At 30.9% G+C, this 72,089-nt stretch overlaps 2 protein-coding genes and 1 pseudogene across 2 annotated transcripts; 2 read left to right on the top strand and 1 right to left on the bottom strand.

The window, feature by feature from the left end:
• Positions 1 to 18,550: 18,550 nt before the first annotated feature.
• On the bottom strand, positions 18,551 to 32,746 carry LOC125826242 (FT-interacting protein 7-like; annotated as a pseudogene).
• Positions 32,747 to 53,655: 20,909 nt separating this feature from the next.
• LOC125826241 (uncharacterized) lies at positions 53,656 to 55,449 on the top strand. The gene has a single exon (XM_049505562.1). The coding sequence runs from the start codon at positions 53,656 to 53,658 to the stop codon at positions 55,447 to 55,449; it is 1,794 nt and encodes a 597-aa protein (XP_049361519.1).
• Positions 55,446 to 56,072, top strand: LOC125826240 (uncharacterized). Its single transcript, XM_049505561.1, has one exon. The coding sequence runs from the start codon at positions 55,446 to 55,448 to the stop codon at positions 56,070 to 56,072; it is 627 nt and encodes a 208-aa protein (XP_049361518.1).
• The last annotated feature ends 16,017 nt before the right edge of the window (positions 56,073 to 72,089 follow it).

Below are 72,089 nucleotides of genomic sequence, written 5' to 3'. Positions count from 1 at the left end.
TAATGCATTATATTATAAAGGTCAAATCCATCGATTGTCACTTAAAGTTGACACCAATTTTTATTTAGATATTTTAACTAAATTTTATTTATTTTAGACACCTTATGTCCATGTTCTATTGTGTCATTTTGACACTTATTGCTGAGTTGGCATATTGCATGCGTTGCACTGTTTTTGAGCGCGTGAAAAGTTTAAATATTGTACATTTTTACTTTTTTCTTTATTTCTTCTTCTTCCTTCTCTCTCCTTCCAACACCTCCTCCATCATCCACCACCGTATCCAACCTTCTCCCCCTAATTTTCTCACCATTCGATTGTCATGAACCTTGCCAAAATTATCTAAAAACTTCGTCGAAGAAGAAAAAGACTGGATTAGGCCGTGAATCTGGAGATTTTGATGGTGGTGCATATCTTTTTATTGCTCACAATTAGCCATAATAATCTTCTAAGATCCCTTTCCTTTTCTATCCTTCAATATGCAAAATTCTTTGTACTGCAATTTTACCTCTAGGAAAGCATAAATTATCTGGTCAAACTCAAAGCCTGATAATTTTGACTGTTTCGTCAAAAAGAAAAAGATGATGAAATCTCGTTGAAAGTAATTACTCAATGGAGAACAATTACAATAATCAATTAGGGGAGAATTTAGGTCAAAAAGGTCACTTCTTTTATGGAGGAAGTTAAGTTCTTGTTGCATCCCCAAATTCATTATTTATGAAAGAGATAGAAGCGGAGATGGAGATTGTTATGACCTGATGATAGTGAAAATAGATGGAGGAAGTACTTTTCATTCCGTTAATCTTTCATAATTTTATCAAATTCGAAAAAGATGTTCATGGTGGTCAGAGGAGGAGAGATCGAGATGGTGAGAAAGAAAGTGGGCACTGCAAGTTTTTTTGACTTTTTTTAAAAAATAAAATGAAACTTATTTTTTAAGTAAATAACTAATTAGTTTTAAAAATATGTTTTTATTTATAGTACATTTATTGTTAATTATTTTTGGTTTATATGCCACATGTCTTCAATTAATTCGTTACTTTGACACATCATCGGTGAGTGTGTTACACTCTCCTTACTGTTTTTGCTAATTGTAAAAAGAGTGTCAAAATGACACAGCAGACATTTACATCAAGTGTTTAAAATAAACAAAGACTTGATTAAAGTGTATAAATAAAAGTTTGTGCCAACTTTAGATGGTTATCGATGAATTTTACCTATTATAAACATGCAAGGAAGGAAAAAAAGAGGGGTACACTAATTCACTGATGTGACATATTTGCAAAATTTTAGTCTGAACGTGGTTCTATGAATTTTTACCAAAAAAAAAAAGTGGTCCTATGAATAATTTTTTTAAAATTATTTTGATAATTTTCTCATGTGATACTATCTTTCTTTATAGGTAAAAGGGTCAAAAATATCCTTTAATTTTATTTTATTGGTTAATTAAATTCTCGCCGTTAAAATAAAATTATTTTTATTTTACTGTCTACAAACTTGTCACATTTACCCCTCAATTGGATGGAAAACTCCAAATCAACAAAAATAACCCAATTTACTTAAATTAACCAATTTAAACCCGACCCGATCCACTAATCATTTAACCCACCTATATTCATCTTCATCTTTTTGGATATATACCTAAAAGCAAAAAACAATGGAAGAAAATACATTTTAAAGACATAAATAACATTTCCATAACCTAGGGGATTAAGTCGGGAATTGGACCAGAATAGCCCATATCAATTAAGTCACAATCCACAATGCAAAGGCATAGGTTTTTGAGGTTTATGAGGTCTGCCTCCTTGCTTCTCTGAAGCTTCAGTGATACAGTTGAAATCCCCAACAATACACCAAGGCTGGTTATAATAGAGTTGGCCAGTCTTCTAAGATCATCACACAATGGTATTCTTGGCTTAGATTAAGTCTTAGCATATACTATAGAGAAGACACTCAAAATGCCATTGTCACCCTTCAGAGAACATGAGCTGCTCCTGGTCATCAACCATAGTACAATCCAGAGAGTCATTGCAAAATAACCAAATCTTGTTGTTGATATATATTGTTGAACGCTTGTGAGAAGCCCAAAGCTCTTTGTTATTGTGAAGCTTTAGGTTCCAAAATAGCTATAAAAGAATTGTTATTGGATACTAATAGGAATTTCAGTCGATCTCTAGAGCAGTTCTAATTCCCCTAATATTCCATATAAGTGTACTAATGATGCCCCTAATATTCCATATAAGCCGTGTTGTCGATGTCAGTTTGAGGATAGAGAAGAGAGAATATTTTTTCGTTATTATTAGCTAACTAGTGATGGACGTTTAACTAAACTTTCACATTGTTAAATTCCGTAAAATAGAGGATGCAGACACTTCCAGGCAATAGGCATCTCAACTAGGTTGCCACGTGCAGTAAATCTAGTTAAATATAAATAAAGGAGGACAAATCAAGTTAAAAGTTGAAAATATAAATGAGTTAGACTAGACGTACCAGTAAAATAGATGCCTTCATCTTTTATTGCAAATTGGGTTAGCTGAGATTAAGAAGCAAAAGGAACATCATGTAACACATGGTTATAGTGGATAAAATTTGACGGGAATAGGCTAAGAGAAATCATTTAGGCCAAAAAGTTGACAAATATCTATTGAAATCTACAATGTAAATAAAGACGGTAGCTAATTTGATGTTAAAACCAACCCATTATTTTTATCAGGCAGAAAAATATGTTAAAGAAAGAGCGAAATAGTTACCCATAAATTTAAGGACTTCAAATCTTCAACATTTTTTGCATACAAGGAGATTTATCTTCCTTTTTCATCCAAAACCAGCTAAACTTCATAGAAGATATAACATAACAATGTTGAAACTAAAAATAGGCTTCTATGTATGAACATTGAGGTTAAGATGTGAGTCAAGATCAAATGCTACTGCCAAACGCAACATTTAATATTGAATTAAGAACAAACAGAGGAAATAAACTGTACTAGAACGGAAACAAATTACTACCTTCTTAATTAGGAGCAGCAAACTGAGAAATCTTAGTGATTGGAGTGGGAGGACTTGGTAAAGTTTTCAAAGCAGAACTTGATGCTGCAACCAAGCGAGCCAATCCTCAATCTCAGCAAGGTCTGAAAGAATTTTAAACAGAAACTAAAATGCTTTCTAAGCTAAGGCATTTGGTATATGTTTTTGTGACATTGTATTCAGCACTTGAATGCTACTTATTCGTACTCACCCCCTACTTTACATTGAAGCACGACAAAGACATCCTTTTCCCATAAAATGGCAAAAGTTGTATACAAAAATACCAGAATCTTAAATGGGATTTTCACTCAAAATGGAAATAAAGGCATTAGATATGAGATACGGCATCCGAAGTCAAAGATTTTTCTAAAAGGCCAAAAGATTTCGCTTCGACATCACCAAACCATTTATATTTTTCGTTATATTTTAGATTCAAATTACTAAAAGAGATCATAAATATCCTTAATTTATAAATTCAAATTTTTAGTAACATGTCAAGCTGTCACGTAGAACATCCGATTTTTTCCCTAGGAGATCTCCCAGTCTACTACTAGATAAAGGTGTTTGTGCTAACACATGCCCAATATATGTTATCCATTTAGTCTCAATTATGTGATAAAAATAAAATTCAGAAAATTAATCAAATTTTTAATTGTTTTTAAATATTTTAAATTATTGTGTGATTTTTATAGTACATTTTACATATTTTTTACGTAATATATATCACTCCCCGTGTCTCAACTTTATGTGACACAAATGAAATTTTGAGAGTAAATCAAATTCTTTATATATTTTTAATAATTATTTTAAGAACTAATTAATTGTGGTTTATAGTATTTTTCTTATATATATAATTTCCACATATATAATGGGAAAAAGTAATAATACCTTGAAAAATGATTTTTTCTGATACTATAGTAATACACTAATACTTACCTTTTTTAAAATATTAAAAATTATAAATAAACCTCAGCATAATTGATTTCATAAGCCGTAAATCACAAAATTACAATTGGTGACATTACTTAGTTATACTTATTTCTTAAATGATTTATTATTCCTTAACTATTGGTATAAAATTTGATTAGTTGTAACTTTTAAAATCAATGGAAAAAAAAAAACTTCAAGTATAAAATTTGATTAGTTATACCTCAGTTTAACTAATGGGACATTTAAGCCTAGAAAAAGCACAAAGCTATCACGTAAAAATAAAGGGGACTCACTTTTTGGAAAAGAGTTGCTAGTTAAGCAGAAGCACAAATCACACTAAGCAAGTTCGATCTGATGAGGCATGTTCATAGGGGATAGCTAATCACCGATAGTGTCCACTCTATTTTATTTTTCGCCTCAAAATCCAACACAAATCACACTAAAAATATGCTTTCGAATCTTCTTACTCAAATATAAGAACAACAGATCGAGCATCTTCATGCATTACAAGTACATTTTGTGTATCACATGTGCATCACACGTGTATATAGTGTAATAACCCGGAAGGTCATTTTTGAAAATAGAGCTAATATACAAGCATATAACGTAATAACAATTATGTGATAATCATAACAACCAAAGAGAAGAAATTTATTAGCGAAAACAATTAGTATTTTTCACTCCACTTTTTTTAGCTATGACTCTCAACAAATCTACGAGAAGAGTAATTAAATTTATCTTTTTAAACTATTTAAATAACAATCTTCATTTTTTGATTGGTGAATTGTAGTTGCAATAATGGAAAAAAAAATCTCTATTAAAAGTTCACTGCCATTTAGAGAAATGACTAAATGTGCACCAATTTAATAAACAAAAGGGATTATTGTGCGCCAAATAAAATATTATGTCTTAGAAATCATAATTGTCAATTCAAATTTGTGTTCTTTATAATTTATAGTATTAAAAAATAGAGGGAAGAAAAAAAATTATTCACGTGTGGCTACCATTTTGTAGCCTTTCTAAAAGAAATTGAAATTAGTATGTATTTATGGAAATTATGAGAATCTGGGAATAAGTCGTGTTCCCTATGTTTTGGGAAACTTTGACGTGTACTAAAAAACAATTACTAGTAAATTTAAATTTGAAAAAGGTAAAAATATCAAAAATAAAATAAACCTGATTATAGTGTTAATGTGTCATTCGAACCATTATCACCAAAAATTTCTATGTGAGGAGAGGGAAGGGAAAAACATTGGATCGTTCTCATAAGAGCGTGAAGAACCACAATATCATGTAAAGACTGAATATAAGTTTAAGGATGATCATATTATATTATAAGTGGGAAGAACTCAAGTCAAAAGTTGAATTACGATCATAATTAATCATAATAATAATAATAATAAGAATAATAATAATAATAATAATAATAATAATAATAATAATAATAGTGGGTAAGTGTATTTTTACTCTTTATAAACTAAAAAATTATAAATATAGTTTGGCACATCATTAATTCATTTATACCAAAAAAAAATTCTCATCATTATCATTTCATTAAAAACTAATTAATGGCTTTTACATCTCTTTGCTTCAACTTCATTCTATTTATTTGTTTTCCAAAAAAAAATTACTAACCGTGCAATTCTAATTTTACTCGAAATTTAGTTTAGAAAATCTATATATAACTATATAGTTGGGAAATGAAAATGGTGATTTCACACCTCCAAAGCTCAGCATCTATATATGTTTTTCTTTTCTTTTTTTCCAGATTTTTTAAACTTTCATCCGTATTTCAATAAAATCTCAATTTTTGAATGATTTTCCTAATCAAAATAATTACAGTATGATTTATGAGCCTTAAATAAGGGAAGAGGAGGAGATTTTGGAATTGAATTACATCTTTCACTGTATACAATAATTATATCTTAAATAAGAAGAGGAAGAGATTCAATTTAATTGGATAGAGTAAATAACTTTAATGACTCAAAGAAGAAAATATATAGAATAAAGCTGGTAAGGGAGCTAAGCATTGAATAAATTTAAAATGGCTTCTTCACAAATTCAATGAGATCTCTTTGTATCATTTTGCCAACCGTTACTAGAAGTACATATACCATTATAAGTATAAATTATATCTAATTTGCTATTTATTTTTGTCCTTTTTAATTCTTTACTTGACCACTCAACTTTTAATCTGAATATATATAGTGGTCTCTCATTTCATTCCAATTACATTATGGTAGTTTTTAAATCTTTTTCCATCTTCAGAGAATTTCGTATCACATGTTGGAATTAAATTAGAGTCATTACCAACGATGATGATGATATTATAGTTCTCTTTCTATTTAATTCCACGAGTTGATGGAGATATTTGGTAAGTCTTTATCTAATAGATTCATTATTACTTTATAGTTTGCCTACGATTTTCACTTGAAAGTTATTTTTGTTGCTGAAATGATAATAGTGTGTTACAAGCATTTTTCTATTCTCTATTATTTTTCTATAGAGTAGAAAATGTGGTCAAGAAGTTCTTAATTATATTAACATTTACGCATATCATTTACATATATTATACAATACTTTATTAAAGTCGACACCAAAGTGGCAAAGTGTTAAATCACTTCCATCATTTTATCAATTTTCTCTTCTTCTCTCGGTCAATTCTCAACGACAACTACAACGCTCAGGTTATTTTCCCCCATATTTTTTGTTAATTCCCTACCATTTTGAAACTTAATACTTATGAGATTACGAATAAATGTAATGGTTAATTACTTTTTTTCCTTTATAGTAGATTGCTTTACTACTCTAATATAACGTGAATTGCTTTATTTTTACTGTATTATTAATATTTAATAATAGTTGGCTTAATATTATATTCAACATGTTACTTTGTGGTCTAAGGATGTTTGTGCGTGTCTCTTATAACTTTTATGATTTTGAATATTACAATAATTCTCTTTTTTTTAAAATATTTAAAACATGCAATCTTTTTTTGCTTTCGTAATGGACTCGAATAGAATTATTCAAGAAAAACTACACAAAATCAAATGAAAGAGAGAACTCAAACATCTACTTTGGTTATACTTCTCCTCTTATCCTATTTTATGGGTTGTAGTAGGAATAACTACTAAAAGATGCCATTTTATTAATTATAACTCTTAGGCTGTGAGGTCGGTAGCACATAATGATTGGGGCAGCAACAAGAATAATACGACTTAACATGGCTCACACATGCAGCGCACATGTCCATGACTAGTATATATTAATAAAGACAAAAGACTATTAAGTAAATTACAGAGAAAAAAATCTTAAATGAAGTGAAGTAAGAAAATCTAACTAAATAATTACAGTTCAAATATTAATATAGTATCCTAAATAAACGGGAACAAAAATTGTTGAAACGTTATGATTAAACTAAAAATTGATAGGCAAATTAAACTAGCTTGTGATGTTCTAATATTCATCACATATATTTGAGAAGTACAATCGTATGGCGAAATATTTTATTACATTAAAATAAGTACCAAAAGACCAAAAGAAGACTGGAAGAGATTTGGGGGACCATTTATTGGTGTCTTAACAACTTATCCTAAAAGACAAAAGACACCATTCTCTTAAAAAGTGGTAAAAGTACAAATATAGAATCTGAACTGGTATAAGACATCAGAAAAATGGGACCCAAGGATTTACTTTCTGATCTTTTTTAACTCTTCATTTATTAGGTTCTTAATTAAGTACTCCCTCCGTTTCATAAAGAGTGACCTAGTTTGATTTGACACGGAATTTAAGAAAATAAAGAAGACTTTTGAATCTTGTGGCCCTAAATTAAAGTTATATCAAATGTACAAAATTACCCTTTAATCTTGTGGTCTTAAACATGTCACGTGAAAAGTTAAAAGTAAAATATTACCAAAAAAGAAAAGAGATCATTTTTTTTTAAACAAACTAAAAAGAAAAGGAGGACATTCTTTTTTAAACGGAGGGAGTATTTTTTTTTATCATCCAGTAATGAATGTGGTTATTGCTTAGTCACAAATAGAAAGCTCCCTTTAAAATAAGATTAATGAAATCTTCCTGTTGGGTCAATCAAATCAAAATATGTTTTTTTCGAAACAAATTGATTTGACAACCCACTTTATTAGCACACTATTGGGAAATAATCTTTCTTAACTTCTCGAGTTCCATCCATTCATACGTGAATTTACCTACGACGGCATATTGAAGATTTTCCATTTTATTCATTGTTTCTACCTCCTTCTCCGTCCATCTAATATGTGGATCTTTACGTGGAATTGATTTAAAGGTTCTAGAAATTGTTATCAAAGAGGCTGTAAATGATTTCACCAGGGTCTGTGGGCTTTTGGGCAAGGGTGGACCGACATAGAGTCTGACGGGTGCTCGAGTACCCATTAATCTTATATCAGACTATATATATCTATGTAAAAATTAAGAAGCATTGATATAAATTGAAATTTGCATAGAGCACCTAGTAAACAAGTGGATTAATTGATTCCTCATAGTGGTCGGAGTGTGCATTAAACTAGGGTTTGGCAGTTGTGGTAGGGAGGCACACTAAGATTGGATTAAAAATATTTCCATAACTTTTTATTATTATAACCACTGAAATAATTAATAGTCATATTCATGACATTGTTTGCTATTTCATATTGTAGTCCTATAAAATAGAGACATTAATGATTATATTAGCTTTTTAAGTTATTATGTATCCCGTGCTTATGGTCATATTTAATTGACTTAAATAAATAATATATCATATTATAAATTCAATAAGTTTGACACTTTCTTCTGTTCTTTTTTCTGATTTTTCTAATATACATTGTTATAAATACAATAACAAGTTTATATATTACAATTATACATATTGTTTGCAGGCTTTCTCAGCAAAATTGTTTCAAGTTCGTTTTTTCTATTTCACTTTGTTCAGCTCACTTTTTTTTATAAAAAAAAAAAAAATTACGATTCAAGCCTTAGTTTACATCCCCATATAATTATGTGCCTTTTGCCTCATTTTAATGTATAGAAATTAAACAGTCATAAAAATATAATTAATGTCCATAACAGTATATAAAAGAAATTAATGTAATACAATATTTTTTAAAGGAAAAATTACGCGGTTAAGCAAACTTATACTACTTAATTTTGCTATAATTACCACTCGCGACTAACATTATACATTAATTACGTGGGCTGACTTCGAGTTTGTATAATTCGCCAGAATATACAAATACATATGTATAATATACAATTATCTAACCAATATATATATATACAATTCACCTCTCTCCCACTCTCTGCCCTCTCTCGCTCGCCTCTCTCCCAGTCTCTCTCACCTCTCTCCCCCTCTCCCAATTTCGCTCGCCTCTCTTCTCCCTCTCCCAATCTCGCTTGTCATAGATACAAATACATATGTATAATATACAATTATCTAACCGATATACATATACAATTCACCTCTCTCACTCTTTGCCCTCTCTCGCTGCCTCTCTCCCCTCTTTCCCAGTCTCGCTTGCCTCTCTCCTCCCTATAACATGTAGCTACGAATTGTAATTATCAAACTATAGCTTTGGAGAGTAATTAGGCTATTTTTGAGTGACTATATGTGAAAGTTCCTCTTTTTAAAATTATGACAAATAGCATAGAGGAGAATGATTACCGTGGATGATTAAGAAATAAAGAGCATAGATTTCTTAAACAACATGTAGATACAAGATTGAACTAGACGACTGTTGACATCAATTTGGTAAATTACAACTAACACATAACCAACCTATTTTAAATAATGCTAAATGAGGTATCCCAATTTCACATAATAAATAAGTTTCGAAGCTAGACCTATACAATCACTTCAACAAAATCCAATTTCTTACACAAATATTACTACAACATATTATACATCAATAAACAATCACTACTATAATGACAAATGATATGAATAGAGACTATAACAAAGATAATTACACCACATAAACATTTAAAGCATTTACTAAATCCAAATCTTCTAATGACAAACTATAAGTTCACTAAAAAAATTCAGAAAATAATCCTTAAAAAGTATTGGTTAGGTCCAATGAAAAAACACGAGGATGACAAACACTTATTTAAATGCTATCCTAAGACAAAGTGAAACAGAGCAAGGAAGATTAAAACTTATGACCAAAGGCTATGAAAACAATTCACTAAAATGATTTCATCATTAAGAGCACATTGCTGCATAGGTAGGAATAAAACTTGGAGAAAACGAGTCATACAATTCACTTTTATGATACACATATTCAAATTATGATTCACAGGATGACAAAGACTAAACTCTAAGGCATTGGAGGCTAAAGCATATACAAAAAGAGTTCAAGCCATATGAAAGCCACAAACCTCCCGAATCGCGATAAGATATTTGAATAATAAATAGACCAACTTTAGACATATCGTAAAGTTGGAAATGTGGTGGGCTTCAGCCTGAAGGAAACTTTATGAAAAAGTGGACTGGTAATTGGAATTGGGTCGGTTGCTGATGGTGAGATGTGTTGGGCTGAAAATTGGCCCAAATTTTGGTCTTTTAGAAAGTTTGAAGGTGAGGTAAGAAAAGGGGTTGGACTTGTAATTAAGAAATAGCCAATGATATAGTCAAATGAAGTTAAGGTCATAGCCAAATTGATTTAATTTAGTAAATTCGGTTTAGAATTTAGATAAGATGGTATTGATTCATTATGAAGCTTTTTAATTTTAACGAAGTAAAATAATTGACTTATTTATAAACTAATTAACTCAATAACATAAACTATTGAATAGTTAAACTGATCTTACATCTACCTCTGAGTTTGACAATCTAGATTTTTAGGCTTTTAGCTTTTAGAATTCTCTTTTTCTCTGATCCTTCATGACAGGGAAGAAAATATTATTCGCTATTGGCTTATCCTTATATCAGGCTTTGGTATGGCCTATACATGATGGATGAAAGTTTTGTCAAGGTTAAGAGTGGATGGTACCTATAATCAGACCCAACCGTTGCATTACTTGAGAAGAAAGAAAAAAATGACTAGTGATACATGCAAACACAACAAAGACACTTAGCATAGGAGTAGATCTCCACTAAACAAAGAAAAAGAAGAAACACATTACTTTGCGTCTACAAACACTTATTTAAACCTTCTTCAAAATATTTAAGTAAAAAAATAAAATCGTTTTGAAATGATTTTTGAATACTCAGCAAATGTACTAATTACATACAAATTATATATATATATATATGTATTATTTTAAAATTCCGAAAGTGACAAAATTATACAAAAATAACTTGAAAAAATTTTGAATTTTATAAAACTAACTATTTTAAGTTGTTTGAAAGATTAAAGAAGCTCGATGATCAATTCATATTGTATATATCAAAAATTTATACTACCAATATACGACAATATACAAATTTTTCATATTTTACTTTTTATAAATATATTTTAAAATTTGATATACAATAGTATACACCAAATATACAAAATTAAAAAAGATATGTATATACTCATATACAATAATATATAATATTATATGTTATTATACAAAATACGAACTTCATCTTCTTCCTTGAACCTAACATGATATTCATCCAAAAACACCTAAAAATTACACCTCATCACCCAAAATTTCATATTTATACCCAAGAAAAATATACCCATTAACAAGGAGTACTAAAAATTTTACTGGCATTAGTTAATTGTCATTGGATCCAAATGTTGCTATAGGCTTCAGGGACATTTAAAATATATTTTTAGCAACAATTAAGCTATTATCGTTAATTAATTATCGCTAAAGATTAATTTTTATGTAGTATATGTTAATAAGTACCTCAATTAGAGATTGAATGAATTTTATTATGGATAAACTACTTTATTAGACATCATCACCACCATATATACTAATATTACCTCTACTTTCAAACAATTACATATAGTACCACTTTTAATATTTTATACCATATATTATTGAAGATACAATCTGATACCTACATCCCTTAAAATTAAGGTTGATTAGTTATCCTTATATTTTAACTCTACAATTAACATTTTAATAACGATCAAATATATTTTTCTCTCATCATCTCCCCCGATCTCCAACCCTAATCTCCCCCCACCCACCTCCCACTTATTAACGAGTGACAACTGCCACAAACAACCCGATTCAATGCAAATAATGTAATAGCTTTAGAAAATTATGGTTCATGTATTTTATTGTATATAGGATGCTACAATATAATGACAATTGGTGTTATTTGCAAGTAATTTGTTTGTGCTTTTTTTTTCCTGCCAAATTAGTCGCGATTTTTTCCAACAATTTCACTCTTTAGTTGACTCAAATTAATTTCATCTCTGACGACGTGAGCTCAAAAGTTTAGTAGTCGGAGGGACGAAAAAGCAAAATTTTCAATGGCTCTGCCAGAGGTCTTTCAATCTAGGTAAAGTGATCAACATCGACAAATCAAAAGATGAAACATACATCGCCACGGTGAGATGTCCTGACTAGCTAATCAAGATGGAAGAATTACGTCAAACTTTAATTAACAGAACAAATACACCATTAAGTACATATCAAGTGCAACAATGTTGGATACACATTAGGTGTATGTCTCTAATTAAAAGTTTGTGTATCTGAGTTAAGATTATACGTATCTATGAGAAAAAAATTCAGATGCTAAAAAAAGAATGAAGATTTTTTTATTAGACAAATACTGATCTACCGTTGTGATTTGTTCCTAAATTCGTGTGTTTAAGTTACATTTCATATTTAGAACACATAATTATATGTATATGCATACTATGTATCCGAGATGCATGTTTTGAATATAATGTATGAAATTGACACTTGATACATCAAATTAATACTAGATACATATAAAAGATACATGAAATTAAAATTACATCATATAAATAGATACATGAAATTAATACTAGATAATATAAATAGATACATGAAATTAATACTAGACACATATAACAAATACACAAAATTAATACTAGATACTTCTATGATACATGTGAATGTACTTGTATGATACACATGTATCTAAGTGTTTGATTTGTTGTATACATCATATATTTATAATAGATACATCAAATTAATGAATTTATTATTTTAAAAGTAATAAAATGAAATTAATCAAATTACATGATCAATATATACATGTTTTTGTCTTTTATTAATAATATTAATGAATTAATTATTTCAAATAATGATAAAATAAAATTAATTAAACATGGATACACTCCTTGATTTCCGCCTTATATTAAGAGATTTGATTAATTTAAATTTCCAGAATTAATTGTTCATTCGGTGGATAAATGTATCTCGTTGATTCAAACTCATGTATCCTAAAACATGAAATATGTTAGAGGAAATATATTTGAAACTATCGGAAATGTTAATAATTAGGACCTAAACTAGTTGGATTTATGTAGTTTGCCCATATAATCCATCCTGCGAAACAAAACACATATCGTGATGGGCTGAAGCCTGAAGGAATGATAGGCCGCTGATGATGTTGAAAGAGTGGACTGGTAATTGGAATTGGGTCGGTTGCTGATGGTGAGATGTGTTGGGGGTAAAATTGGCCCAAATTTGTTTTTTTTTTGGAGAGTTTGAAGGTGAGGTAAGAAAGGGAAAATTTTCAAAACAACAATAATTTAGCTTTTAATGGGACTTCATAGCAACAGTTTCATTATTTATTAAAAATGTCATTATTTTAGTTTGTTAAGGGATTAGTTATGTATTTATTTTATTTTGATTAATGTGAAAGAATACAAATAATTAATAACATAACAGAGAAATCATGGAACAAAAAAATTCAAAAAAGGTAAAAAAGATTTTAAATACAAATCATTTACGTTTTGAAAAGAGCATAAATAGCCATCTTTCCGTCGAGCGTTTTTTTGCTTTCTTCTTAAGAACATAAAATTAAAAAATATTTAGTTTGTCTTCCGAATCATTCATCTGGTAACTTTCAAAGCTTCTTCAAGTTGAATATGACATATTTTTGAAACAGAATTTTTCAAAATTGACAACTATAAATTTGTCGCATCCAGTGAACAATCAAAAAACAATCAGGTATTTTTTTCCGATGTTTTTATTTGTTTGGATGAGATATTTGTATATGTCGAGTACAAGAGTATGGTTTTTTTTTTCCTGATTGAATATGTGAAATCTCTGTATGCATTGGGATTTATAGCTTTTTTCGGATGTTTTGTATCCAAATTATGATGTATAACGAATGATATTGTTTTTTTTTTTTTAGTTTAGTAGCTATTTTTTCTGTTTGAATGCATACAATAATTGTATCCCATTAAGTTAATGTAACTAATCGATCATGAACTATATGTTGAATACAACAATATATGAATACAAAAGTGAGATGAAAATACAAAGTTATAAATACAAAGTGAGATTGAATATAGTTGTGAATAAAAAAGAAATATTCTCTTCATTTGATATACAAAGTGACTTTGAAAGGTAAAATACAAACTAATGGATCATGAACTATATGTTGAATACAACAATATATGAATACAAAAGTGAGATGAAAATACAAAGTTATAAATACAAAGTGAGATTGAATGTAAAGTTGTGAATACAAAAGAAATTAAATACTCTCTTCATTTGAAATACAAAGTGACTTTGAAAGGTAAAGTAGGCACATAAAATACAACACTTGTTGGTATACAATTAGGTTGAATACAAAACAAAAGAGAAATACAAACTTGTTCACATATAAATTGAGATTAAAATACAGAATGAATACCCAATAAAATACAAAATTGTTAGCATATAGTTAGGATGAATACAAATTAAGAAGGAAATACAAACATGTTGGTATACTAATTGAGATTGAAAAACAATGTAAAAACAAAAAATGTAAAACATGTTGATATATAGATAAAATGGATACACAAATAAATTGTTGATTCAGACATTGTAGACAGACAGATGCTTTCCCCAAATCTATAACCATAAAAGCAAATATAAATGTATTAAAAATCAAACAAAATAAACATATGAATGAATTTGTAGATTCTAATAAATCTGAAATATTAAACGAAATCAAAAAAAAATTGTTTAATCGACTAAAAATCTAAAATACATAAATTTTACATGAATATGTAAACAAACTTGCATAACAATCGAAAAAATTAACGGAAAATTCGTAATATGTACAATGCGAAATATAAATCATAAACGGTGATATTGAAAATAAATCAAAAGAAATCTAAATAACTAATTGAAATACATAAATATTAGATGAATATGTTGCATAAAAATCGAAAAAATTGACGGAAAATCCGTAATATGTACAATGTGAAATATAAACCATAAACGGTGATATTGAAAACAAATCAAAAGAAATCAAAATAACTAATCAAAATTGATAATGGAAATTACCTTGCCAACCGAGAAATCTGCTTGAATTAATAAAGAGATTTCGTTTAACAATAAAGAAATTTTTTTGATGAACAACAATTTAGCACCTTGAAGAAAGATAAACTTGAAACGTGAAAGGTGGGGAAGAAACGTGTATAGTGATGAAAAAAGTTAATGGTATAGGTTTAATTTTATTTTTTTTCACTTTAAACGGTTATTGGTATATAATTTGGTCCAATATAGGACTCTTTCCATAAATAAAATTAATTTAAAATACTAAAATCTGAATACATAATATTTTATAAAAATATTGTCATTATGCCATTTTAAATAAATATTTTAAAGTGTTGTTATTTTGACTAATTATGTTAGGTATTATGACTTAATTGCTAAGGGTCTGGATTTGTAATTAAAAAATGGGAAAATTTCACAAACAACTACAATAGGAAAATAATAAGCCTCCTTAACTATAGTTTGCCTATTTACACATCATAGCTATAGTTTAAATAACTACTAAGATTTTAAGTTGTATAATTCGGCCTTTTTATAATTGTTTATACAAAAGTGGTTCCCTTATTTACATGTAACTAATCAGACGGTAATTAAGGAAAAATTAATACCTTAATTAAAGGTAATTAAGTTTAAATAGAATACGTTACCAAATAGGTCTCAACAAGATTTTTCATTGATTTCATTCTATCAAAGCATCTTCAGATTTCGAACGAAAACAATTCATTTTTTTGTGGCTTGAAAAACAAAAAATAAATACAACAATCTATACATTAAGAGTTGTATAATTTTCTAACTTCACTCAAATTATATGTATTTGATGTATTAGTTGGTTAATTCATGTTTAATTTGCACTGTTGTGTTAATTGACTATGAATTGGGTTAAGATTTGTTTGAAAATAATTTGTATTTATATATTATTGGTATCGAATTTGAAGATTAAGTTTTTGTGTGTGTGATTATTTGTCTCAACATATTGTATAGTATATAAATTGTATATAAGTCGTTGTATACAAGTAGGTATATGGTATAAGTCAACATATTTTCGATTAGTTGTATAATCTTATAAATGTTATGTTCTGAACTTTATATAATATAGAGTTTATACAATTCGTTATATATTTTTAAGTAGACAAATGTATAAAATTAAGTAATTTTTGATTAGTTATATCAGTTTGTATATGTTATGATGTGGACTCTATATTGTATAGATTTTATGCAAGTCGTTATATAATTTGAGTGAATAACTTTGTATAATTGAATAGTTTCAGATGAATTTTTATAAGTTTATAATATATATATATATATATATATGTTATGGGTTTATATGTATATTAGATAATAACTTATATTTTAATATATCTTTATTTGAATATAATCAGTGGCTGCTATAGCTATTTTGGTAAAGCATTCTGTACAATCAAATGGTGAGAATTGTTATGTTGATTACACTATCGAGGGGATTGTCTTTAAGGAACATGCATCGTATTGTATAATATAATTGGCAATCAAATTTGTGTTAATATGACTGTTATTACCGGATAAAACAGAATTGTTGGTTTCAGAACATATGATAAAGTTCTGCCTCTTTAAGTTTAAAAGACCTCCTGGAAGGCCAAAAAAAGAAACTTCGGGAGAAGACTGCAAGAAAGTTGTTCGGAAATAAGGGAATGAATACGTGTAGTACGTGTGGTGTTGCTGGTCATAACATGCGTTCGTGTAGAAACAAGCCTCGGCCTGTTTGAGACTATCTATTTATTTGCAATTGTTGTCTGTTTTTTCTTTTTGATATGTATTGACACTTGTTGGATTTCTAAGACTCTAAACTGAGTTCATCTATATGAATTACATAAGTTAATTGTAATTTTCACTTGTGTATCTTCTATATTACGGTGTGGAACTCTATACTGTCGTTGTGTATTTTAATTCAACAAATGTATATAATTGATTACTTTTCAATAAATTAAATCAGATTGTATATGTTAAGGTATGAACTAAACATAATATAGAGTTTATTTATACAATTCGTTATAAATTTTAAGTCAATAAATGTATACAATTGACTAATTTTCGACTGAACTATACATTACATAGATTTTATACGAGTCGTTATATATTTTAAATCAACACATGTATAATTGACTAATTTTCGATTTGTTATTTTATGTGCTAAGGTGTGAACTCTCTAATAGTTCTGTTGGGTTTTAAAGGTGTGAACAGGAAATGAAGGGTTGTGACTCTCCTGAAGAGTTGTGACTATGCCGAAGGGTTGTGAACTTTATGAAAAGTTGTGTCCTTTCTAAAGGATTGTGGCCGTTTGAAAGGTTATGCCTTTTCCAAAGTGTTGTGGTTTTTATGAAAGGTTGTCTTCTTTCCAAAGGGTTGTGACTTTTATCCTTTGTTGGCAATAAATAGAGAGGTTTTCTCTCATTTTTCTGTATCGAATTCTTCCCTTCTTTTGCATACATTTCTTACAAAACAAAATCGATCGATCGTGTCTATGTGTGTGATTCGTTGCTGTCATTTTGAGTTCGTTGAAATTATCGAAGTTTGTGGTACCACTGCTTCTTTAATGGTTAATCCGTTTTATCTTGGGAGGAATTAATCTGCAACCTCGGGTACTTGAGGAGATTAAATTTCTTAAGGACACACAATGGATTCTGTGGACTCAGATAGTTTTTTGTGTTTTTCTTTTCATCTTTTATTATTTCTGGTTTGCTAATCTGAATACAGGAGATAGCAAGTTCTTCATCATCCTTTTTTCCTACGTGCTCACTTTGTATCCAGCAGTCAAAGAAGTGTGATACCAATGAGGTTTCAGATAAGTTTGGTGCTGCTGCCCTTTCAATATTAGTAGATGTTGTGTTGCCGCAGCTGCTGCTTCTCCGAGAAGAATTAAACTTAAGCTATTTCCTCTTTTTCGTCTGATATGAGTTGTTTTTGTTCATTGTATGATGTTCAAGGTCTTCATTAGCATTTGACATTCTAAGTTAATACATGCTATGAAAGATTTATATGTAAATACTTACCGTTGGCTTCTTCTGATTGGCCTTTGAATGGCTCCTTGGTTATTCTCATAAAGATATTGAAAGTTTGTATATGTTTCATGTCATATAATAAGTTAGTGTTAGTCTTCATGGTTAGAAATTTCATTTTCTTTGCATATTTGAGTTCATGTCCTGGTCCTCAGCAACTGGTTACCAATCCGAGCCTTCACACAGACATCAGGAAGACGATATTTCTCTGACACAAGTATAATTACTTGAGCAAGATGTAGCAAAAGGATCGTTTTTTTAATGAATCCTAAACTGATACATATACACTAATTAAATAACAGACTCTCCCTCCTACGGTGGAAACTAAACCTATGAATTAGGAATATGAGATAACAACCTCCTAAAGTAGTGGTCTGGATACAAAGCTAACAACCTATATGCAGTAAAACTGTAGGCAGTAACAATGTTCTAATTAATAACAAGTAAGTCTTGTGCTTCAATAACATTGACACGAACATACCATAACCTAGGGGAATGGTACATTTTATCGCGGATTTGGCTGGACTGCACTGACATAGGTGTTGGACTAGCTAACTACATCTGTATGGAAAGCATCAGGAAATGCTTTGTCAGCTTGTGTACAATCCACACAACAAGCATCAGTTCCCCCTATTTTTCCTCCCCTTTCTTATTTTATAGGCGATACTACTCTGGAGCCAATAGAGTATCTGGAGCAACTGAGGTTGGAACTTCATGCAGATCAACTTATAAAGTCATCTTTCAGTATATCCTTATCCTTTAACCACAACATCCAAAATAGAAGACTGCATTCTTTCTTTAGCAAAAGCAAATAGTACTGTATTCCATTCTGGACTTTGATTTTTCTCAAAGTGTTGTGTGTGAAATGACCCAAAAAGTTCTTAAAAATGTGCTTCGGAAGTTACCGGAAACTTGTTTACCTATATATAAAAAAAAAAAAAATCCGTTTCGTTTTTCGAAAATCCGACTTCATATTCTTGTTTAGGGGGTCAAATTGAGTGGGAAATGGGTCTAACCCAAATTTTAGAGCAACCGTACCAAAATCCGAAATTTCCAAGTGAAGCCTTTTTCGAGGGTCTACTTTGGAGGGTCATATCTCCTAGCACACAAATTATTGGGTGGCCAATAACATATCCATGGAAAGCCCTTTGAGTTAGATACTTAACGCACTTCGTTTCACCTCATTCGGAGTTCGGACGAAGAAGTTATGCCCATTTTCGTAAAATCTGTCCGGCAGGAAAGGCAATTTCCAGTGAGCGTTTTTACTGTTCACCCGCCTCATTTTTTTTTCTAAGTGTTGGACCATTTTTCCAAAAGGCATATGTTATTTCCTATATACCATTAGTTCAATTCCCATCTCTAAAACATTTCCCAAAACACCTCTCCCATACTTAGACACATTTTCTCTCAAGTTCTCTCAAGAACCCTAATCCAAAACCTTCCTCAAGATTGAAGAGACTCTTGCTCCAAGTTCCAAGCTTCCATTGAAGACACTCTCAAGACCTTCATAAAAACTCAAGGTATGTGGTGTTGAACTCATGGGTCCTTCCACCCATAGTGCCTAGACTCTATTCTACTCACTAATTCATGGTTTAAGTTAAGATTCATAAATTAGTCTTGTTCTTTGTAATAATTTCCTGCACATTGAATTTTAAACATGAAAAGTGATTGTTTTGAGCATGTTGTGACTCTAGAACTTGAACCTAAATTTGGAATGGATGTGGAGATTTTCATGTGGTATTGTGGGTGTTAAAAAGGTGTTGTTGTAGGTTGTTCACTGGTTTGGCTGCATAATTACTACCCTATTTTCCATGCTCTTTGATTCCATTACATGTCTTCAAGGTGTTTGACAAAATGTCCAACTATGGAGAATTGATGAATCGATGCTTTAAAGCTTGAGTTATGAGATGTATGGAAATCCAGAGATGTGTTGATGACAAACTAAGCTTGTGTATATGTTCATTCCATACGTGAGATTGCATTAGAGCCTAATGGGAATTTCCTATATAAAGTGTTGCATGACCATGCCCGGTCCGGGGAAAAAGAACCGGATAACCATGTGAGAGGTTTATATCTCACCACCTAAGATGCTTGGGGTGTGACCAACATCAACCATGTGAGAGGTTTATATCTCACCACCTAAGATGCTTGGGGTGTGACCAACATCAACCATGTGAGGGGTTTATTCCTTGCCACTAGGGTGTCTGGGTGTGAACGGCATCCCCCATCCTAAGTTGGGGTTATAGATTGGTTGGATCATGCATACACATATGATATCTACTATTAGTATAGATTTACTTAAACATGTTTTGACTTCACTTTGATCATGCATCCTCATATTGTTATTCATAATGCCTATGAAACTATTTCTTGTATTTCGATTGTGTCCTTATCTATTGTTGTGTTGCACCCCGCATACTTAGTACATTCCAAGTACTAACGCATATTTTGCCTACATGATGTCACCATGTAGGGACCGGAGCTACTCTTGATCCTTCTCTCCATTCATGTGGCTAGTACGGTGCTTATCCGAGTTGTTGGTGAGTCCTCAATTATTCGAGGGCTATGTTATGTTTCCTACTCCTAAGTTTTGAGACTTTAGCTTGCAATTGTAATTTGACTATGAGGGGAGCCGGTAGTATGTCATGGCCCCGTCCTATCTATGTATGTAGAGGTGTGCGTTGGACAAGTATTTTGTAAATGAGTTTGACTCTTGTTCTATGATGTCATTTTGAAATGGTTTGCCCTTAGTCCCTATTTCCCGTTAAATAAATATTGAATGTACTTCCGCGACCGATGAAGTGTGATGACAAGTTTGAGAGGCTTGTTTGGGGTTCCTTCGGGTTCCTCATTTGCCATGTCACGTCTAGGCCCTAGGCTTGGGTCGTGACAGTGTGACTCCTTTGTAGTTCCCAACTCTTACTTCAACATAAGGGTCGAGACTTCCTGTGATATCTTTGGAAGGCAAATCTTGTGCTTTCACGACTCTTACAAACAGGAATTGCATAGGCTCACCGAGGTCATATGTGCTGAATGTTCTTCCACCTCGAACAACTCGATCCCCCCCCCCCCCCACTATACACCCTCATCCAAAGACAGGGGTTGTCTCTTTCAATGAATATTCAGCTGGCTGCAAAGATGAACCTGAATACATCCGTAGTACTTTCGGCCCCTCAGAAATAGAAAAGTAAAGTCATGGATGATGCATAAATTGAGACAAAGGGATGATTTTAAGTTTAAGTTCGATCCCTTCTAAGAAATTATTGATAATCCTCTGGATCTGATCCTAACTGACTATCAATGGTGAATTCTTGCTGCTATAATTTTAGAGATTTGAAATTTTTGTTTGAGAACATGATATTGTACAAATTTTTATTTTTTCTATTCCTCTTCGTTGTGATTTTGGGTAAAAATAGTGAAATCTGGGCAAAAACTGAGTTGAGAATAATTATTTAAATGAAATTTTTAAAAGAAGTTGAAGAAGAGGAATAAAAAAAGAAGAGGAGCAAAGAAAGAATAACACTGAGAGGCGAAGAAGAAAGAAGAAAAATTAAAAGAAGAAGAGGAAAGAGAAAAAAAGGGTAGGCGAAGCAAACTAGATTGTACAATTTCTTAATCCAAAAAATTGTTATATTTAGTTATAAAAATTATATTGCTGTAGATAGTAAATATTTTTTTAATATAGCCTATTTATGTGATTTCCCCATTTTAAAGACCAGGGAGTATGGGTCTGAAACCCAAAATAATTTGGAGCAGTAATTGAGGCCCGAAATAGATCAGAAACTTCGGCCTTGCCCAAATTTCAAACTATTTGGGCTGGTAGGCCCAAATTCGTTCTTCTTGTCCCAATTCTAAGTAATTTAGTCTTTTCAGACTATTTGCTGCATTTCGCTTTGGGCCTGGCCCAATTTCGTTGTATCACTGTATATACTACCAATGTATACTTGCTGTATATTGTATGTATACTAACGTATACATCCCAATTTCGGTTTCCGAGATCTGTATTTTAGCTCCCTTTTCAACTTCGTTGGATCAATGAGGCTCGGACTTGAACTCGAACTCGAGGATATGCAAAGGAGGGTCCAAAATGGACCCGGATTGGTGAGGTCCGTGTAATAAATATATAAGGATTAGGATCTATCCGCAACAACAAAAATACAAATGATTTTTGGATAACTAATTATTCTATCAAATTTAGCACTTAACAACCTTAAACATGAGACAAAATTGAATTAAAAGAAGCAGTGATATTTCCCTATTCTCACTTTAATACTTAGATTGGGGAAGAAGAGAAGGAAATATTTAATACTACCCTAAGTTACTTGACCACATAACCAGACAGATTTGTTAAAGGGATATCCGACGTTAAATAATGTTTGACCAACATCATGGCAATTCAACATTTGACCAATATCATTGTACAATAGAAATTCTCCAAATTTGGGGCGAATATATCTTAAAACTGAACTTATTGCTTTCAACTTGAAGTTATTCCATAAATCACTCATTTTGAAGACTCCAAATTCGCACAAACCAATCATAATTTGACAATTATCTCTTGTGGTAATATATTAAATGTTGAATCCCTTTTAATATAATGAAAAATTTAGTATAGTGATAAGGAGGTTCAAACTTCAAATGTTGCTTGTTTTAGGTTACCGGTTCAAATTCCATATTTGGCTAAAATGTGAATCAGACGGACGTGTTAAGAGAGTACTTTAAATAAGTTAGCAGATTTAATTAAGGAAAAATGTGTCCACGTAGAAAAATAAGGTGGCTCGGAGATGAACATTTAATGCATTAAGGGTAGATATAACTGAATAAAAATAATAAATATGTTGACAATGTATAACGATAACAAATATAACTTATTTATGAAAATATTATTAGGTTAAACACGACCATTTTCCGATAGGAATATTTTACATTAAATTCAAATGTGTAAACTAAGAGCCCATTTGGATTGACTTAAAAAAAATAGTTTTTAAGTTAAAAATAAAAAGTCAAATTGAAATGACTTTTAAGTCAAAAAATAAAAAGTAGGGAGAGACCTACTTTTGGTTTTTGACTTATTTTAAGTCATTTTTCACCTTCCCAAACACTTCCCAACTTATTTTAAGTAATTTTTGACTTATTTTAAATTATTTTTTATATTTGTCAAACACTTTCAAAAGTCAAAAACTGAGTTAAAAGTAGATTTGATCAACTTTTAAGCCAAGCCAAACACCCTCTAACTTAGGAACTTTTATTTAGGAAAATTACAATGACAAAACGAGTTCATAAAAAATTTCTTTGTAACTATTTTCAGTTATTTCATTCAATAATATAATTGTTGTAGAATCTTACTACCCGATCTCTCATTTTCCCCTTCATCTTTTAATGTGTTTCTAAAATAACCTACTCCTATTTAAGTCAAAAACTATCTTTGTGAAAGAATAGTAGAAAAAAGAAAAAATTGAAATTCGTACTGAAATGTATTTATATATATCATAAACGTATATTGGTAAAAAATGACCGACCCTTTTCAGTTTTCTCGCAGGACCACCCAACCTTTTTCTGCTTTTTGATATCTTTCAAATAACCTGCTAGAAAAGTTGAAACAAATTTCAAAATATCTTATAAAATCCCATCTGTTTTCGGTAATCTTTAATTTGGTGCGAGCACTTAATTTAATTTGGAATACTCACCCGTCATCATTCCATTTACTTTGACCATTATAATTTTGATAACTTTCTTAAGAAATTATTTATTATATTAATTTTTCTTTAAAGATAAATTATTTTAGTAACCGGAGATCTCTCTCTGCCTATATATACTCTCATTAGTAAGAGAAAGATCTCTCCACATTTCCACCCTCTTTAAATTTCTATACATCACTCAAATTAAAAGCCTGATTTTTTGGAGTTTTGAATAAATAAAAGTGAAAAAATAAAAATGTAAGAATAGATTAAAGAAAGTCAAAAAAATAATGTTAAAGTGAATATAAAGAAAGATAGGATCACATAAGAAAATTATTAAAATAAATAATAAAAATTATTCATAGGATCACGTTCAGACTAAAATTTTGCAAATATGTTCACATCAGTGAATAAGTATATTCACGGGTTTAAAATTTCTTTCTATTATCGTATATTTATTTTAGGTTTCCTTCTTACATGTTTTGGGAAAATGAACAAATTCGTACCCCTCTTTTTTTTTCCTTTCTTACATGTTTATAATATAATGCATTATGATATGGACAACATGCATGTACGGCTCTTTTACCTCCAAAAAAATATGCTAGTTATAGAATCATAGGTTTAATTTTGACATATGAAAATATAGATGCGTTGAGAAAGAATGTGAAACAAAGTTAGGCATCCTTCACATTAAAAGTCAGTGATTTTCGGACATGATTCACGTAAAGCTAACGGTAAGAAAACATGTCCAATAATCAAGGTTCGAAAATAGACATATAAATGTGTTGGCAGGGGCAGCTCTAATAAATCGGTGGCCTAAAGCCAAATTCGAATGGAGGCCTTAAATTTGAATATATATTTTTTATGAAGTTTATTATAGTCAATTATTTGATCTTTCTTGAGACATAGTATTCATAATTTGTCATATTTCTGTTACTTCTTTGCTCTTTTATAGAAAGTTTTTATTTTCTACAAATAATATTCGATATTTAAAAAAAAAATACTTATAACCTATTTTATTTTTTTTTAAATGAGGCCCCTTAAATTTTGGGGCCTAAGGCAATTGCTTTTTTTGCAAAGCTGTAGAGCCGCCCCTGTGTGTTGGTAATCTTACGAAAAATACCTTCTCACGAACACTTATAGAAATTCTAGTAGCTTGAGGTGTGTCAAAGGACATCGTCCTTAAGGATATTTCACCCGATATAGGTGTATTTCCCATGATTCAACAAGTTCTTCTAGTATAAAACTAGAAACCAAAATCTAACAAAGACTAAATATGAAAACACAGTATATATACTGTCATACAAGAATAGGATTTGTTTATGATTTGTCTCACTTTCCAAGAGGAAAAGAACTTAGAATATTTATAGGAGAGATTTTTCATCCTAGTAAGAGGCCACAACGTTACATGCAAGTTAATGGCCGAAAAAGGATTAATGGCTGATAATTATAAAGATGAAGAATAATTGTCAATTAAGTTGGTCAATAGGAAGGTTATAACAACGGTAGAGAAATTGATAATGTTTCTCATTAACAAGTCACTTAAGGCTTGGTCAAATTGACTCAACAAATATGTTTGGTGAATGACCAAATCTCATAATGAATATCATGAAAGACTATTAAGGACTTTCAATAGTCATCAAAATATGTCACAATTAACAATATATGAAAAAATGAACCAAGACAATAATAGGAATACTTCTTTTTAAGATATTAGAATCGTTTATCCAACAAAATGTTGGTATATGTTTATAACTCGCTTAAAATTTTTACCGTTAGCTTTACGTGAAAATAAAAATTTAAGCGAGTTACAAAAACGTAACAACATCTATACGTCTACTCTGAAATTAAATATGAGAGAAAGCAGTGTTGACTTTCATCAACGTAAAGGCAAAATACAGATATTAATACCTATTTCAAATTGCTCACTGAATATTTTTATGACTGTTTATTTTCTATAAATTAAAATGAGGCAAAAGACACGTAATTATACGGGGCGGTAAACTAAGGCTTGAATCGTGAGCTGAACAAAGTGAAATAGAAAAAACAAACTTGAAACAATTTTGCTGGGAAAAGCCTGCAAACAATATGTATAATAGTAATATATAAACTTTGTTATTGTATTTATAAGAGTGTATATTAGAAAAATAAGAAAAAAGAAGAGAAGAAAGTGTCAAACTTATTGAATTTATAATATGATATAATATTTATGTAACCAAGCTCACAGAAAAAAGGAAATTTTTTACACCGATGTATCGTACTCTCTCGACCAGGTCATCATAAGAAAATACGGAAAAATCTTTCCAAAGTGAGAGAAAAGTCAATTAAATATGAATACAATAAACACGGGATACATAATAACTTAAAAAACTAACATAATCATTAATGTCTCCATTTTATAGAACTACAATATGAAATATCAAACAATGTCATGAATATGACTATTAATTATTTTAATGGTTATGATAATAAAAAGTTATGAAAATAATTTCAATCCAATCTTAGTGTGCCTCCCTACCACATATGACTGCCAAACCCTAGTTTAATGCCCACTCCGACCACTATGAGCCATTGAATCAATTAATCCACTTGTTTATTAGGTGTTTTATGTAAATTTTATACCAATGAGTCTTAATTTCTATATATATATATATATATTCGAGCACCCGATGGACTCTATGCGGGTCCACCCCTGCCCAAAAGGCCACAGACCCTGAGAAATTATTTGCAGCCTCATTGATAACAATTTCTAGAACCTCTGAATCAATTCCACGTAAAAATGTTATTATAGTGAAAGGTATTTCACATATTAGATGGACGGAGAATGAGGTAGAAACAATAAATAAGATGGAAAATCTTCAATATGCCGATGTAGGTAAATTCACTTATGAACGGACAAACCTCGAGAAATTAAGAAGGATTATTCCCCAATAGACAATAGTGTGCTACTAAAGAGGGTTGTCAACATCGATTTGTATCGAAATAAACATATTTTGATCTGATTGACCCAACAGGAAGATTTCATTAATCTTATTTCAAAAGGGAGCTTCCTATTTGTGACTAAGCAATAACCATGTTCATTACTAGGTGATAAAAAAAATTACTTAATTAAAAACCTTATTAAATGAAGAGTTAAAAAAGATCGGAAAGTAAATCCTTGGGTCCCATTTTTCTGATGTCTTAATTCCAAGTACTAGTTCAGATTCTATATTTGTACTTTTACTAGTTTTATAAGAAAATAATGTCTTCTGTCTTTTAGGATAAGTTGTTCAGACACCAATAATTGGTCCCCCCCAAATCTCTCTGAGTCTTCTTTTGGTCTTTGGCAATTATTTTAATGTAATGAAATATTTCGCCATTCGATTTTACTTCTCAAATATATGTGATGAATATTAGAACATCACAAGTTAGTCTAATTTGCCTATTAATTTTTAGTTTAATCGTAACGTTTCAAACAATTTCCTCCCCCCTCCCCCCCCCCCCCCCCTTTTTTAGGATACTATATTAATATTTTAACTGTCATTATTTAGTTAGATTCCCTTACTTTACTTCATTTAAGAATTTTTTTCTCTCTAATTTTATTTAACAGCTTTTTGTCTTTGTTAATAATATATCTTCCAACTTATATTCGGTGTATTGTGGTTCTTCACGCTCTTAATTATGAGAACTATTCAATGTTTTTCCTTCCCTCTCCTCACATAGATCAACAACTCCTAGAGTTGTCAATGTCGATAACACCAAGGGTACCAAACTACCAATATAATCATTCAATTAACAATGCGTCCCAATTGAAGAAAATTTCTTTATTTCTTTAACTTCTATATCAAATTAAAAGACATCATATATATTAAGACGAGGAATACTAATTTTATCTTACACATTTTTAAAGTGATACTATTTATTATGGGATAGTTTTTTTTGCGAAATATTTATTTCGAAACAGAAGACAGGAAAAGTAGGTGCTAAAGTGCTTAATACTATAATTAATCTGAATTGACCTTTCCTCCAATAAAGAAATAATTTCTTATTCATGCACTAAATTAACGTCAATTTAGGAAAAAGAAATATCAACAGAAAAAAAAGAGTCAGAAACTTATTCACGCACTCAACAACTCTGCATCGTCCAATTTTGTTGTAATACGCCTAAAACTAAGATAGACACAAACAATTTTTTCCCTTTTTTCTTTAGTCAAACTTTTTATTCCTCAATAAATCTGAAATCTCAATCTGTTTTTTAATTTGAGACAATATCAAAACTATAAACGAACTTGAAAAATGCAAAATCTATCTTATTCGAGCATTGGCTCGAGTTGACAAACTCGCTGGACCATGCACCAAATTCGTCATGATTACAACTTTGTTTCAATTCGTCAAGTATAGGGATCAAGAGTTAGGTTGAGATCTCTGGTTAGTTCTTAGGATATGATCCCGATTCAAAAGTTGGATTCTGAGGCGGATGTTGGGGTCCGGAGTCAGGGTTGGGTCTTGTGCGTTAGATCCCGGGTCAAGGTCAGGTTTCAAGTGTTGGAGTCGGATTCCGAGTCGAATATTGGGTCAGGTTGTCAAGGTCGTGTCTGGAGTCGGGATTGTGTCTCGAGTCAAGTATTGGGATCAGATTCTGGTTCAAACATTGGATCTTGAGTTGGATGTTGGGGTCGAGAGTCGGGAGTTAGGGTTGGGTCAGGCTCGAGTCATGGGTTGGGATCAAGTGTCAGGATCTAGTTTCAGGTTGAGTGTGGGGGTCAGATTGCGGATCAATGTTTAGGATCGTGTTTTGGTTCAAGTGTCAGGTCTCGAGTTGAGTTTCAGGGTCAGATCCTGTTTTAGAAGTTATATCCTGACTTGGATGTAAGGGTCGGGAGTTGGAATCTTGAGTCGGGTGTCAGGGTCGGATCCCTGGGATCAATTGTCAATATCGGGTTCTAGTTTGAATGTCAAAGTCTTGTATGGGGAGTAGGGGCCAGGTCCCAAATCGGGTGTCAGGATCGAATTATGGATCAATTGTTAAGTTTTGGTTTGGGTGTCGGGTCTCAATCGGGAGTCAAGGTCAGGTTGGATTCAGGTCACGAGTTGGAATCCAAATTAGGATCGGGTCCTAATTTGAATGTCGAATCCCGTATTGGGAACAAGGGTCTGGTCTCGGATCGGGATTAGGTCACGGGTCGAGTGTCGGAAAGCTGGAGATCTAAACCATGATTTGATAAAATTTCTTAAAACATAGGATTCTTTCTGGATAGTACTGTAAAAGTTTTGTGAGGAGGAAACCATGGTTAAACTCCTTTGGTTAATCAAATAAATCTAATCCATCATATAATTAATAAGTACAGCTGGTGTCAAAATCATAAAGGTAATACTTAAGAAACTGGACAAACTCTATACGGGAATGGAGCCAAATCATAATTAATATGGAATAGCAGGTTTCCTCAACAACGCATGTTCACGTGTTCTTCAAAAATATAGTACTAGAAGAAACTGCTAATTAATAAAGGAACAACAAACAGATTTATACAAGGAAACCAAGAAACTAAAATTGAAACTTGGACAAAGTAAATAATACAGCAAAATCATTAAATCAACAATCAGGATAAAAAACATAAGTTTGACCCTAAAATATAGCGGAGAGTATAAGTCATATTATTCGAGAGTGATTTTAACTCTTTTTTATATTTACTTTTTCTTAAATCATTAAATCAACAATCATTTTGGCCTTTTAGAAAAATCATTGACTTTGGATCCCGTGATATCTGATGCCTTCATTTCTATTTAAGATTCTATTTGTGTATGGTGCACTACTTTTGCCAATTTTATGGGGAAAAGATGTTCCATTTCAGATTATATTTTTCTTCTTTTGCCAATTTTATAGGAAAATGAAATATAATAGTTTATACTTTATAGTATTAAATTAGCTGTTTTTTTTTGTACACCCATAACACACTCACACACATGACACACCCAATATATCTTTACTAGTAACCAGAGGTACCAAACTTACCTACCAATTGTATATTGTAAAAGGGTGGATATTGTATTTTGATTATACATTATCTAAATTCAACCAAATTATAATATTAATTAAGAACAAATTTTATTTGTTACCAATCATAATAAGGTAGTAGCAAATTGGATTATTTATCGTAAAAAATTGTAACATTCGCGATCTCGAAATAGAAAATTAGGAATTTCTCCTCCACTCAATAGTGTCACAAGTCAATATTGATTATTGATGATAGTGGAATGAAATAATTAATAATTAATGAAATTAGATTGTATAATAAGTGCTTTTTTCTCTCTATGAAAGTACGCTAAATCAAAATACCTAACTATGTTAGTGGCAAACAATAATAGGTCTTAGAGCTTTGATTTAATAATAAGATTACAACATGTGATCTTCAGATTAAGTGTACGTCACGTATCAAATTCAAACTCTATCCGATAGGTTTAGTTCAATCAAAGAAAAAGAAAACGAACATGTTCATAGAAATATATAGAACAATAAAATGATAAAGAATATGTATTTATACTAATTTTAATAAATACATATAATACATATCCAAGGAGTAAATATGTGCAAACTTTATTCTTATTTTAAAATATAAAAATATTATTTTTAATAGACTTTCGACTCGAGGATATTATGATTAAAAAAAGATTTTGACTTAAATTTTAAATTCTCAAATTAGCTTGTAGAAAGATAAATGATTTTATTAAATGTTTGTAGTGAGCGATGTATATTATTAGCTTTTGCTTGTGATATAATCATTCATTCAGTAATTGTGTAATTGTGTCCAAAAGCCATATATTCATTATATGCATTGATCATCGGTTTGGCAAATTTCTCCCCTTAATTTGTATTTGTGTAGTATAATATTTAATATTTTTTTCTTTAAATATTTTTTATATATGAATTTATATTTAAAATTTATGATTAAAAGTGAAAGATTTATATTCATATCATCATAATTCTTCCTAATTAAAGATAAAGAACTTTTAATGGAAGCACAAACATATTATATAGTTTTTTTAGGAAGATATTTTACGAAAGTATAAAGCACAAACATCAAAGTTGTTATACCTTTTTATACCTTTAAAAATGAAGTTTTATGTTAATTTATTATTGAATTACATTGTGTAATTTTCGTGTGATTCTTAAGCTACGAGCTCTAGTTGTAAAAATAATCGTTGATGTTTATATTATGATAGAGTGTGTACATCACACTTCTTGAGATGCAATCCTTTTACAAACTCTATATGAACACGGAATATATATTTTATACACTGTACTATTTTTTTTTTTATGTTAGTATAATTTGGTTGGATTGTGTAATTGTGATGATCAAATTTTTAGTATTATTGTAATGGATATTTTAAACAAATGCTTCAAAAATAAATTAACAAAAATCAGTTCTAATAAATAATATAGCTCAAAAAGAATTTTAAAAAGGCAAAGGCAAATAAGTGAATAACCAAAATTCTTTCTTCGGCACAACAATAATTAATTTTCTACCCCTATAAAAGGGAAGGAAAAAGAAAAAGAAAAACAAAGTGCGTAAATTGCGGTACATTCTTTGTCACCAAGACATTATCTAAGAAATTACGGTACAACTTTGATCTCCGCCTAATTTAAATTCATGTCAAAAAATTCTTACGTAAAGAAATATAATGTTTTTTACTAAAATCGATTTCATTTCCAAATTTCATAACCTTAAAATTTAACCATATCTTTAATTCTCCAAATGTTTGCTTCCAGTAATTCTTCTTTTTTCTCGAGTATTTTGTAAATATTTTCTTCCAATAACTATCTAGCAACTGTAAATGTGAGGGGCCGAGGGGTAGTGTTCAAGTCAACAGTCTACACGTATTTTAATGAATAAATTTTAGGTTTAACAAACATAAAAATCATATTTGTATGCTATAGCTATAATTTGTATAATTCACTTCATAGCAAAGTTTGCTATGACTATTAATCTGTATATTTCGGTATACAATCAATTACCTAAAATAGTTGTTGACTTGTGAGATTAGAAAGTCTTAATAATACTCAGAATTTATTAATTTTTTTTGAAAAAAAAAAAAGAAGAAAAAAGTTGTCACTAAATGAAGGGACGGTTGGTAAGTTACTGTAACTTAGTTGTCATTTTGAGTTTTCTTAAATAATATATATATAAAAATAATTAGTACTCATATATAATATAAATATATAACTATAATATTCTTTTTTTGTGTATTTTGATTAAATCTAAGTCTACCTGTTTTTATTCCTTTTTTTAGATGAATAGGCAAACAAGGAATCCAAATCTGTCCAACACACATTTCCCACTTTCTTCACAATTTTTTATTCAAAAAGCTTGTTTGTTATGACAACGTCAAGTTGGGCAGCTCGCTCGACAATCTCTTTCCTCTTCCTGGTGGAAACATTATGTGTGATATCTGCACAGTAAGTTCTGTGGTGCATCATTAGGATCTCAAGCTCACAACATATAAACTTCTTGAAGTCATTGGGAAGATAGTGGCGAGTCTTCTTGTCTGACCCGTAACCAATATTATATTGGGCATCAAGAGTACACATCCCTTGAACTTTCTCCTCACTCTACAATCAATACCCGTGGGTCTAATGAACCTCTTCACTCTCTTCTTGTTAAGCAGAGGCACGGCCATTGTTGTTGTTCAACCTAATTACCTTACCTTTGGAACTAGCTAGGGTTTCTGCTAAGCCGCCAACTCCTTTTGAGGTATATTTATTTCATTCACTGTTTCATTTTATTTCTCATGTTTTCCACACTGATGAATGAAAGCGAGCGAAAAATTAAATATGAACAACAAATTCAAATAATTATAAACAAATGGATTCAAGTAATTTAAGTTTTTTTTTATCAATATTACTATTATATTAAAAAGAGAGTCGTCAGCCTTAATATTAAGTCACGTTATGTACCGACAACAAACATTTTGATATTATTAGAAAATCTATCTGTTGAATTCTATTTGTACTTTTTTAAGAAAAAAATGTTACTTCCTCAGTTTATTTTTATCCGTGAATTATTATTTAAATAATTATGTGGCGACTTAGTTAACAATAACCCAAGAGATTCCCACATTATTGTTGTAGTTATGCTGATTTGAAAATTTGTGAATCATTAATTCATTACTTATATTTTTTTTTTATTAATGTGAGCTATAATTTAGTAATTCCTTACTTTAGTTCATTTAGGAGACTTTCCTCTGTAGCTCTTTTTAACAGCATTCTGTCTTCATTAATAATATATCGTCTTCCAATTACTTATATTCAGTCTTTACATAGTATTAGGGCTATTCACGCTCTAACGAGAATGATCCAATTTTTTCCCTTCCTTCTCCTCGCACAATCATCAATAATGGCTCATAACAATGACAACAACAATGATAATAATCTCAGAGTAGTCAATGATAATAATCTCAGAGTTGTCAATGGTGATAACACCGCGAGTACCAACATAATCATTCAGTTCAATCATGCCTCTCAATTACCCATCAAACTAAGTGGTGGTCAAAACTTCGCCACCTGGAAAGTGCCTACAACATCCAACATCTTTGGCCATCTGGTGGGACCACTCCGGCCCGCAATCACATTTCCCTCGATACGAAGATATCTCCAAATAATGCCGTTTTAACTTGGTTCCGTCAGGACAAACCATCCAGAATGCCCTCATGGCTTCTGATGAATCCATCAGTGCCTCTGTTGTTTCTATGACTTGGCTAAATGAGCTTGGGATGTTTTGCTTACCACTTATGCGAACATATCTCAAACTCGGGTCTTTAGTTTGTGTGGTCAGGTTGCTCGCCCGTGTCACTAAGGGCTCTTGCTTCATTATCGAATTTCTTCACACTATTCAGTCCCTTTTGGATGAGTTAGCCACTGTTGGTTCTCCTGTGTCCAATTTTGAACTCATCGTCAAAATACTTAGTGGTGTGGGTCGTCCTAAGTTTCGAGAGATCTATGCTGCTATTCATGCATGCGATATGGCTATCTCCTATGAGGAATTGCTTGAAAAGTTACTTGACTATGAACTCTTCCTTCGCCACGAGGATGCTTAGAAACTGTCTAGTCACTGTTGCAGTCGCGCTACTCCCACCAAATTCAACACTAATAATCGCAACAATTGCAGGCAGACAAATTAACAATTCTCAATAATGACACTAGACCTCACGTCCAAATACTCCACCACAATGACACTGTTGTCAACTATGCACTAGGATTGGCTACACCGCCAATGTTTGCTGCTCGAAGTCTCACAATCACTTTGAATCCAAAGCCAACTGTGTAGCTGGGTTTACTGCCGCCACCAATCTTTAGATAATTTACTCGAGAGTCACCCATCACATCACAACAGAGCCACACAACCTACAACCTACAACTGTACCACAATAATGAGTATGTCTCTATGGGTGCTGGTAACATAATTCTTATTCCTCACACTTGTTCTACTCTATTAAATGCATCAAATACCGTTTCATGATCGAGACAAACTTTATCACTGAAATATTTGTTTATCTAATAAAGCCCATTGGCATTCTTTTTCCCAATTATCACTGCTTAGCTCTAAACATCTTCAAATTATTTTTAGTGATTTATGAGGGCCATCACAGATTTTATCTCTTGATATGAAGCTGTATTGTTGTATTTTTGTTGACCAATATATGAAAAATACTTGGCTTTACACTGACAGAGTTTCTACATCTGGTTACATCTTATTCCACGGTCACAATCCGATTAGTTGGTCTTCAAATAAGTAAAATACTGTCTCACACTCCTTCACTGAATCTGAGTATATGGCGGTGGCTAATGCCCTTTCTGAAACCTTGTGGGTCACCAACCTCCTAAATGAGTTGTGATTTCCAGTATATCAGTTACCCACAATATATTATGACAATCTTGGAGCCACATTCCTAAGCAAGAATCATGTCCTCCATAAGCGTGTGAAGCATGTTGCAATGGACTTTCACTTTGTTAGCCACCATGTCGACATCAAATGGGTTTGTGTTGTTTATGTTCATGGTGCCGATCAAATAGCCGACACTCTCACCAAGGCACTGACTAAACATGCATTTGAGAATAATTTGTTCAAGTTAGGCTTAGTGACCCATTGCTTAACTTGAGGGGCGTATTGGAACATCACGAGTCAGTTCAATTATTAGTTCTCAGTTTAGTCATAGTAATGTTTCGGCAGTACCTGTCCCTGTTTATTTAGGATAATGTATTAGTATTTCAACAGTCATTGTCTAGTTAGATTTCCTTACTTCAGTTCGTTTAGGAGTTTTTCCTCTGTAACTCCATTTAACAGCTTTCTGTCTTCATTAATAATATATCGTCTTCCAACTTATATTCAGTCTTTACAATGAAAGCTTTTGAAGGTAAAAAGTCTTCAACTTTCTCTGTGGACATAACCTGCAAATATCAATTATAGTATAAGGTTACAATGTAGCTCCATACCAAAACACCCCAGGCATGATATTTACTTGCCTGAAAAATGGCGGGTTAGGTAAAATATAAGCGCAAAAAGCATTCTGATTAGAAATATAGTTTTGTATGTGTTATCATGACCTTTGTTATTGCATTATTTGTGTTATACATATATTAACTTATGACATATTTGTATTTTCAGGCGCTACTTACAAACACATATTTATTTACTTTTATCTAGTTAGTTACCTTGGTATATATAGTAGTTAAACATCTCATTAGGAGATTAACAGTACTCCCTAATTTTTCATTTAGTATCACAAACATAAGAAAAAGCATAGTATAAAGTCAATATGGTTGTAGGAATATATGCTCTGAGCTCTCACTTTGTGTGGCTCGCCCTGAGCGCACATTGCATTGAGGTGGTTGCTGAGGGTCCATATATAGGCCTTATCGGGGATGCACCATGTCCAGAGTGTGGGGGGCCGGTCTTGGATAATGTCAGTTGGGCAGCAGATTATCCTCGAATAGATAAACTAGGAGGTCTTGTAGGAGCACTTGTAGCTTTTTTTGTTTCTGTTATTTTCATTTTAGTCCTATATAAACATACACGTACAATGGGGAGGGATACAAGGGTGATAAGGGATGACGGGCAATTAGAGATGGGAGAGGTCATCTCGGAAACACCTCCACAGACACTTCCTGTGGAGAGACAGCAGGATAGACCCCCACACCCACAGAGTCTTTCTATGGAGAGACCTTTCGTGGTGAGACATCCTGAGGCCTCTATCCTAGTTAACACATTTCTTGCCCGTCGAATTTCTAGGGAGGAATGTGCTAACATGTGTGAGATATGTCAGCTTGACTATGATGAGGGACAACTCGTGCGAGTTCTTCCTTCTTGTGGTCACTTTTATCACCATATTTGCATATTGAACTGGATGACGTTTGGGGCTCTCAACTGCCCTCATTGTCGTGCAGTCATATAGGATTTGTATAGTTTTGGTCATAGGATTTGTATATATAGGATTTGTTCTGTATTGGTTTCTCCAAAAAGCATCCAAACCAACAAAAAAGAACCTGCTACACACAGTCAAGTCAGATTCGACAGGTAAATTTCATATCTTAAAAATCAGCATTGTTTTTATCTTTTTAGAATCAAAATTTTGCCTTTTTCTGATTTCTGATATTGATTGTAGGGATAAACATTTTATCAATACAATCTTGGAAGCAAGGCAATGGAAAGGGCCAAGGAAGTGAAGCTCACTGCTATCCTGGAAGGATTACTTGCATATCCACAGCCACAAGTAAGTTTCTATATATAACCTTAATTAATGTACATGACTGGTTTATATACATAAAACAATCTAATTCACAAAATAAACTTAATAAATACAAGAATTTTGACTTTTTAACGACCATTTTATAAGAAGGGACATGAATCCAGTCACTATTAGTATATTTATAACGATCAACTCTTTCCCAGTGGTTAAAAGTAAATTTTAAGAGCACCTTACCTAAAATTTTCTCGGCTCTCTCCCTCTAAATAAAACAAAAAATCCAAGACAAATGCTTAGAACAAAAACAGTCAAAACAAGTTGTATCCTCCGTCTCTCAGCCTCATAATTTTCAATTTATGAGTTGTATTTTTGTTTGGGAAAATAGTTTCATTCTTTAAATTTTTGTAATTGAGAAGTCTCTCATTCTTTCTCTTTGTTTCTTGTGTGTAGAATGTTGGAATATGCTTTGAATTTTTACTGGGAAACCTAGGAATGACGTTGAGACGCTATCATCAAATTAAGTCAGCAAGCATGTAGAAATTGAGAATTCTAAGAGAGGTTCAGACTTCTGGTGATGCGTTCTTGGTTAAATATCAAACTTCGTATGTGTTCTTTGTGCTTTTGTTGTGATGTTTAATTTGTGAAAGATTCATCTATGGTATTGTGTTATATTGGGGATGGATTGCTGTAATTACTTTGCCCTGATTGTTTTGGGATGGTTAATCTAGAAGTTCACCCTTTAAATTGCAAACCATATGTTTGATTAGTTGGCTGAATGAATTTTTGAATTTTTTTTTGCAATACATGTTTTAATTTTCAGTAATTATACTAATTAATATTTGAATAAAAAATTAAAATATCTTTTTAAACATATGAATTGCAACTATATTACAATTTCTAGCAGCATAATTGGATTGTAGAGGCCTATGTTGCTCGGACTCTTTAAAATTGTTGCCACACCCATGTCAAATTCTCCAAATGCACTATTTTTGGAGTATTCCACATGCACCAATCAACATCTTGAAGAGTTCGAGCAAACTACATAAGCAACTCTACTCCAACAATACAATATGAAACATGGAATATATATTGATACAACTAAAAGTTGTTACCAGAGGTAAGAGTACTCGAACATAACGATAAAAACTATAGAAGAAGGGGATGAGAAACAGAGAGGCAGGGGTGAGAAGCTAGAAGAAATAGAGATGACATTTATAGAGATGACTCAACAACATTCAATACCTATTTTCCCCTAACCTACTGGTATTTAACTACTATTCCTAACTCAGGTCCCACAAATAGTTTGTAACTTTTCTGAAACTATCCTCCATCTTGGTTGGGTTCATAACAATACATCAGTTATTCCGTCCCTGATATGAACCTTGCCCTCAAGGTTCGGGATGGAAGTTTTATACCCCAGAAATGTCTCTAGCCGGTTTAATAGTAGAGTTGTAAATGATATGCCAAAGTTTGTTGGTGTCATAGCATGTTCACGCCGTCTCCATTGATCAGGGAGAATGGATACATCCATTGCATTGGGCATAATATACACATGCTGAGGAGTCTTTAAGTCATTCCAAGGACTCCACCAAGCTCCTTTTTCCAATTTTTCACCATAATGTAACACTGATCCTTCACTAAATATATAACTTCTCTTTATTTTTTCTGGACTCTTGCTTACTTCCCTAGCAATCTTCTCTAATCGATATCCATCTAGTGGCAAACGTTGTGGATCTCCAAATACTATGAAAGTTGTGATACAAGGAAAATTAGTGAATCGACCATACCCAACAATTTCAACTATTGGTATCTTTTAGACTTTGTGTAAATAAAATAGAGCATGCCCAAACACAAGTACTAGGTCCAGTGGTCCAATAGAAGATATATTTTCTCTTCCATTTGCATTCTCAGTGCTAATAGAGCATGTTGTGCTTTCAAAAACCTCAGTATAAAGTTTAGCATAAACGAGAGAAAGCTTATAGATGTTGGTAAGATAACTTTGTAACCTGTTGAGCCTATAAGAGCACTGCAAACACGTATTGTAACCTGTATACTTCTTCTCTTGTTAGTGCCAATTTTGTTGAAGATTTGGTTCATATTGGTTAAAATATTTGCTTTTATAGGTTTGTCGATGGAAATTTTTGAATATTTTTTCAATTACTTGGCATTTGGTTTTCATGTGTTTGATTACCGATAGATGCTGCGTCGAAGGAGGTCTATGCACAAGTGTTACTAATTCCTGATAATCAGGTATTCTAGATGCTTAAATTTAGTTCATTTACCTAAAATTTATTTAATACAAGCATTGTCAGGTTGATTTTACTCTGTTTTAGCATTACTACTTGATAGCTAAAATTGAAGCTTTATTCAAGCAAAAAAAAAGAATAGAATGAGGCAAAAATGGAAATATGTTGGTTGGCTAGGAAGGTGGTATTATCATTAACTTGGATATGTCACTTTCTTTAGAGTTCTTGTTAATAAAGTAATGACTTGTTGAAATGTTTGTATATAATAGCTCTGGAACTAAATGAAATGCTTGTCGCCATAGGACATGAAAATCTGATTTCATTTGGTAATTGTTCAGTTGAGGAGTAACATCTGATCCCCTATTTAATTTTGGTGGACACATGTAGTTCCGGATTATTTAGAGGATTTCGCGTGTCTTTTGTAGATAACCATGTCCTTTTGGTAAACACATGTAGTTCTCCCGGTGTCTCACCCTCCAGTCTCTCAAATCCGGTGAAGTTCTTCCAATCGAACCATGAAATCTTGAAGCAGGTATTTGTGTGTTCCTAGTATACCTTTCTTCTTCGGGTTAACTTTAGTGTTTTTTTTTTTGCAATTGACTCTTTCATCTTCACCATTTTTTAATTTGGTTTCACTCCTATGTGTGTGCTTTGAATAGCATGTAGTATGTAGGTTTCCTAGGATGATCGCTTCTTTTGTTGCTTCTGTGAAAGTCTGTTCTCTGATCCCTTACTTATTTGTTGGCGATTGATATATAACACAGTCCGCATATCTAATGTTGCTTAAAAAGTAGGCTGCAAGAAATAAGTTTTAAATTGTTTTTCGTACTCTGGTCTTTCATTTTCATAGTGAAATCTAGTTTTGAATTCAACTTGAATCCTTTTGTTGTGCAATCTGTTGGTGTATTTCTTGCATCAACAAGATATGGAAGCGGCAGCGCTGCACAAGTGACACCTTTCATTTGCCAGGGTGTTGACTGACTGGTGAGATCAAATGTTCTCTTCTATCTTCTCTTTATTGACCTTTATTTACATCATGAACCGTAACTCTTGGCAGGGGATAGGGACTTTGCTAAATGCTCTTTTTGGTGGTGTTGCTAGTTGCACTGCTACGGTGTGACAGTCTCTGATCTCTATAATGCTCTTTCAATCTAAATTTCGCCCTACTAATGACTTGGGTATGAATAGCTACAACTACACTCCTTCATGCTTGACTTCATGAATACCTATGTTAATGATGGTTATTGTCTCATTTGTTATATTTAAGTATGTGTATCTGGTGGATATTTGACATTGTTTCATTATGAATTCATTACTTGATGACTTTAGGCTTTCATTCGGAAATGTGCGCCCATTGTTGTTATCCTTGGAGAGTTGATGTTGCTTCCATGCAGATGCAGCTCAGTACCTAAACCACTGATTGACCATTTTTGTGATGAGCGACAAGCGAACGACGAGCAATTTCAACTATACCTTGCATCAAACCAACAATTCAAGATTGTCACTACTTATTAACACGCTTGAGTTTGACAAGACCGATAAAGATATTACTCCTAGTGGTGGATTTCCCCATTATGGTGTGTGACGGTTGATTACCTGTTGATCAAGGATGTTGTTTTGTCCTAAGAAGACACTAAAAAAAATATTAGGTAAAAAAACTAACCATGTTCCATGATCAAAACCTAGAGTTGCTGGAATGTGTATGTATAATTGTTGTAGGATACAGTAGAGATGCTTTATTCAGAAGACGAAGTGGATATAAGTAATGGAATTAGCAGCATAAGAAGTCGGGAAGCAGTTGCCATAGATTGTGAAATGGTTGGAGGGGGAAGTGATTGCTTACTAGACCTTTGTGCAAGGGTATGCCTAGTTGACGAAGATGAGAAGCTTATTGTTCACACTTCTGTTCTACCTCAGATTCCTGTGACTGATTATAGGTGTTTGCTGTCAAATAAACATATCTATTTATAGTATCAGGTGACATTTTTAGCATTACACCTTTCCACACTTCCTCACCATTTTGTGTCAGGTATGAAATTACTGGTATAACAGAGGTAAATCTACGAGATGCCATGCCTCTGAATGAAGTCCGGGAGAGAATTCAGCAGATTCTTCACAATGGAGAGTCAATTAGTAGAGTAAGATTGGATGGAGCCATAACCTTGAGAAACACCTGGATTGCTTGAAGACGTATTATCCTGATCATCTTTGGAGGTAAGTTTATGTTGTTTTTTCCTTTCTAATAAATGGAAGTCATTTTCTTGGAATCTTGAATCTTATATTATGTCCAGATCATGGGCTTGTCCTATATTAGGTGTATTACACCATTCACTGCCATATATTAACATGAATGGTTTATTTATCCATAATTTGACATAACATGCTTCTTTAAGAGTACCAAAATAGTCAAGGTGCGCGCAATCTGGCCTAAACAACACCATTATTGAAAAGAAAAAGAAAAAGGGAGTTGCTTATGATTGACTATTGTTGTGGGTGGAACATTAATGCTTAGGTTAGATTTGTTCTTGAGATGGACCTATTAACTCGCTTAATCAGGTACTGATATCAAGAAGCCTAGTATTTTTCTGAGGCCCTTGCTGCATGTTTCTTATTTGCTCATTTAGTTAAGGTGTAAAATGGCCCACTTTGTTACCCCCTCAGGTACTGATGTCAAGAAGCCTAGTATTTTCTCAAGCTGAGGTTCTATCGGAAACAACCTCTCTACCTCACAAGCATAAGGTTAAGGTCTGTGTACATCTCCCCTCCCTAGACCCCACTTGTGAGAATCTTCTGGGTATGTTGTTGTTGTGTTGTAATCACTCAGAACTCCTGAATTGCTATGCATCAGTATCAATTATAGCTTATGTTTCACTATTATGTGTGGTAAAACCTGTAAAATGAAATTCAAGAAACTTGGATCTAGTAAAATATGAGTATATATGTTAAAATTCAAGGTCGGTACCTAATAAATTTGTTAGCTTAAAAGTCAAGGTTAGAACTTCATAAACTAGTTCATTTAAGTCCTCCCATGATGCCTTCATTTCCTTCCATCCATGGGAGAATATGTGGTCGTCCCGTAAACTTGATCAGCGAGCTTGTGCTGACTTCTCTTGTACTCCATTTTGACAAATTCAAACATAAGAGATGAAGATAAAAGTAAGAATTATCATATCAACTGTTCAATTTCGATTACTAAGACAACTCTCAGGCTCGTGTCATGCTTGCTAAACTATAGCAATGATTTCGATAGTAGATGACACATTTGATGCTTATGGTGTCGTAAAAAGAACTTGAGGTCTACACCGATGCCATACAGAGGTACGGACTACTTCTGGAACAATTAATAATTTAAGTAGAATGCCCATAAATGGCAGAAAGGACATATCAAACAACATATTTTGGTACATATTTGAAGTTTTGCCTACAATTTGTAATCGGAGACAAGCCTGGACGCCCGAAACTAGACATTTCTCCTTCTTCATCCCATATATGTTCTGTTAAACTGATAAACTTATCAAATTCTTTTCTTTTTCATTTATTAGGTGGGATATTAGCCATGTTTGTCCATTATATTCCCATTGTTTTACTTTGATAGCCCCCTGCTAGTGAAGAAAATGTTCAGTCACTGTTGGTTATGATGTTTAAGAAAGTAATACGTAAGATTTTTGAATTTTGTGGTCTTAAATTAAGTTATGTCAAACTGATGTTGCTTATGATGTTTTGTTGTTCTGTTTTTTGTTTTTTTGCAGCCAAGATGTGGCTAGTGAACCATTTTCCTCCATGGACGCAAGACCATCCGGTGATAATTATTATAGTGGCAAACGTTAAAGTATCTCGCAATCGTATTAGATAGTTTGGATGATGTAATTGCAAGATTGGACTGGATGTCATAATGATTAGAGTGAATGATGTGTTTAGCAATTGATCGGGGTAGTAGGGATAATATCAATTTTCTCGTGGTGGAGTTGAATACATCTCTATGACATTATTAAGCTCTCCCAGCCAAATGATACATAAACAATTTTATGTTAGCAATGTGAAGGTACCTTAATGTCTTTTTGATTGCTGGCAGCGCTATCATTACGTGTACAAATTTATGATTGTTTGAACTATTATTGACCTAATTAGCTTTAGAGCATTGTTCCATTGATGGCAAAAATATAGGAAGATATTTATATTTTTATGAATTGTGGGGGTTTCGACCCCTACTATTTTGTTATTACTATCAGAGATTGTGACTCTTTGAAAATTAAATGGTAGTTTTCTAAGAATCAATTTACAGGGTTCAAACCGCCGCAAAATAACCCCCGTTGCTTGTTACAAGGGTTAGTGAAAAACCCCCCACAAATTAATTATGGACGACCTGACTTTGGAGTTGTTGAAACCCCCATAAATTAATTATGTTGAAGTTTAATGTTTCTTTTCTATGACTGACATAAACTTCATTTTTACAGCTCAAGAATTTGAATATGAAGAAGCTATCATTTCAAGAAAGTACCGAGCTCGTTGAAGTTCAAGAGTTCTTTTACATTGATTAGATACGTAGTTTAAATATGATATCTTATTATTATTTATATATGCTGCAATTTTTCAGGAGTTGATAAAGATTATCATACAAGTTTAATATGATTTTTCTTTTATTTAGTTTTTTGTATTAACAATGAAGTTTTAAATTAATTAATTTATTAAGTATATTTTCTTTGTGTTCCAATGTATGAAACAGTTAATATTATTCACTAGTATAAATTTTTGTATTATAACAAATAAAAATGGGGTCTTTAAAACTCATTTACAAATGGCTTATCAAGTAATGAAACGGTCATTGACGACATGAAATTTGGTCGTTAAGAGTATTGTTATTGAAACTAACATACAATTAACGAAAAAAATATTGGACATTAAAAGTTCATGTACTAAGGGAGAATCCGGCCGCTAAAGGGATAATGACTGGAATTAATGTGGTCGTTAAAGGTGCTTTTAACGACCGAATTGAAATCCGGTGGTTGACTTTTAACGTTGGGACTTTTAACGACTGGCGGCGACCGGATTTTCTCCCGTCGTTATTGACATTTAGCGACCAGATTTGGACTTTTAATGACTCAAATTCCCCTCGACCATTTTTCTTGTAGTGAAGGAAGCCTACGCGTAAAGTTCAATGGCAAGCTAAGATTACCAATATTATAAACAAAGACGAGCCATGATATTCATAGTGGGCAAAATGCATTCTGCAAATTGTGGGAGCTGTAACAGAGGCAATGAATTCATTTCTAAAATTTGATCAGATCTAACTAGAGTTATAAGTTAAACAGATCCTAAATTGTGAAATTTGCTCCAGATATTGCTTGCGGGCAGAAGTGTGTGATGAAGAATGTGGTGCATCAGTGACGCTGCCCAATATCTTTTGGGTTGCACCGTCCATCAATTAATAATACATCAAATTTTCGCTTATATAGTTGTATACATTTTGAACTTTGTAATTGTTTAAAAGATGAAGCTGATGATTCGTTCAGTGGCCAAATTGGTATCGTACTTCTTTTAGTATTCTTGTAATCTGGTGTTGAATCAGTTGATACTATATTCAATTGCAACTATGGACTCGAATGAATAAAATTTGACCTTTTCGTGGGGAGTATTATATTGGTGACCTAAAAAAATGGGGAATTTTTTTATAAAGTATATTCTTCTAGCTTTTTAAGATGCAAAATTGCTAATAGTTTTATTATAATCCATCTTTTCTAGTTAATTCTTATTCAATTTATACTAACCAATTGTTTAAATCTTTGTTGACACATAATACTCTAAATGTGTCAAACTCATAATAATTTTTCCTTTTATATGAAAAGTTTTTATTTTTATTTTTTATGTTATGTGTATTTTACTTATTTGGAAAAACCACTTGAAATGTTGAAAACATTTTCACAATCAAGTAAAAATGCTTACAATAGAGTCATCACTAGAAAACTTAATCTTTCAATAATTCTAACGGGAATATTCTTTAAAAATTCAGAGATTTGGGTAAGTAAAAATGAACACTAGAGAAATTAGTTTATCTTTTGAGGAATTCGACTAAATGGATTAAAAATTCTTGTTTACACCCAATTTTGATCCTCCACAATATAAGTTAATCATCGAGCTTCTTAAATTCTAAACGATTTCAAGAATTGACTTTATAATATTCAAAAAAAATTCGAAGTTTTTAAAGTGATTTTAGTCACTTTTTATAATAATTTAAATAACACATATTTTTATATAATTAATGTATATACTAATAAATATTCACAATGCATCTCAAAAAAAGGATTTTGTGTGTTTACTTAAATATTTTATTAATTTAGTTTATTTTAAATTATGGTCATACATTTGAGTTAACTAATTTATAATCAAGATAATTATTTTTATTTTCGTTAAGATTGAGAAGCTTGTTAATTAATTAAATTAATTCATCTTATTTTAATTTTGGTCGAATTCAACCAATTCCCTTAATTTGGTCGAAATTGCAATTCACATGGTTATTTTCTTAAGTCAAATTGACCACATCTTGGCTTCCTTTTCAAGACCCATTCTTATCCAATTTGACCAAAATCTTGGCAATTCACTCAATTCCAGTCCATTCTTTCTTCAGCTTATCCGACCCGGCCCATTTCATAACTTTGAGAAGACCCAGATACTCCAGCGTTAACAGCATACAATACGCATACATCAATACAGCGACAATGCGCGACGACTTCACGCGTCTTCTTCTCCAGCAATCGCGAGACCCATCCGCTCAGCCCAGCGAACGAGCCCAGAACCGCGAAGCCGAAACACAGAAACGAAATCGCGCAGCCCAGCTCGCGCGTGTCCGTCTCCCTCGCTCGTCCCTTATCCCTTACCGTACTGAGAACATTCGAGAATCAATCCAGGTGTCTCAATCTTGTAGCTCGCCCGTCCTTGCTCACCATTCAGGCGGCCCTCATCAGCACAATTTCAAGCTGACAGCCTTATCCTAAAACGATTTTCGAATTTCAAATTGGAATTTCATGCAAAAAATCCACCCGATTTCCTCCCTTTTTTCCCAGCCCTCACCCTCCTGTTAAGATTCAATATCTTCCATGGAAATATATGAAATAGCAGAAATAAGATGAATTCGATTAAAGAAGACTGGGAGAGAAAACGTGAACGTCCTTTCAATATAATACTTCAATCATACATCACAATAGTCTGTTATCAACTATATATACTAATCATTAGCTATTAATCATAATTAACAAACTAACTATCTAACTGTACATAGCTATAACCGACTAACTAGCTGGCTAACTGAAAGTTAGTTACAGTAGGCAATGTAACAGTGCACAGTGAGACAATCAACACCCCTCTCAAGCCAGGGGCAATGAAGATGTTTTGCATCCCTAGAGTTAGCCAACTAGTTAGTCGGTTCTAGCTATGTACAGTTGGCTAGTTAATTTGTTAAATCCTCACCACCTCCTTTATAAAAGCTCGGGTTCCTCTTCAGTGAAAATGGTTGGAATGAACTGCCATTAGAGACGAAAATATGGTAAATATTGCTAGCTATATAGTTATATTCAAATATTTATAGGTCTCGAAATCACAGAGAACACAGATTTCGCTTAGTCCTCTTGCTCGTTCCTTGTTCACGGGAGTTCATCGGAATCTTTGGTTGTGGTCTTGGAGGTAAGTGTTTCTTTCAGAACCTCTATCAAGCCTATGTTTGTTAGCATTCCAACTCGCATACTCGTACATTCAATGTACTTATGCTAGTTGGCCTGCATCGTCTTATGATGCAAACGCAGGTAACCAGGATCAGCATCCAGCGCCTCGTTGATCCAGCTTGAGCATTCAGAGTCTGTTGGTGAGCCTCTTTGCATTCCAGAGGACTCGTTTTCATTGCTTTCAGTTTTAGTATTAGTTTATTAGGATGTCGTGGGTCTGTCCCGACATCCATCTCAGTTGTTTAAAGGTTTCATAGACAGACAGACAGTCAGCTAGTTATTTCAGTTGTCTTTACTTTTCATTTCATATGTTAAAGTCTTGAGTTTGTCTTAAAGGTCAGTTGAACGTTCCCTTATAACATTCTAGTTACTTCATAAGTGTGTATGTGATGAGTTAAGTCTTCCGCTGAGTTAGTAAGTCAGGCCAAGGGTTCACTTGAGGCCAGCAATAGTCTTCGAGTGCCAGTCCCGCCCAGGGTGTAGGTTCGGGGCGTGACAACATCAGCCCCCTACCCCCGTCAAAAAATAATAATTTAAGTTTGTTTTTAAAAAATATATTCAACTTCAATTTTTTATTTGTTTATCCCACCCTCACCCCTACCCCCAGTCCCCCTACTAGCGCCCCCCCCCCCCCCCTCCCCTCCCCCAAAAATAAATTAACGTTTATTTTTAAAAATATTTTCAATTTCAAATTTTTATTTTTCACCCCCCCCCTCCTTTCCCCCCCCCCCCCAAAAAAAAATATAAAAAAATTAAGTTTGTTGTTAAAAAATATTTTAAACTTCAAATTTTTATTTTTTCACCCCCCCCCCCCCAAATAATTTAAAGTTTGCTTTTAAAAAATATTTTCAATTTCAATTTTTTATTTTTTACCACGCCTACCCGCAACCCCCCCCCCCCATAAGCCCCCTACTAGCTCCCCACCCCCTTCCAAAAAAAATAATTAAGTTTGTTTTTAAAAGATATTTTCAATTTCAATTTCAATAATTATTTTCTACTCTATAGTCAAAATAAAAGATTGTTTCCCAAAAATATTTTTCATTCATAAATTAAACACTAGAAAATATTTTCTACTCACCAACCAAACATGAGAAACTAAGATATTTTCCAAAAATATTTTCTACACACCAATCAAACATGAGAAAATAAGTCAAAACTTCATACCAAACACACCCTTAATCAAATACTTTTACTAAAGTATTCACTCATTTTTAAGATTGTCCAAAGTTAAAATGACTCAAAAGCTTTTCTTTACTTCAAATTATTTTTTCAAAGTTAATCAATATTTTTAGTCAAACTGTAGGATGACCGCATATTAGCAAATACTTTGAATGCTAACATTTTTATAAAGTGGAAATATGAACCCCTTATTCATTTTCTTTAAATTGTATAGGAATAATTGTGTCAACTCAAATTGTATCCGTATTTGAAACATCACTAACGAATCCGACTTGTTTTAGTTTATTTCAAACCATAACCATTTTTAATTAGTATTCTATGAAGAGATCAAACTATGCAATTAATGAAATACAATAATATATGTCAAACTTTTTTAATGATACATCAAAATTTCATAAGATTAAAACGATGACTTTGTAGAATAAACTACTACAAAAAGATCAATGTATATTAGACAAAATAGTTCAGAATCAAGCAAGATTAACCAAACTACAAATAAATCAGTATTGTATTTGAAATTGTTTCACTATCATCGTGAACTATGTGAGGCTCAGTGGCGGAGCCAGGAAATTTAACAAGGGGGTTCAAAATCTGAAAAGTAAACACACGAACTAGTGGAAGGGGGTTCGACATCTATTATACATATCTAAAAAATAATTTTAACCATGGATAAATAGTAATATTTTTCGCCGAGGGGGGTCGGATGACCCCCCTCATTACATGTTGCCTCCGCCACTGGTGAGGCTTCTTTATACCTCGGAGGTGCCTCACTATCACTAATGACTCCGGCATCAAGCTCTTGATCATGCTGCCTATATAAAATACAAAATGAAACAAATAAACAATTCGAAATGAATACAAGGTTAAACCTATAAATAAAAAAATAAAAAAATGTAAACTGAATTTGATATTGAATACCAAAATACAACATACCACTTAAATTCACAATACATAATATAACAAACAACTCAATTTATGTAATTAATACAAAAGTGTAACTGCCACTCAGATTCAGAATACAATAAAAAATAACCACTCAAATTTTCTAAACAGTACAAAATACAACATACCACACAGATTTAGAATACAAAATACATCAGGCCACTCAATTTCTTTAATGAATACAAAAGTGTAACTACCCAATTAGATTCAGAATACAATAAATTACAATCACTCAGATTATGTAATAAATACCAAATAAAACATGCAAACAGATCCAGAATACAAAAAAACATCAGGACACTCAAGAAACTGTAATGAATACAAAAATTAAGAAACCTATCAGAAGATTCAGAATACAAAAAGATGCAAACACCAATTCTTCGGTTGTCTCTCTTCCGTCATTTTAGCAGCGGATCCTACATTAACCGCTATTTCTTGAATAATATATATATTAAAGGATGAAAAATCGGGAGAAAATTGTTGATTAAGTTGGATACCTCTTGTAATCCTCTTAGATTCGACCATTAGAAAGTGATTTTATGTTTATTCAAATCCTAAACAAAATTGATCAATTTAATACTTAACTACAAACAAAAATTTTGAATTTTTTTTTTTTTTAAAATCAATAAACAAACCTAAAAATCGGATAAATATGCATACCTTAATCTAAGGGATTGTTGTGAATATCTTTAGAGATATAATTTTCAATTTCTGAAGAAAAAAAAACCGAAATAACGGAAGAGAGAGAAGTGGGAGTTGAAAGATGAAGAAGAATTGGAAGAGAGAAATCAGTGAGAGAGAAAATACTTTTTTAAAAAACATGAGAGAGAAATGAGAATGGATTGGAAAACGTATAATTAAGGAGATATAAAAATAGAAACGAAATTAGGATACACCAATATTTTCTAAAATATTGACATTTTTACTAATATTTATAAAAATATGTATGTTTTTATTGTGTTAGATTTTTGACTAATTTGTTAATTTATCCTAAAACGTTTTATTAAGTAGTGAATAGCGACTACGTTAATTGTCTATATGGACTCAAAATCTCCATTTGCATCTTTTGTTGGGCAAACAGCCCAACCCAGAATTATATCTAGGAAAAATTATAGAAATCTCGCATTTTAGTTTACATATTACCATTATCCCCTATAAGTTTTACAAATTTCGAAAATTCCTCATTTTCGCGCATCAGATTAATGTATCAGCGCTTATATTGTATCTCGCGCATCAGATTAGTGCATCATGTATAAAATGTACATCAGATTAGTGCATCATGTATAAAATGTAATGTATCCTACTTAACGATTAATGTATCTCGCGCATCAGATTAATGTATCAGCGCTTATATTATTGTATCCGTTTGAGGGATTTCTGTAATTATAAACTTTTAAGGGATAAATTGTAATTTTACCTTAAAAGTATGTGATTTTTGTAATTTTCCCTTATATAAATTAAATTTTGAGCCCACTTCTTGTATTAGATGAACTTGTGTCAAGGTTCAACAATACTCAACCCACCTTAGTCAGCCCATGTTCTGGTTCAACCATTCGGGGAAAAAACGCATGCAGCCAGTCCATTAGTGTTGATAACTTCTGTAAAGATGTTGCTATTGATAAAAGGCCTTCATAAATAGAGTAAAAGAACGTCTAGTTGGGGAAAATTTTCAAAATAATAATATTTTAACATTTAATGGAACCTCATAGCCAAACTTTCAATATTTATTAAAAATGTCAATATTTTAGTTTGTTATATTGTTGATTTATGTATTTTTGTCATTTATTAATATTTGAAAAAATACAATTAGTTAATAACAAAATGGAGAAAATCAGGGGAAATAATATTTCAAATAAGGTAAATTTTAAATTTAAACCAACAAAGCTACCATAATTACTAATCGTAATTTTGGTATAACTTTAAGTCGGCTTAGTTTTTTCTTCACTACTTTTACGCTCTTTTCATCTTTTATTTTTGGGATTAAAATTTGCAAAATCCCTTTCCTATTATACGTGTTTGGTTCCATAATCAACATGGCTATCCTCTCCCTTATTCCTCAAATTCCCAATATTGATTTTTAGCACTCCCTTGAAAATACTCAATCTATGTCGAATTGAAGTCAATTGATTTAAGATTTTTGATGGCAGTGAAGAAGATTTTAGAATGAATACAAAATTTGTTGGCATACAAAGTGAACACGAAAAATCTAAAACTTGTTAGCATACATTTAAAATTAATACAAAATAAAAAGAACTACAAAACTTGTTGGCATACAAAGTGAGATTGAAACACAAAGTGAGATTGAAAATACAAAATAATATTGAAATACAAAGTGAGCACAAAAAATCTAAAACATATTGACATACATTCAGAATTAATACAAAATAAAAAAGAAATATAAAACTTGTTGGCATACAAAGTGAGATTGAAACACAAAATGATATTGAAATACAAAGTGAGCACATAAAAATACAATACTTGTTGGCATATAGTTAGAATGAATACAAAAAAAAATACAAAATTGTATGAAGCATAATTTAGAATAGCATACAAAATTCTGTAAAACTATTCATCTATTGTCCTATAATATAATACAAAATTAAACATATACATAATTTGAAATGAATACCACCTATAAAATAAGTACAAGTTACACCTAAAATACTCAAATTTTAGCAAGATACCACATGAATTTTGTAATGAATACAAAATGCAACAGACAATAAAAACAGTAAAGAATACAATTTGATAGTTTAGATACAAAATGCAACATGAAATAAAGTTATTTTCATCACTTTGATCTTAAACAATTTCATCAACTTTCCAATTATTGACATTCAAAAATGGCACTTCTTCCAGATTCAATTCAATACTTTTGAACGATTTATCCTAATATTGGCACTTCTTCACCGGGTACTTCTTCCAGATCCAATATACAAAACATACAAAATACGTTTGTATCACAATACTTCGACAAATGTTGAAAATCTTGTAAATAATTTATAAGATTTCTTGGAAAAATGGAGGATTTTGATTTTTTAAAAAGGCAAGTTCTAAGTTACTTGAGTATATGAAATAATGAAAGAAATCTTGAGAGAGAAAGAGAAAGGATAGAATTTGGGTAAAAAATTTAGAGAGTGAAAAGTGGGTAATGGAATCTTTTATTTTTTCTTTCACTGGTGAAAGAGTCAAAAAGTGGGCCCTATTTGAGAAATAAAAGGAAGATAAATTAATTATATTAGAATACACTTTATTTTTTAAAATATTGACATTTTTAATAATTATTTTAAAGTATAGATGTTTTTAATAATTAAGTTAGGAATTTTGACTTTTTTTAGTTTAGCATGATTGTGCTTTTTCTTCGTAGAGGCGTATTCAAGATTTTAAATTTATAGGTTCTGAACAATAGCTCTTTTACTTACCGTGCTTGGGATACATTATATAAACATGTTAACCGAATTTCTTAATACAAAAATTTAGACAATTTATGTGTATAATAAATACATAAATCAGTGTATAAATTGTATGATTTATGTATTTATGAGTGTGTGCGTGTGTAATGATACCACAGAATGTAGGTTAGTATATACACTAATTAGATACATATTTTATAATGATTATACACTAACTACAGCATGTATATAATCATTGTACATTGTGTGTATATATACGCACGCACACACAAATTACATAATGTACAACAATTATACATATATTACACAATATAATCTTTTTGGGGTGAATTAAGCTAAAAATTAACAAATATCCCAAACAATTTCACTGCGGATAATGCAACCTCTTCAAAAGGACTAGGTATTGATAGTAAAGAAGAGAGAATGAAAATTATTTCCTTAATTTGCGGGTAGCATGAATCATATGACCAGCATGAATAAAGAGAAAGTTGCTCAGATGGTAAGCACCCCTCACCAGAGGCGTATGTACATGAAGGGGAGTGAGTTCACATACACCCATCCTCCCCTTCCTAACCCCTATATAATACTACTATTTTTCTAATTATCTTTTTAAATTTGTATTGGTGAACCCAAGGTTAAAAAGAATACTCTAGTATATTGATAAGTATGTACAAATAGGGAGTGCATAACTTATAGATTTTTAGTTCAAATTTTCTATCCACATTAATATTTTTAATTTTTAATTAATATAACAAAATGTGCCACTTTTCATAGATCTTTTTAATAATTTATAAATAAAAAGAGGTTCAAATACCCATATTTTTAGGTTGCATTAGCTATGTCTAGACCTTAAGCTAGAAGTGTCAATAAAGTCAAATTATATTTTTTACTTTCTTTTTCTCCTTTCCTTCTTTAGACGTTTTTCTTATTTATTTATTTTTAACTTTTCAAAGCCCTAAACTAAAAGATAAAAAAGAGTAAAGACATCATATTGTTCTTCTTTTGGCTTCATTCCACTTTGTTGTTCATGGTAAAGTAGAAGTGAGATTTGAGAACAAGTAACAAGGTATGCTATCTAAAAATAAATAAATTATTTATTAATGTACTTCATTTGTTTTATATGTTTTTCTTGATTTATGAAGTGATGCCATTATTTGATTGCTTGAATAATTAAACTTATAAGAATTTCTTGATTTCTAAATAGTTATCTAATAATTGTGATTCTTTTATTAGTAAACTTGTTATTTGTGCTAACATTTTTTAAAAATTATTTTGTTTTGATAAGATTGAATAGAAGTGTGAATATTTAATTTTGTAGGTAAAATAATTCTTACATTCAAATCATCAAATCACAAATGGATAAGTTTCTCATCAAGTTACCAAAGCCAAAAGATGGCCAACCAAGTTCTAGTTCTAATCAACCATTTGTGAGTTCACAAGTTGCTCCGGAAGTTCAAAGACATATAAATTCTTTTCCACTTTCAAATACGGATAATATGCTTGATTTTAAATCTCTTGAAGCAGATCCCAAAGATCGAATGCCTATTTCATCTTATGGTCCTAATATTCGAGATGCGGTAAGGAGGTATTACATTCAAAAAAAGCCATGTCAACCTGTTGATCATATCTTCCCTAAAACTAAGTTTGGAGATAAAATGTGTCAATTTCGACCAACTTGGTTTAAGAGAAGATCTCAATGGTTGGAATATAGCATTAAAGCAGACGCGACATTTTGTTTGTGTTGTTATTTGTTCAAGAATGAACTTGAAAGTCGTGGAAATGTCGGAGATTCATTTACAAGAGCTGGTTTTAGGTGTTGGAACAAAGCTTTAGAAAGATTCAAAAAACATGTTGGTAAGGTAAATAGTATCCATCATAAATGTTTCAATAGGATGCAAGATTTGATAAACCAACGACAATCGATCCAATCTTCTTTTGACAAGCAAAGTGAAAAGGCAAGAAGTGATTATCGGATGCGTTTAAATGCCTCAATTGATGTAGCAAGATTTCTCTTGACATCGGGATTTCCATTTTGTGGACATGATGAAAGTGAAGGTTCCGAAGATAAGGGTGCTTTTCTTGAACTTTTGAAATGGTATGGGGATAGAAGTTTTGATGTGGGAAGAGTAATATTAGGTAATGCTCCACAAAATGATATGATGATTTGTCCGACAATTCAAAAAGATATTGTGGAGGCTTGTGCTAAAGAAACAACTAAGGCTATCATTGAAGACTTGGACGGTGATTATTTTGGAATATTAGTTGATGAATCAAATGATGTTTCTCATAAGGAGCAAATGGCTCTAATTTTGAGATATGTTAACAAAAGTGGAATGGTGATAGAGCGATTCTTGGGTATTGTCCACGTAAATGATACATCTTCTCAATCATTAAAAAAGGCAATTTATTCTTTGCTTTTGGATCACTCATTATGTTCATCCAAAATACGTGGTCAAGGTTATGATGGGGCTAGTAATATGCAAGGGGAAATAAATGGTCTCAAGTCTTTGATTTTACAAGATACGTCATCTGCATATTCTATTCACTGTTTTGCTCACCAATTGCAATTGACACTTGTAGGTCTTTCCAAAAAGAATTCAGATGTGGATAATATTTTTTATGTTCTTACTAATATTTTGAATACTATTGGAGCTTCATTTAAACGCAGAGATTCACTTCGACAACATCAAGAAGATAAGTTGGAAGAGTTGCTTAAATTTGGAGAAGTTCATACAGGGCAAGGTTTGAATCACGAACGTGGCCTCCAACGACCGGGTGATACTCGTTGGGGGTCTCATTTTAAAATCTTGGACAATTTCCTGATTCTTTTTTCTTCAATTGTCAATGTGCTTAAGGATATGAAACGTGATTGTCCATATCATCTTGATAGATTTGCGGTGGAAACTCTTTTGAGCAAGATTCATGAATTTGAATTTGGCTTTATGTTGCACTTGATGTTTAAGGTGTTGCTATTGACGAATGAGTTGAATAAAGTTTTACAAAAGAAAGATCAAGATATCGTTAATGCTATGGGATTGCTTGACCTTTCAAAGAAACGATTGCAAATGATGAGAGAGGATGAATGGGACTCTATGATGGATGAGGTTAGCTTATTTTGTGGTAAACATGGTATTTCAATTCCCAAATGAATGAAGGCTACTCTAATGGGAAGTCAAAGCGTAAGAGGTTCAATATTTCATATTTGCATCACTTTCGTGTGGAAGTATTTTATGCCATCATTGATTTGGCACTTCAAGAACTCAATAATCGTTTTGATGTGTTGACTAGTGACTTGCTCCTCGGTATGGCTAGTTTGAGTCCGGTTGATTCATTTGCTAATTTTCACAAGGATAGGATAATGAAACTAGTTGAGTACTATCCAAGTGAGTTTGGTGATAAAGAGCTTCGGGAACACAATTTTCAACTTGATGATTTTATTGTCTATGCTCAAAAGTGTGATAGAAAGTTTCTCAACTTGAAGGGAATCAAGGATCTTGCAAGAGTGATGATAGAGACAAAACTAGATCAAACTTGGTCACTTGTGTATCTACTTGTGAAGCTAACTTTGATTATTCATGTTGCTACCGCAAGCGTGGAAAGAGCATTCTCATCAATGAAGTACATAAAGAATGATTTGCGTAATAGGATGGATGAAGATCTTTTGAATGGTTGTTTAGTTTGCTATATAGAGCGTAGTATATTTAAAAATGTAAGTACTTATGCCATTATTGACTGTTTTCAAAATATGAAAACTCGTCGAGGACAATTGTAAGTGAATGATGTTTTTTGCTAATATATTACTATATAAAGAATGCTACTACCTACTTGCTCGTCAACTTGTTCTCACCGTAAAATTTATATAAATGAATTAATTGTCTATTTTGAAGATAATGGTGCCCCCATGTTCTTGAGATCCTGGATACGCCTCTGCCCCTCACTTCAACCCCAAGGTTGTTAATTTGAATTCACAAGAGAGCAAAAAAAGTGAAAGCTCTTAGGTAGGAATAAAAATGAATAAATTCATATGATCAATATGAGTTATAGTTAGTCTACTAAAAACAACAAACAATGAGTTCTGATGGTTTAAAATGAGTTACAAAAATAAAGTAGGTTTATTTTGAGTTTATAAGTTAGTTTATTTTGAGTTTACAAGTTATAATTTAATATGGCCTGCTAATCTAGTTAATTATCTTCAAGGGGAAAATGTTGGGCCAAAGGCCTGACTGTGAGAGCAGATTGAAGCAACAACAGCTTGGAATAATTGAGTTTGGGCCGCGAGCCCAGATAATTTTTATTATCTTTATTTTCGCTACATTATATTTATGTTTATGGTTAATAAGAACATTTGTTGCATAGATGAATATCCAAAGAAGAATTTAATGGTTTCTTTGCTCTATAGTTTTATTGCAAATTTATCTTCATTAAGTTTGAGTAAAATGACTTTGTTTTATGGTTGAGCTCATTTCTTCATTTTATTTCTTTGTTTTGCATGTACAGTTTGAGAAAATATGGACGGATTAATATTGCTGCATTTTGATGCATGCATATACGTTTTCGACACAATTGGGAAAATAGAATTAATCCTAAGCTACTCTTGAAGACCAGATATGGGCCATTTTTACAATTTTCAGATTTCACCTTTGGGCCAAAACTGCTTAACAGTTAAGATTTTTTGTCCATCACAATTCACAGATTGACACCAAATCTAGTCAATTTCGTTTGCCCAAACCCATTCTAACTAATTTCATCCGAAAAGAAACAAGACCCCAAATTGTAATTGCTTTGTAATTCTTATTTCCATTTTACATCTATCTCTCAAAGTATGTTATAGGAAAATCTTATATCTGAATTGCTTGTGCATTTTCTAATTAATAATAATGCTTTTCTCTATAAAAAAAAAAAATACCTCATCTCTTTGTTTAATGCTTCCTCTTTACCTGATTTAACGACATGAATAATGCTCAAGGTATTTGTAATTTTAACCTATTAAGTTCGGATTATAATTTGTTGATTTGATCAAAGTCTCTTATTGTTTGTATTGTTATTCTTTCAGTAGGTTAGTCCTAAAACGATGCGTTAATTTCCTTATGTGCAAATAAGTGTCATGTCTCTCAATATGAAAAAATATGAAATTTCCAAATGTACGTCCGAATCTGTTTACATTACTCATATTTTACTCCTATATAGAAATGGGACTTAAGGACGAACACAACATATAAAAATTGTACTTTGTGACTCCTATATAGAAATGGGACTTAAGGACGAACACATCATATAAAAGTTGTACTTTGTGCTGGAAATGTGATGAAATGGGACTTAAGGACGAACACAACATATAAAAGTTGTACTTTGTACTGAAAATGTGATCTTGTGAAGATCTTTTCAAAGTCAAAATTATAATTTTGGTGCATTCATTGTCAGACAGCTGTACTTTTTTGGTAAAACGTGTCTAGCTATGTGGGATCTAAGTAGCTTTCACTTTACTTTTACTTTCTATTCTCCTTAATTGTTCTGATTTCTCCTTTATTCTTTTCCTCTCTTAATTACATCCTTATAATTATTCTACATGTTGTTTTTGCAGAAATTGGCTTGTGCCGCTACGCTTGTAATAATATAATAACACAAAATTATTATTTTTTAAAATCAATAGTTTAAAATAATTACAAATATGATTAAGAAAACTCTTACAAAATAAAACTTCTAATATGATTATACAAGTATAAATAATCTAATATCTTAACTTTTTATAATAAAAGAATCTTTATTTCTAAAAAAAATTCTATCATACTATATAATTTACCCCCTCTAACAAAAGAAAATAATTAATAAAACTTACTACTGTTATAATAAAAACATCACTCCATCATAAATAAAAATAAAATTACTTTCAAATAGCTAAATAAAATATGATAATTTTTATATTATATAGAAAGGTGAAGAGGAGGACGACCAAGGGCAATTTTGTCAACCAAAAAAATATCCAAGCTTAGTTTAAGTGTACATTGTGCATAAAGTATTAAGATTTTCAAAAAAATAGGCAAAATTTATGTAATTCCCAATGTATCCACCACTAAGTCAATAATTGTGAATTGTAATGGCCACACGTCTACCAATACATTGGGAGGAGTAAAAGAAATCATTGCAAACTTACATTGCCCCATTTATTGATTTACTTTAAAAGCCTTCACATTTTTTTAAAAAAATCTTTTCTATTTTGAATGTATAATTTTTAATGAGATTTTTTCATACCAAAAATTCTAATTTGAGGGCTTGTAATCATATTTCCTTTCTTAGTGTGGTTTGGTCATGAAAAAATACTGTGTATTTTATTTAAAAAATTTATAGTTGAAGTCGTGTTTGGTTAAATTTTATGCAAAACATATTTAGAATTTAAATATATTTTTTCTAAAGGCATAATACATAAATATGTCATTTAATTTGGTTTCATCTAATATCTATGTCCTTCATTTTTATATGTCCATAGGTTTTATATGTCCATAAGTAGACACATAAACTTATATACAATTGAACAAGTTGACACTTGTGTCCTACTTGACGTCCTACGTGACAATATAATTCACGTCATATGCGACATTTTATATGGCTCCTACGTCTGGTATTTCCCGTAAGACGCGTGTGTCTATTTCTTCAACTTTATAAAATCTTAGGTACTTACTTGTGCACGCCCTAAGTTGAATGTCATAGATGTCAGACAAAGCCAAGTTAAAAGATATATTCATATGTATAATTATGTTTTCTAAAGATGATTTATATTCTCAGTTTCTAAAAGTTACTTGACTAATTTATCCGAGACATACAACCAAATTGCATTAAAAAAAAAGTAATATATCAAAATAGATAATTGTATAATGTCATAAATTAGATCTCATATAAGAACTATCCATACTATTACAAAAAAATTTCACTTTATTTAAATTTTTTGAAGTTGAACTTGTGTTACGTTATTGATTTTGCAAATAATATTTGACTATTTGAATGTGTTTTTTTTTAAATAAATAAAACTTATATGAAATATAATTCAAATGGTCATTTTTATAAGAATAAATAATTTGTCATAAAATTTAAAAAAGGAAAATATAGTTAGAGTTATGCAGATATTAGTTATGCATGATTTAGTTATGCAAGATTAAGTTATGTGAGTATTAGTTATGTAGATATTATTTAGTTATGCAGAGACTACAATACATAAATTATTAATTATTGAATATATTATTTACAAATAAATAAGCAAACAAATAGTATAATTTCTCAAATAAAATAAAGAAATAATTCTTCTCTATACTTAAGTGGGAATTCTGTTTTTTTTTTTCTTTCTCTATTTTTTTAAATGTTTAAAGCTTATAAAAATAAAATACCATAAGTATATTTCAAGTAAAGTACATAATAAAATCCTATTTTATATAATGTAAATTTCTATCAAAATGTTGCATGTATTGTTTGTACATTTTTAGTATACCAAATCTATGAGTTATACATAAATTCATATTCCAAATAAAAAAACAATACATAATAATTAAATATGTGGAATATATTTAGTAATATATGGTGATAATATATGATTAGCATATGCGTTGTCAAACTTATACATTCCGATTCATAATATTAATAAAAAATTTATATTTTGATTTCAAATGGAAACAAATAAAAAACTGTTCCTATACAAAAGAAATAAAGAGACAAAAATAGTTAGGAAAATAGAATAGTTATGTAAAGTCTTTTTCTAGAGTTTTCAATAAAAAAAAAGGTAATAGGGATAAATGTGTAATTTTTTAAATATATGTATAACTAATACCCTCATTACTTATTCCATATTTTATCATGTATAACTTATACATAGGTCCCTCATAAGTTATGTAGGATTACAAAAAATGTAACCATACACCGTATAGAATTAATACACGAATAACTTTTATACAATATTTAGAAACATAGCAACCAAACATGGTAAGTCATGCTGACTTTTCTACCTAATACATAACTTCCACCAAACATAGTACAAATACAACTTCTTATTTATGAGAAAAAAAATGCATCTTGTACGGTAACCAAATGGCCCCTTAAAGTATTAACAAGGTTTTGAATGTTTTTCAAATTTTAAATACAACTTTAAGTTATATTTGTAATTTTCATAATCAGATGCGGATTTTCAAATAAAGTGAAATAAAAAGATTATCTATTTCTTTGTGTTAATTTATTTTTCATATCTATTAAAAATAAATAATTAAAAATAATATAAAATCTTAAAAATAAGATATTATTTTATTTTATTTTTCATGTTTATACTACTCTAAATGTGAAAAGAATATCATCAAATTAAGTGTTTAATTCGAATTTATTTGTTTGACATTATGTAAAAATAACCATTGGTGCATATGATATTGTATTGTTAATTAAGACAATTTAAATAAGTTATAAGTTATGATTTGATATATATATATATTATTAATTTAAATTATCATTTACTATCATTTTTATTAGAAAATATTAATCGTAATTTTTCCTTTCAAAAAACTAATCAAATACCTCTACTATATTTAAGATTGTAATATTGGGCCCGTGAACGGGACACGGCACTACCAAGTTGTACACAAAGCATTTCAAATTGTACTATAAAATTAATTGTGGCTCATTAATTGTACACGTGTCTTTTTACACATACAACAACCCACATGAATAATTACTTTTCTAACTTTTTTTCCTCAGTTTCTCTCTCTATATATTCGTTTTTTTTTTTTTATCTACTTTCCATGTCACGACCCAAAAATGGACGTGATGGCACTCGTCTTAACCCACCAAGACAAGTCAGCCTAAAACTCAACCATTACAATAAAATGCGGAATTTTTTTATAATAAACTCAAATATATCCCCCAAAATCTGGTTGTCACGTGTACAAGCCTCTAAAGTATTACAATTGAATCAAAAGAAAAATACAATTCTCATATGACATTGTTTCTAGAGTAGAACAAGATCATAAACAGGAGTAAGAAGGATTGTTGATAAGACAAACAACTACCTCACAAATCTCCCAGAAGCCTTGGAAAAGAAGAGAATAACAAGTACCACAAAAATCCAGGCTCGTAACCTACAAAAATTTGTAGAAGCAAGGGGTGAGTACCAAACCACACGGTACTCAGCAAGTAAACCTCTAAACACGAGCTAAGGGGATAGAATACAAGTACTCCTTACACCCCAACTGAACCTTCACAACTACAATCTGTATAAAACCAGCCCAACCTAACAGTTCACAATTTACAAGCACATATCTCAACAACAACATTCTAACAATCATATATACTCAAGAACAAGCTCAATATTTATCAATTACCACATCCACAACTACAACCTGCTTAGTACTAGCCCAACATAACAATTTACAGTTTACAAAGCACATAGCTCAACACAATACTCTAACAATTTCATATCCTTAACAACAACAATAATTTCATATCCTCAACAACAACACTCTAATAATTGCATATCTTCAACAATAAGCCCAATATATCAGTCACAAGTTTCATAGAGAGGCACTCGCAAGATCAGCAACACACAAGATCAAGTTCACCAATAATAAAAAAGTGCAATGCAATGAAATGCAATGTCAAGTATAGTGATGCATGTCTGACCTAATGATACACACCCGCTGTCTCTCAGTCCGGGACCCATGGGGGACATATCTGTCCATGCATCCATCGCGGCGCGCGATACGACCCTCGATAATAGTAACCATCGCGACGCGCGATACGTCCCTCGAAATATAGTATCCGTCGCGGCGCGCGACACATCCCTCGAAATATAGTATCCATCGCGGCGCGTGATACGTCCCTCGAAATGGTACATCCTCTTTATTTTCTTTTTCTTTCTCAATGCACATAACACTTGTCACAACCATGTCTCAGAACAATGCAAATGACATGTTCACACAAATAATGAAGAGATGACCATTTTCATAACATTGTACAATTCACAACAACACAATCAGGATACAACATCAACAATGATTTAACAAGCCTTTCAAACAATCCTCAACACATCACACAAACAATTGATCACATTGCCTTTTATTATCCTTTTCTCATCATTAGAATTAATCAATGTGGACAAGTCAACCCATCACTAAGCCTCATTACCCTAAACACATATTACAAGGAAATACATGAATTCCATACACTTAACAAGGGTTTAGAAATCCACTTGCCTCAAGTAATCGAACAATCACTCCGGGACTTGAGCCTTTCCCTTTCGCTAAGCTTCCAAATCAATGCAAATCTAATCAAGTACATAATCACAATAAGATTTTGAAACTAGCAACACCCATTTTACTATAGGTTAGCCTAGACCCAAAAACTCACTCAATTTATAATCAAGTTCCTAAATCTTGATTCCAACCAATAGGTCAAATCTCATATTTCCTAAATTTCAAGTCTAAGGTTAAGTCATAATTTCTCCAAACACTACAACCCTGAGAGTTTTCATATAATATAATATACCCAATATTCAATTTCACATCTTAATATATCAAAACTTGAATCATAATGTGATAACTAGATATTAACTAGTGTCAAATATTAGTGATGCCTCAAAACAATTTGCAGATTAACATATTTCTAATGTTCAACTATAAACATTAATTCACTAAACTATTAGCTCCACAATCACGTCCAATGATTAGGCCATCATTGTCCAATGATTAGGTCTCATTGGACAATGATTAGGCATTAGAAATCAGCCATATTCTTACCCCAACTTCAATACATACGCCACTGACTTTGGTTCAATTTTCTTACTTTCTTTCACAACCAACATTGCAGTAATAATCATTAAAACACGACATAAGCCAATAGAAATGTCAAACCTATATTCGTTCATCAATTGGTATCAATATATAATAACTTGCCACTCACATTTTGTCCCCTTAAGACCCAATTCTAATAGCATACACAATTAAGTGTTCACTCTTTTTCCTTCGACCATTAAGAAGACTGTCGCACTGACGCCACATGCATGTTATTATTAGTGGGAAATATTAGTTAACTAATGGGACAATTTAGCGTAAACTCTTCCACTAGAAATTATGTATAAAACAACAATCATAAAAGCTCAGCCAAAATACTTACGTGAAGGAAGAGCACTCGCTGCTCATTGATGCCGCTTAGGGTTTCTCCCTATTCTCTTTATTTTTCTTTTCTAAAATAATTAAAAAGGTTAAATCTCACTAATTTTATTTATATACATGGGTCAAGTGATAAAGGGTACCAAGTAAATTATGGACTTGACCCATTAACCCCCAACTAAATAAATTAATTATTTAATTTATATCCATCAACTAAATAATCGTAGTTAAACAAATAGTTCAAAATTCCCAACCAACTTCACAAACTGATCAAAAGTGACTCAGGGCAACTACCGAGATGGGTAAAACAATAATTTTTGTAAAAATTTCTAAAAATGACTTTTCGGGTCATTACATTCCATTCTCCCCTTTTACTCTCTTTAGTTTATCTTTGATCTTAAATTTTTCATATATCTTTAAAGTATTTTGAATTATTAATTATTATGAATTATAATATTTTGATTTTTACATAGTTTACAAATATATAAATTTCATTTTTAAAAAATTGAAGATACCAAACGCAAATTTATGGTCAAACTTAAACTATTTAATTCTCGAGAAATAAAAAGTGTCACATAAAATGGGATAGACGAATGATAACTCTCAATTAAATTTATTTCACTTTTTATTTTCTATTTTTAACATAATTTTTCAAGTTGGATTTCTAGAAATTCTATTGTACACCCATTTAAATTTTACCTTTTTGTTTTAAACTAGAGAACTTGGCCGCACTTCGCGCGATCATTAAAAATTAAATATTTTTGATTAATTTTATATTTACTCTGTTGTTTAATCGTAATATTATTGTTTGTTTTAATAATATGAACATTGTGAAAAAAATAAAGATTGACAAATTTTACATCTATTAAATGAGGAAGAATGTAATTTTTATCAAATAAGTTAAAATATATTTACTAATAACAAATTCTTCCATTGCATGAAGTTGATCCTTTAATATATAATATATATTCCGGTGTATCATTCTCCTTAAATGTCTAAGAAATATCTCGTAATGTGAAATAACACTGTAATACTCCCTCTGTCCCTAATTATTTGTCCACTTTTAAATTGACACATTTATTAAGAAATCAATTAATGACATAGTGAGTTTATCATTTTATCCCTATTAATTATGAAGTAGATGAAAAGTTCTGCAATTTTCAAAGTAATTAGTCATTTAATTGAGGGTATAATAGGTAAAAAGAAAAAATCTTTCTTGATTTGTCAAAATGGACGAGTAATTAGGAACAACTATAAAAGGAAAAGTGAACAAGTAATTAGGGACAAAGAGAGTACTAAACAAATGCATCAGCAAATGAAATTTATATTAAAAATATATTGAATAATGACGTAGTGATACCTTAATAGAATTTCCTATCCATTTAAAAAAAAAAAAAAAACTTCACCCTTTCAATTTCGTTATATCTTCTTATTTAGTAGAAGAATCATCATTTATTATATTCTACTCCACCTTAATTTGTACCATCAAAGTTTTAACAATAAACATTAAATTTTAAATCGAAATAAAAAATCATTGAAAAATGACAGAAAAAATAATAATAGTATATGAAAATTAAAATAAGGTGCAAGAAAAGCCTTTTCACAATAATTTTTTGAAATATATTGATAACAATTAAAATGGAGTTGTTATTTTATCTTTAAAATTAAGTTTGATTGAATTGAATTAGTAGAATGAGAAAAAATATTAAACTAATAACTTTTTAATGTTATTAAATGCATTTTCTTTTTAATTGAGTAGTAGATTAAAAGTTCTGAATTAGGATATTAAAATAATATCTTACTCTCTCCTTAATTATTATGGTATTGAAAACATTTATTTTCCTTAAATGGTGATTCATTTTCCATTTACAGTTATAGCCAATTAATTTCTAATGTATTGAATGTGGTTATGGGATATTGAAATAATATCTTTATCTTTCCTTAATCATAATAAAATTATAATTTAACATTTCGTTTTTTGAAATGATAATTTTGTTTTAATTCCTAGAACATTTTGTTTACTATATTGAATGTAATTATAATAAAACATATTGTATTTAGTATGACAAAAGAACTCAAAAATTTGAGAAATTAGATAAATAGTAATCTTAGCTTCTAAGAACTGTCACATCATCATTTACATATCCAACTTTATATATATAAAAAATTAAATTTTTAACAAAAAATTTCCAATCTTTTAAAATTAAAAATATTTATTAAAAATAAAAATAAAAATCAAGACAATAATTATTTTAAAGAAAAATATAACCAAAATTGTCAGAAAAAATTGATAAAAATAAATAAGTATCTATTACTAAGAATGGTGTCACTACATTTTCCATTTTAACTTTATTGTTACATATGGATAGAAACTTTTAGAAGAAGAAATGATCCAAAAATTTAAAAATAATGATTCCTTAAATGGTGATTCCTTTTCCATTTACAACTTTTCAATTAATTTTTAATGTATTAAATATGGTTATGGATATTGGAAAAATATTTTTATCTTTCCTTAATCATAATAAATTATATTTTAACCTTTATTTTTGTGAAATGATAATTTTCTTTCATTCGTACAACATATTGATTAATATATTGAATGTAATTATAATAAAACATGTTGTATTTAGTATGACAAAAGAATTCAATTTTTTTAGAAATTAATTAAATAGTAATCCTAATTTCTAAGAAATGTCACAAATATATATATAAAAATGATATAAATTACATTAATTATGAAATGAAGATTAAGGAAAGAAGGAAAAGAAATTAATAATAATATTGATGATGATAGGAGTTAAATAAATCATTTTTTATATTTTATAAATTTTCAATATAAATTTTTCAGTCTTTTAAAATTAGAAAATGCTAAAAAAATAAAACTAAAACTAAAAATCCAGGCAACAATTATTTTAAGGAAAAAATAACAAAAAATGTCAGAAACATTGATAAGAATAAATAAGTATCTATTGCTAAGAAGGTGTCACCCCACATTTTCTATTTTACCTTTATTATTACATATAGATAGAAACTTTAAGATGAAGAATGATCCAAAAATTTTAAAAATGACAAATCAATTATGTAAAAATACATTTGTAATTCTTATAAAGTTATAATAACTAATTTCTTCAAATAAATAATTAAAAGAAAGAAAAAAAAGTTATTAAGAAAATAAGATAAATAACACTAATTATGAGATTACTAACATTGATGAGGAAAGGAACTAAATATGATCATCTTTTTAAATTCTTTTTAAGAAAATATATATAAACTTTAATTAAAGATAAATAAGAAAAAAAAACTTTAATTAAAGATACAAAAAATCAAGACAAAATAAAAGAAGAAAGAAATTAAAAGAATAATGAGGTTGAAAGAAATAATATCTAATTTTCTCTCTTTTCAAATCACAAAATAAATTTTTGCTTGTTCTCCTCCTAATTTGATACGAATTTCATAAAGAGAATGATTTTTTCTCCAAATAATTTTTCTTACCCTTTGAAACACTAATCAGCCTTCTTATAAATTTCTCAACCACATGTAGGAGGAATAAACATTTTTTTAAAAAGTCTTTTATTTTTGAAGAGAAACCTTTGTTACATGATCTCTTTCTTTACATCAATGTCTTCACAAGAATCATGAGATATTATCTCTTTCTCTTTTGTTAAAAAAGTCACATGACCTAGAAATTTGATGGACATCTTAGCGACAGAAGTTGAAACCATATAATCATCATCATCGTCAGAAGAAGAAGAGCCAAAGTGAAGAAATTTGTTCTTATTTGTTACAAATGCTCAACTATTTTTTTTATTTTATAGGCTAAATAATTATAAACAATTATGAAAAATGAATAGTTTTTATCTTTTCATCTTCCATTTCCATTTACTTAAATCTATATTAGTGTAATAGATGTTATAAAGGGCATAATTAATTGGGTATGACATAAATACTTTCAGTTTTTTTTAAAATACAAATAAAAAATACAAAACAAAGATAAAATGTCAAAAAAAAGGAGAAAAAGATGAATAGAAATGTTGGCCATAGAGAGGTGTCACATCAGATTGTCTATATTCACCTTTATATATATATATATATATATATATATATATATAGGTTCATGCCCTTAGATGTTATTTTATTACTTTAGCTGGCATCGACATTTTTGTAAATCTGATATCTACTTTGGAACGTTTTATAATGTGGCATAGGCTGACAATTGAGATCATAAATTTAAAAATAATAAAATTTAATTTATTATAATACTAATATTAATATCATAATTAAAATTTATAAAAAAAATCCTTTAAAAAAATTTAGTTGGCTCTCCAAATTCAATCGGTATTACAATAATTAAAACATAGAAATTAACATAGATTGGACTCGTGCTGACATTTATGTTTTCATTTAAAAAAAAATTTCTTTAATACTTTATATAAATAATTTTTTTTATGTAAAAAGTATTATAAATCATAATAATTAATAGCTTAAAATATTTGAAAACATATAAAAACTTTTTGTTAACTTTCAAAATTTCATTTATACCACATAAATTGGGAGAAATATAGATATATAGATATTTTAAGTTGCTAATTATTGTGAGTTATAGTACGTTTTATGTAATTTTCATATATATTACTCGCTTTGTCCTAATTTATGTGATACAAATGAAATTTGAAAAGTCAATGAATTTTTTATAAGTTTTTTTTATATTAACTTGTTAATTATTGTGATTTATAATATATTTACGTAAAATATACTCTAAATAAAAATAATTAGCAACTTAAAATATATAAAAACATACTAAAAAATTGATTAACTTCAAATTTCATATGTACCACATAAATTGAAACAGAAACAATAACATATATTGGGCCTCGTGCTGGCACGGGGTCCCATATCTAGTATATTACTCTTATTTAGAAGTGGGAGTAGGAAGGACGAACAAGGGCAAATAGGTAATTCTAATGTTAACTTTGGGGTAATTCCAAGAAGCATACAAATAAGGGTATTTCTGTAATTCAAGGCATAAATTGATTTTTCTTTTATCAAACCACGTGTTGTCAGCTTTCTGTTGTCAGCTTTCTTCCCAATATTCAACTCATTCCCACCTTCTCATTTCATTCTACGCTATTCTTTATGAAGTTATCTAATAAAGCTCTTGAAATTGTACAAAAACTACTATCAAAGTTCTTAATTTATTGGGTGTTTTGTTTATTTACCGGAAATTAATAAATCTGCCCTTTCCGATTGTTGAAATTTTCCCCAAAAACAGAGAAAGACCAAATACAGTTAAGGTAACAATCTTTTTGAACTTAAATTTAAACAGCTTATTGCTTTGTTTGTGTTATTAAATCTACACGGTATGTCTGATTATTGCTTTGTTTCAACTTTTCCTTGGGTGCATGTTTGATTGTGTGTTGTTTTCTCTTATTTCTCTTTCATCGTTTCTTTGTTTTACCCATTTCATTGTGATGGGATTGAGATAGCACCTCTTCATTTTCTTCTTATTTAGAATATTTTGGCCCATAAAGATTTATAATGATTGTTGAAATTTCCCAAAAACATAGAAAGAGCAAATACAGTTCAGGTAACAATCTTTTTGAACTTAAATTTGAACAGCAAGTAGGTATTGTACACTAAGTTATGTGAATGGTACTATAAATGTCTACATATTTCATTGGTTATTGATAACTTTATCTTTTGTGGATCTTTTTGTTTAACACGTGTATATGTTTCTTTAACCTAGCAAAACGACGCGTATGCCTAAGCAACTCAAAGTTCATTCTCCCCTGCAATCTCTCTTCTTCCAGGTGAGCTTCCATTTTTCTCTTTCACTTTGCTTTTTTGCTCTCATTGTTTTTCTTTGCTTTCTCATCATCTTCTTCCAAGAGTTTTAATTACACTTTGTCCTATTTTGTTGATTGTTTTGATATTGCTTCCAATGTTTGCTGCTTTAATTTGTTCGTATGTGATTGTAGGTATGTTGCATGGACAAAATTTCTATGTTGAATCCACTTCTTCTTCGTCTCCTATGCACAAGACTGTAGACCCATCTCAATTTTGCATTGATGGGTCCTATTATATAAAAAAATCCAGGTATAGTGTCTTCACATTCAAAGGCTTCAGATTTTGAATTTTGTGTTATTTGATGAATGATCAAATTCAGTTACATATTTGCTCTTTGCTGTTTAGAGTTTCTTCTGCAATCATTTGTACCTCACCTCAGATTGTACCTCAATTTTTCTCCATCTTCGCATCAGACTGTTCTATTATTTCTGGTGAGTTTCTTTTTGATTTTTTTCATCTTTTGTGTTTGTGTTAAATTGAGTAATATTGCACACGTAGAGTTATTTCTCTCTATTTCTTGCTCTCATCCTTTGTAGGTCATGTGAATATAGTTCATTGTGGTATGAACTGAACTTTAGTCTATGAAATAAGTGTATCTATCTTTCATTGTGGTATGAACTGAACTTTAGTCTCTGAAATAAGTATATCCATCTTCGTTTGTTTCAATACTGTGTTTTAGTTGTTGTTTTCCGTTTGGGTATATGTATGTGTTCATTAATAAAAAGTTATAATTTCTTTTCGATTGTTCTTTTTCAAAACCACAAGAAGCTATTTTCATTTATCCCAAAAAATCGAATAACATAGTGCTTTTGGAATGTCAAATTCAAGTTGAAAACACTATATAGGTATTTCTTCTTCTATTTGCTTAAAGGTTAGTGGGTAAAGTAACCAGATACTTGTGTTGGTGCATTGTCGAGGTTAGTAAGGTGGCATAGAGTTACGAGATACTTGTGCTGGTGCATTTTCGAGGTTAGTGTAAGGTGGCTTGGACACTGGTGATTGGATAGCACTTTGAGATATTCTGTCATATCTTCTAACTCCCCAGGCATTCAGATTTCTCCTAAGTACTATTATATGAGTTATTTCTTCTGTTCTGAGCTATAGTGTTATCCCTGCGACCTTGCCTATTGAAGAATGAGATGATGATCATACCAATTAGGTGTCTAGCAACTGGATATATAGGAGGGGCATTATTAAACTTTGAAGTTGACCAGTTTTATGCTAAAATAGTTGAACAGAAATCCCATTTATATACTTTGATAAACAATAACTTTCCTTCTAAAATCTAGGAAACAATAACTACTCCAATTGATCAACCGTATTTATATTCGATATGTCTAGTGGGGAAAATGGTTGCTGACATTAGGAGAAAGATGTAGACTGTTACCTTCTCAAAAAAAAAGCATTAGGAGAAAGATGTGATGAAGTTGTTGAGGGGAGAAGGAGTTGTCGAACTCATAATTCGTACGTTAAATTTGTGCACTACCTATTCGGTATCGGAGGAGATATTGTTGTTTCATCCAAGTTACCAAAGGTTAATGGAAACTACCAATAGAGTTTGTCACCGACTTCGTCTTTTCAACTCTACAAGGTTAAACACATTTAACATGGAATTACAATATGTTCATCGACCCATTCATATTATTTGATACTTTTTCGTTTTCAATATGTTCTTAAAAAGAAATATTTTATATATAACAATAGTATAAGTTTGAAATTTTTCATTCAATTTTATTTTTTAGTACTTGAGTCGTGGGGTCATTTGGAAACAACCTCTCTACCTCCCTGAGGTAGGGTAAGGTCTGCGTACACTCTAGCTCGAACTCTTTTTGCTAGAACATTACACACTTTAAGTGGTACAAGGTTAATCCTTGGATCCCCATAAGCTTTAAAACTAATTTTGGAGTGTCTCCTGCAATATAAGAATGTTGCACTTAATTATATTCATGAAAAAACACCCTCCTATTACTTATTTCAATTAATATATTTGTGCGCATTTACTGTTTGCTCAACCAATTTAACTGCTTCTACAAATATCACATAAGGTTTGGTGTCCATTTTAAGTTTTGATTAGAGGAAGTATCAATTGAAAATGTAATGTTCTGACTTCTTTATAAGGTCATCAGATGCTTCTGGCTTGTGGTTACTGTTGTTGGAATACCACATTGATGCATGTATGTTTAATATCAATATTTTAAACAGAGGCTAGATTAGATTGTTATTGTTGAAGCTGCAGTTATTTTTTAATTTGTAAGTAGATTGATTTCAGATATAGTTGGTTGCTACAGAACTGTGTATCAAAAAATGTACATGTCAAGGTGTTGTTTAAATATTGAACAACCAATTAACATTTACAGTTCTACCTTTCACTCATAAATCAAGTAGTATAAGTTGTTGAACTGAACAACCATTTTGCTGATATAGGTTTATTCAGCTACCAGATATAAGGGATGTTAAGATCACAAATTTTACTTTGAGGTAGTATTTAATGCTTTTTTCTTTGAACTTTGAATTGGTGAACAAAAAAATGTTACTTTTCTAGAATGTATGTACTATGTCGTATTAGTGTGTCTGTATGAAAATAACTGAAATTCACTTTAGTTTACTCTTTAGTTCTGGTTTTACTTTCTAGAGGGGGTCTAGGCAATCCTTTTGAAGCTTGAAAAAGATCCCATTATTACCCTTCAATAGCTTTTGGCTATTCGATGGTAAGGTTAATGATTTGATTTCATCCTTCTAATTTCTTATCTATTGGCGCTTTCTATTAAACCAGATTATTGGCTTTATTTGAATTTTTTTTCAATGGTTTACTT

This window comes from Solanum verrucosum, unplaced genomic scaffold (genome assembly GCF_900185275.1).
Source record: "Solanum verrucosum unplaced genomic scaffold, falcon-dt-bn FXZP01000060.1, whole genome shotgun sequence".
In the NCBI taxonomy this organism is placed as follows: Eukaryota; Viridiplantae; Streptophyta; class Magnoliopsida; order Solanales; family Solanaceae; genus Solanum; species Solanum verrucosum.
The sequence above is the reverse complement of the archived record's forward strand: the minus strand, read 5'-3'. Positions and strand labels throughout refer to the sequence as shown.

Coding starts and splice junctions, on each gene's coding strand:
- LOC125826241 (XM_049505562.1), top strand. CDS start 53,656: ATGGATAAGTTTCTCATCAAGTTACCAAAGCCAAAAGATGGCCAACCA.
- LOC125826240 (XM_049505561.1), top strand. CDS start 55,446: ATGAATGAAGGCTACTCTAATGGGAAGTCAAAGCGTAAGAGGTTCAAT.